This window comes from Brassica napus, chromosome C2, assembly GCF_020379485.1.
Source record: "Brassica napus cultivar Da-Ae chromosome C2, Da-Ae, whole genome shotgun sequence".
Lineage (NCBI taxonomy): Eukaryota > Viridiplantae > Streptophyta > Magnoliopsida > Brassicales > Brassicaceae > Brassica > Brassica napus.
Window position 1 is genome coordinate 14,074,143 of NC_063445.1, and position 71,641 is coordinate 14,145,783.

The 71,641-nt window shown below is 37.9% G+C and overlaps 6 protein-coding genes and 1 non-coding gene across 8 annotated transcripts; 3 read left to right on the plus strand and 4 right to left on the minus strand.

Annotated features, from left to right (window-relative positions):
• Positions 1–9,863: 9,863 nt before the first annotated feature.
• LOC106358991 lies at positions 9,864–11,608 on the minus strand. Its single transcript, XM_022696563.2, has 7 exons — positions 11,438–11,608; positions 11,021–11,145; positions 10,710–10,909; positions 10,466–10,629; positions 10,275–10,389; positions 10,019–10,183; positions 9,864–9,941 (listed from the first exon to the last, which is right to left on the minus strand). Exons 2-7 carry the CDS (start codon positions 11,055–11,057, stop codon positions 9,879–9,881), a joined length of 744 nt encoding a protein of 247 aa, XP_022552284.1. The 5' UTR covers positions 11,058–11,145; positions 11,438–11,608; the 3' UTR covers positions 9,864–9,878.
• Positions 11,609–13,689: 2,081 nt separating this feature from the next.
• Positions 13,690–16,565, minus strand: LOC106361168 (alpha-taxilin). Of its 2 annotated transcripts, none has more exons than XM_013800879.3 (11): positions 16,196–16,565; positions 16,034–16,107; positions 15,838–15,949; positions 15,684–15,751; positions 15,506–15,583; positions 15,025–15,089; positions 14,735–14,801; positions 14,475–14,657; positions 14,329–14,385; positions 14,135–14,230; positions 13,690–14,046 (listed from the first exon to the last, which is right to left on the minus strand). In XM_013800879.3, the coding sequence occupies exons 1-11, from the start codon at positions 16,416–16,418 to the stop codon at positions 13,912–13,914; spliced, it is 1,158 nt and encodes a 385-aa protein (XP_013656333.1). In that variant the 5' UTR covers positions 16,419–16,565; the 3' UTR covers positions 13,690–13,911. The 2 variants fall into 2 exon arrangements, with proteins under 2 accessions (XP_013656333.1, XP_013656334.1); XM_013800880.3 differs by having other exon boundaries at positions 15,838–15,946; positions 16,196–16,563.
• A 5,116-nt stretch (positions 16,566–21,681) lies between these two features.
• On the minus strand, positions 21,682–23,648 carry BNAC02G16020D. Its single transcript, XM_013799444.3, has 3 exons — positions 22,767–23,648; positions 22,361–22,425; positions 21,682–22,233 (listed from the first exon to the last, which is right to left on the minus strand). Exons 1-3 carry the CDS (start codon positions 23,356–23,358, stop codon positions 22,084–22,086), a joined length of 807 nt encoding a protein of 268 aa, XP_013654898.1. The 5' UTR covers positions 23,359–23,648; the 3' UTR covers positions 21,682–22,083.
• A 9,009-nt stretch (positions 23,649–32,657) lies between these two features.
• Positions 32,658–36,221, plus strand: LOC106359814 (11-beta-hydroxysteroid dehydrogenase-like 6). Its single transcript, XM_022696264.2, has 7 exons — positions 32,658–33,458; positions 33,546–33,702; positions 34,494–34,550; positions 34,825–34,910; positions 34,994–35,125; positions 35,222–35,386; positions 35,683–36,221. The coding sequence occupies exons 1-7, from the start codon at positions 33,276–33,278 to the stop codon at positions 35,764–35,766; spliced, it is 864 nt and encodes a 287-aa protein (XP_022551985.1). The 5' UTR covers positions 32,658–33,275; the 3' UTR covers positions 35,767–36,221.
• A 3,428-nt stretch (positions 36,222–39,649) lies between these two features.
• Positions 39,650–41,091, minus strand: LOC106358990 (the record flags this gene model as incomplete). Its single annotated transcript, XM_048748204.1, has 1 exon — positions 39,650–41,091. A coding segment is annotated over one exon (684 nt), but the record flags the coding sequence as incomplete, so codon positions are not given.
• Positions 41,092–52,952: 11,861 nt separating this feature from the next.
• LOC125582720 lies at positions 52,953–53,059 on the plus strand. The gene has a single exon (XR_007320176.1). It is a non-coding gene; the product is annotated as a small nucleolar RNA R71 (small nucleolar RNA).
• A 5,754-nt stretch (positions 53,060–58,813) lies between these two features.
• LOC106431760 (11-beta-hydroxysteroid dehydrogenase 1B) lies at positions 58,814–60,909 on the plus strand. Its single transcript, NM_001315592.1, is given in 6 exon segments — positions 58,814–59,042; positions 59,414–59,606; positions 59,812–59,897; positions 59,988–60,119; positions 60,233–60,397; positions 60,490–60,909. Coding segments are annotated over 6 exon segments (1,050 nt in total). The 5' UTR covers positions 58,814–58,859; the 3' UTR covers positions 60,781–60,909.
• Positions 60,910–71,641: the final 10,732 nt, after the last annotated feature.

Consider the following 71,641-nt stretch of genomic DNA (forward strand, 5'->3'; position numbering starts at 1 on the left):
AGATGCACTGGTCGCGGGCCTGGAGACAGCGTACCTGTTGGGTTCGATGTCCTGATCTGAACAATCCCGATCGGATACTGTGTACGGATTGGGTGTGGTCTGTGTGCGACAGCATATGCTATCAGTCTGTTCTGATGAACTGAAGGAAGGATCGGATACTGTGCTTGGAACGATCCTAGCCATGGAGAGATGCGGTACTGAAGTGATCGGTTTGATTGGATCGTTGGAGGCGATCGGGACCAACGACATACTGAAGGAGGATCGACTGGAAATAGGATCGAGTTTGCTGATGCGTGTGGCACAAGAGGGCGTGTTACTGATACTGGAATGACTGAGGAGCAGGATGGCAGTGGGGAGAACTGATTGGATCGAGGGCTGTGGAGCCGACTGTGTACTGACTGATCCGGATGTGATCAGGGACTGGTTCTGGGGCGCTAAGCATGGCTAGCATACTGTCTGTTCAGGATGGCTGGTTGGAGACCAAGCCGTCTCTCTTTGTTTACTTGGGTCATGTGGGGATGGTTGGCTGAGTGACTAAGGAACAAGGGGATTCGGTTAAGTATCTGATCGAGCTGGCTGGATAAGACGGATGGGAAGCATGGAGACATCAAGGACGGAACGTGGAGGAACCATGAGTCAAACAAGGACCAAGGCAGTAAGGTACATGTTTATTATACTGTCAGTCTTAGTGATTTGCGAGGATGCTGGTTAGGCTTAGTGAACACTGGGGACTGATCTGAACCTCATAGAGGAAAACTGTAATAAAAAAAATTGCAAGTTAGGGAAAAATCGGGTATGGATCACGTTTGATCGAGGGGAGTGAACTGGGGTCGTACTGGCGGTAAGGAAACCGGGTCGGGGCCTTACAAGTGGTATCAGAGCGATTACGGTTTTAGGACAGAGTTCGAAGGATTATTCAAGATTTATCTAGACCGAACAGACGTAGAAAATGCTAAGCGCGAGCATTGGACAACTGACGAGAGACTTGATCTTGGGAGTGATCAAGTCGGACTTACACTTTGTATGGGCAAATGTAAGTTAGAAGTTTAACTGGAAAGAAACTGGAGATAAGATCATTGATGAATGATTGGATTGGTTGAATGAAGTCTGAGTTAAAGATCATTTGGGGAATGATCGGATTGCTTAAGGTGTTCTCGATTACTCAAGAGAGTTATCCAATAAATTTTTCTAAGTGTTGGAAACAACAGAGAGGTTTACTTAAGTCAATGGATCCGGATTCTGAAGTGAAGAAACAGGAAGGATTGACTAAGAGATTTCTGAAGCTTAAGGAAGGTTAAGCAGACTGGAATCAAGAAGAACCAAGCTGTTCGAGAAAGCGAAAGATGATTAAAAAATGTCAAAGAAAGACAATGAACTGTCAAGGACAATGATGTCGGATATGGAGCCAAGGAGCTGACGAGTTTAATTCTGTATGGACAAGACGTCCGTAACTGGATCTGAAAGGGGGACTTCAGACGGAAGGCCTTCAAGGCAAGATAGCCAAGTGGATGAGCCGGATGTTGTAAACGAGAACTGAGTTGGACAGGTGGTCTGAGAATTGAGATAGTATCTCAATGAACGGGTTAAGGACGGGTTAAGACAATGGATGGTTTGCTAAGAGATAACCTGAAAGAGTCAGGAAATTGGAAAACTGAATTGGACTAGTCGTCCATGGAAGAGCCTAAGGACTAATGGCCAAGGCACTGATGCTGGAATGTGAACTACGGAGACTTACATTTGAATGGAACGTCTGTTGAGAATGCTTAGACGGATTCTAAGGTTTTCAAGGTAATGGACAAGCTGGTCCGGGAAAATGGAACTGGAAGTTTCATAAAAAGATTTTTGGAAAAATCTGAGTGAGACTTACACTTAGCAAATGGCAATTGTAAGCAAGTCTGGATATAAAGAACTGGACAAGAGAATTGTCAAGTATGACTAAGCTCGATTGTCTTAGTAGGTTTGAGCGGTCCGAGAGTTGAGATTATCGGAACAAAAGATTGGAAGTCAGGTGTACTTGCCAAAGACTTGTTAGGTGAGCAAGAAACTACTCGGAGGTATAAGATGCTATAGATGATGAGTTGTGATCGGAGTTTCAAAAGTGGTAAATGATCGGTTCCTGCCATGAGCATCTAGATCACACAATGTAATTAAGGGCTGTGATGCTTGCTAAGGCTTGCTGGATTTTGGATGACGGTTTGATGATTTGGGACGATCATTTGAGTTTAGATTATTGATTCCTTTCATGCGAGAGTCTAGATCAGTCTAGGTGCTTATGGCTGAGATGCTCATTAAGACTTAGCTTGATTGTAAGACGGCTGCTCGATGACTTGGAATGATAATGCTGGACCAGACTAAGTGTCTGATTAACTGGACAAGTGGGAATACTGAAACCATTAGTGTTAGTGTTGATGATATGTCCTTAGGAAACGAGTGGGGTTCCTGAGGCATAACAGTTCTGATATTGTATGTTCTGGCGTCTATGGAAACCGAGAGTTTCCAAGACGTGATTGTCTGTCATCGCGTGTTCTGTCCTGACGTTTGTGGGAACCAGAGAGTTGCCAAGACGTAACTGTTGTCGCGTCGGTGGAAACTAGACTAGTTCGCCATGGCGTGTCTGTACTGCTGTCTACGGAAACCCAATCTGATGTCTGTGGGAGATGTACCTTCCAAGACATAACTGTACTGTCACTGGAACTCAAGGAGTTCACTACTGTGGGTTTCCGATCGCGATGAAAGCATGGATGGGAACTAGTGAGAGTTTGCATAATGAATTGATATAACGTTAATGTATATAGCGTGTGCATGGAATAAATGTTAAGTTTATGGCTCTTTGTACGTATGTAGTTGTTAATATATATATAACCCCGATAGTAATTTATCTTAAAATATCTGGATTGTGTCCCAGCAGTCCTCAACAACAGTGATGCCTTTGGTCTCGGTTAAGTTGTTGATCACCGTCTTACCCTTCTTATCCTTTCCAAAACACATGAGGAGATGGTGCAGGCCAAGGTATTTGTTTTTTTTTTCCAAAGAATTCTAGCACACCAACTATGAAGTGAGCATCTAGGTTATCCTCCTTCAAGCAAGAGTTAATTAGAGAGTTGTAAAACTTAGCTCTCATTGGGTCCTTGACCAAGGGGGAGAGCTTCAGAACTTTGGCAATAGCTCTATCACTCAGATCGAACTTTTGGCTTTTGCAGGATAGCCGAGCGTTGCAGACGTCGAGGGATGAGGATGAACCGGTAAGGACTCAAGCCCGCTCTGGTTTACTTCCCCTGGCTCCATCGGTCGTCGAGCGGTACCGAAGAGTTAACTGTTTTCTTTTGCATGGTGTTTTTTTACTGGAACGTAATGTTTGGTTGATGAGTTGTTACCTTATTTATAAAGCGAGTTATTGGAGATTGTTTGTATTCACGGACTCCTAATACCATGTAACGGGTTCTACTCATGTGTAGAGAAATTGTTATAATTTAAGTGTGAGTAATTAAGAACCCAAACGTTTTAAAATAACAGTTTAAAGAGTCGTACGTGAGGGAAGCTGAATGGAGTACTCATGTTCTGGTTTTGTAGTGGAGAGTAGTAGTTTTGTAAATATTGTAAACTACCACTAAAATTGATTTGTTTTGTAGTTTTCTAATTTTTTTCTATTTTCACTAACTAAACTGAGCTTGATAATGGAGCCAAGCTGTATTCGATAGAAGAGAGTAGTAGCAGAGAGTAATTGTTATCTAAATTTTACATGATAGTAAAAAGTAGTTGAAAAAGCTGGTAAAATCTAGTTTGACAATTAAATGAAATAAATGAGATTTTAGTGTTATATAGTTAGGATTATTAGTAAACGCCAAAGGTGTTACGAAGATCTTAAACGGAAAGCATAAAAAAGGTTTATAGTGGCACAATTGGCCGCATATGTGACGTGCTCATCTTCTAAGGGAGGAGCAACAATCTTCTATTTTGTAGTTAGTTTTAAGATTTGGAATGAGTAATCATGGTGCAAAAATCTATTATTTTGAGGAAATTTCATGTTTTGTAAGGTACCAAACACAAAGGCGTAAAGAAAGCGTAGATCAGAAATGAACATCAACGTCTTCAACACAACTATTTTTTTGATAACCATGTATAGTTCCTTTTGGTTGCATAAACCCTGAGGTTTTACCGATTCTTCGTACGATGAATATAAGGTTATAGCCTAGATATATATATTCATAAACATAAGATTGTATCAAATAAGGACCCGTCAACATTTCATTAATAAGCAAAGAGAAATTAAATCCGAACAGAAAAAAGATAAAAGGAAAATTATGCAAAGTCTGAAATGGAAACAAAGATAGTAGTAGTTATTTTAAAGCGCATAGACTAAGCAGTTGACGGGTTCATAGGAATGGAGCATTCCATTTACTGGAGCGCTTGCGGTTGTTCCGAGTGACTGCAATCTCTGGGGGATCTGCGGTTCCACACTCCTCCCCGACATTCTCTCCCAAAACATACGGCCCCGAAGGTGGTGCTTTCTAAACACTTTTGTGTTTTAGAATGTGTTTAATAATAATCAGAGAAGATTAGAGTAGAATTTAGAGAGAATAGAGAGATTCTAGAGAGAGAGAGACTCAAAACTCCATTAATTAATATCTGATGAGGTTTACAAGTATTAATAGAGAGAGCAACAAGGGTTTTCGAAATGTATAAGCATGTGGAGTCAATGGACAGGCTGGAACTCCTTTTGAATCACTTGGCTGTGCTTTCTCACATGCTTGCACTAGTAAAAAGCATCCTCTCCTTTCCAGCATCATACAGGCTGTCAAAGTAACCCCTTATCCTTCCTTATCCTCTTCCCACGTCCTTCTTAAGATAAGAAAGGATTAACATCAGTTAGACTCCAATTTAACCCATCCTGGTAACTTCTCTTCCTTTCACTTAGTTACCACAGTAACTTTAAAGTTACTGTGGTAAATCCCAAACTTACTGACCACCCCAATACTCTTCCTCTATCAATGTATCCACTCCTCATCACCTCATCTCAACATTCCCCCTCAAGCTTGACCATGTGAAACAAGTCAAGCTTGGAAACCATGAAGACCTCCCTCATTAAAAACCTCACCAAAGAAAACCCATTGGGATAAAACTTTGATGAGGGAAAAAGAGTGGAGACTCCATGGTTAAGGGGCTCAGCTCCTGGGAGTAAGATCAATGAGTCCAAGCCTGGATAGTATGGACTCCATTGTCTTCAATCTCGCTGCCTTGGTAAACACATCTGCAAGCTGATCTTCACTCCTTGTATAACATGGCAGAATCACTCCTAAGATAATCATCTGCCTCACCTTATGATAATCCACTTCTATGTGCTTTGTTCTCTCATGAAACACTGAGTTGGAGGCAATGTGGATAGCTGCTTGATTATCACAATGCATAGTCATAGGAGTACTCTGCTCAATCTCTAGATGCTTCAAGATCCCCTTGATCCACACCAACTCGTTTGTCAGCTTCAACATGGCTCTATACTCAGCTTCAGCACTTGAACAAGAGATAACCTTTTGCTTCTTACTCTTCCAAGTAACCAAGTTCCCTCCAATGAATGTACAATATCCAGTAGTTGATCTCCTGTCCACTCTATCTCCTGCCCAATCAACATCACAATACCCAACCACTTCTGTACTGCCATTACAACCCATCCAAACTCCTTGACCAGGCGTGCCACTCAAATACCTCAGTATCCTATCAACCATCTTCCAATGATGTACCATTGGTGCCTGCATATGCTGACTCACTTGGTTCACTGCAAAACATATATCTGGCCGTGTGATGGTCAAGTAGATCAACTTGCCAACCATCTTCCTGTATAGCTTAGGATCCTCAAACAACTGCTTCTCTTCAACCTCCCCCTCACGCAAAACCTTATACCCCTCCTCAAGAGGTGTCTTTGCTACCTTTCCTCCAAGTACATCAGTCTCCTTTAGCATATCCATTGTATACTTCCTTTGAGACATAAACAAACCCTCCTTGGATCTGCATATCTCAATCCCCAAGAAATACTTCATCTCTCCCAAATCTTTGATGTCAAACACAGACTTGAGGAACTCTTTAGTGGCTTTAATCCCAGCCTTATCACTCCCTGTGATAATCAAATCATCCACATATACCAGTATCACAATGATCCCTGATGGAGTAACCAAAGTGAAGAGTGTATGATCCAGTTCAGACTTCCTGAATCCTCTGCCATTCAGGGTTGTACTCAGCTTCCTGTACCAAGCTCTAGGAGACTGCTTCAGCCCATAGATTGCCTTCTTCAATCTCAAAACATTTCCTGGTTTTACTAGATGCTCAAGACCAGGAGGAGGAAGCATGTATACCTCATCTTCTAGCTCACCTTGTAAGAAAGCATTCTTCACATCCATCTGCCACAAATCCCACTTCAAGTTTGTTGCAATGGACAACACAATCCGAACTGTATGTAGCTTAGCTACTGGTGCAAAGGTATCAATGTAATCCTCTCCATAGGTCTGTGTAAACCCTCTTGCAACCAATCTGGTCTTCTTCCTATCAATCTGTCCATTTGCTAGATACTTGATTGTGAAGATCCATCTACTAGATACAGCCCTCTTTCCCTTAGGCAGCTCACTCTCATACCATGTATCATTTTTGATCATAGCACCTGCTTCAGCTCCCACTGATTCTTTCCATTCCTTGTCTAACATAGCTTCTTCATAAGTCCTTGGTACATAACTCTCATCCAGACTAATCATAAAGGCATGATGCTCCTCTGGAAACTCAGCAAAGGAACACACAGCTTGAGAAGGATGCTCCACAGCCTGGGCATTGTAGTACACTCTCGTGTTTACCCAGTTGGAAGCATCCCTCTTTATCCGTGTGCTCCTCCTCAATGGTTGAACCTGTTCCTCAGTATGAACCTCTGCTTGAACCTCTGGTTCTGTCTCACTCACCTCCTCTTGATCATGAACCTCTCCTTGCTCATCCACACTGACCTGAGGAAAATTCTCTACTTCTTGTGTCACCACTTGATCATGATGACCTGAATCCCCTTGGTGCTGCTCTTGCACTCCTGATTCAGACTCATTTCCCCCCTCATGATCAAGGAGAGTTGTTCTTTCAGGTTCTCTAACCTTATCCTGGGACATGTTTACCCCAAGCCTTTCCAATATGTTCCTCAGATTCTCTGCCATGTTTCTTGGTTCTTGAGACAGATCTTCCAAGTCTTTCCAATTCTTTTCTTCATAATACCCCTTGGTCTCTATGAACTTAACATCTCTAGACACCAACACTCTCCTGGTTGCTGGATCATAGCACTTGTACCCCTTCTGAGTTACTGAGTACCCAATGAGCATTGCTTTAGTGCTCTTTGCCTCCAACTTGTTTCTCTGTTCTCCTGGAATCCAGACATAACATAGACATCCAAAGACACGCAGATGATCTATGTGTGGCTTGCTCTTGTTCAGCACCTCAAATGGAGACAGATTCTGCAATACCTTAGTTGGAATCCGATTGATAAGATAGCATGCAGTCTGAACAGCATCACCCCAAAACCTCTTTGGAACACTAGCATGGTACATCATGGATCTAGCCACCTCCATCAGATGCCTATTCTTCCTCTCAGCTACCCCATTCTGCTGTGGTGTGTAAGGACAACTGGTCTGATGCACTATCCCATGCTTAGCCAAATGATTCTTGAAAGCATGACTGGTGTATTCTCCTCCATTATCAGACCGTAGTACCTTCACAGTAGCGTTGTAATGGTTAGTTACATATGCTTGGAAGTTGACAAAAGCTTCAAACACTCTATCCTTAGATGGCAGCAATGTGATCCATGTATACTTAGACTTCTCATCTATGAATGTCACAAAGTACTTCTGGTTTTCTCTAGACATACACGGGGCTGTCCACACATCAGAATGAACAAGATCAAAACAATTTGCATATATGGTCTCTGATGTGGGAAAAACAGTTCTACAATGCTTCCCTAAGATGCAAGCTTCACATTCCAAGTGATTGAATGACATATTAGGTTTGATCAATTCAATTGCACGAGCATGAGGATGTCCTAATCTAGCATGCCAAGTAATACTGTCACACCTATCAGCAGTACTACTTAAGCATATAGAATCAATAGGATTAGAGTTCTTAGCTGTTTGGAGATGATACAACTGATTCTTGATGTCCCCTCTACCAATAACTCTCCCACTCTTTAAGTCTTGAAACTCAACCTCATTTGGCCTGAATACTACTTGACAATCAAGATCAATTGTGGCCTTCTTCACTGATATCAGATTTGAAGTGAATTGAGGCAAATAAAACGCAGGTGAGTTCTTCTCAAACAGCTTGAGGTTTCCCACTCCTTCTATTGGGATCCTAGCACCATTAGCTATCATGACACTCCCTGTTGCAGCCTTGACTTCACTGATCAGACTTCTATCACTGATCATATGATGTGTTGCTCCAGAATCAATGATGATGGGTTTGGATGTGGATGCTAAGGCAGGAGCACCTTGTCTCCGGGTTGTAGCCAAAGCACACACATACTTGACAAACTCATCCCATTCTTTCTTTGTGATAGGGTCATCTGCTCCTTTGATCTCCTGCTCCTTCATAACCATACTATCCTCCACTGAGTTACTCATATAGGCAGAGTAAGAACACTCTCCTCTTACCACTTGTTGAGCCACCTCCTTGATCATCTTCAAGCTTATCTTATCATTTAGATAACCAGGCTCCACGTTCTTCTTCAAAGCCTTTCCCATCTTAAGCCACACTCTAGAAAGCTTTCTAAGCCTTCCCTTCTTACAGCTTGTACCACCTTTCCACTGGTTTGATCTCTTGTTCTCTTCCCACAAATCACACGCTTGAAGAGTAAGAGCCCATATCTCCTTCACAAGAAAGCTAAAAAACACACCTTGTTTCCTCCTTTCTTTGATAACTCTCGGATCAGCTGTGCTTGGTCTCAGCATATCCAGCTCCATCCATCCTTCCCTCAGCCTTCCCACAAGCTGATACAACTCATCCTTTCCTTGTCTCAAGCCACGGATCACTCTCTTGTCTCCACTGACCTTCACAAGTTTGGACCTTTCTTCAGTAGCCATTTCCACTAAAGGCTTCCCCTTTACATGACCACACCATAACCCACAGCTTTCCAAAGCTCTCTTTGCCCATCTTGACCAATCGCCATCCCTCTCTTCTTCAAGCTCCATGGTTGTACTAGATCTGTGCTTCATTTCTATGGTGAGATAGTTTGAATCCATCAGAATATCTCACACCACTCAGATAATAAAGATCAGAACTCAAGAACACCAAGAACACTCAAGAACACTCAAGAATTTGCGAAATACAAATCACACACTCATCCCCTTTTTAAGCAACCTGGCTCTGATACCATAAACACTTTTGTGTTTTAGAGTGTGTTTAATAATAATCAGAGAAGATTAGAGTAGAATTTAGAGAGAATAGAGAGATTCTAGAGAGAGAGAGACTCAAAACTCCATTAATTAATATCTGATGAGGTTTACAAGTATTAATAGAGAGAGCAACAAGGGTTTTCGAAATGTATAAGCATGTGGAGTCAATGGACAGGCTGGAACTCCTTTTGAATCACTTGGCTGTGCTTTCTCACATGCTTGCACTAGTAAAAAGCATCCTCTCCTTTCCAGCATCATACAGGCTGTCAAAGTAACCCCTTATCCTTCCTTATCCTCTTCCCACGTCCTTCTTAAGATAAGAAAGGATTAACATCAGTTAGACTCCAATTTAACCCATCCTGGTAACTTCTCTTCCTTTCACTTAGTTACCACAGTAACTTTAAAGTTACTGTGGTAAATCCCAAACTTACTGACCACCCCAATACTCTTCCTCTATCAATGTATCCACTCCTCATCACCTCATCTCAACACTTTCAACCCGCTGTCACCTTCATTGCTTCGAAGAATGTTCTCATCTTCCTCCTGAGATAAACGAACTTTAGCTTCAAACAAAAGGTTCAAACAATAAACATAAGGACAAGTATTAATTATTGAACAATCTTGCCATGGGTCAGCGAGATGATATCTTCAGTTATAGTGGAAACAGTGAAAGTACGGTAGTTTGGTGTGAAGTTGAAAGGTGTCACACGGATCTGGAACACAAACTCCTTATCAGTTAGCTCTTCAAGACAGATTGGGATGTTCTTCTCTCCGCCGTTTGCAGCCTGCAGCACGTCAGCAACATTCGGTAACTATACTTCTTAGCAGGGGAATGTAATGGTAATTAATAATGTACGTGTGAAAAGAAGAAAGAACCTCATCGAGGGCGAGGACAGCAGCATCTTGCTTGGTAAGTTTTGTCATCTCCTTATCAAAGAAGACAAATGTGGCGCTATCGTTGCCATCATCAACAGCAAGCTCAACACGGAATCTATGATCGAGTAATGACATGGTCAGTGAATGCTTAGCGTAAGATGCTTTTAATAGAGCATAGCATACAAAGCTACCTGACAACACCGGTAACGGCATCAGTTACACATCTGTTGCAGCTCAGTGAAGTTCCAATCCTCTCCAATTTTCTGTTGCAGCCAGTGCATGCCACAAAGGACCACCCATTCTCATGGACGACACCAACAATCCGTGCTTTGCAGAAGAAATCAGCCTCCTGAGTCTGATCATGAAAACACGTCAGTCACTGTAATCTAAAATCGCAGCAAAAACAGATAAACGTGGACACAGTAAGATCACAACCTGCTCATTGGAGTTGGAGATGAAAGTGTTGAGATCTGCTATTGAGACAAGCTCCTTCTTCTTAATTCCTTGGAGAGTGTCGACAAGAGGAAACACTTTGGATGATTCACCTCCAACCCTGCTGACAAACTCTGCTATGTCAGGGAGGTTGGTGTCGAAAAAGAAGCGAGTCCCTGGTGTGGAGTTCAAGTACATGTTACCTGGTCAAAAAAATAAACCAAACTGTTAGATATATCAATATGTTAGGGGATTCTTAGTTCAAACGTGTATGAGACCAGCTTGGAATGAAGCAGGAAATAAATGGTCAGAACCTCCAAATAGTTTAGGATTAACCGTGGTCACCAACATCACAGACTTGGTCTTATCGCCTGCTTTCAAGAGACCCCTGAAGGTCGATGCAGCCTCATCCCACAGAGATAAGTAGACAGTCACATCTCTGTCGGAGAAACAATAAGTAATCATTAGTAAAGCAAAACACAATAATGAACTAAACAGATAAGCAGCGGACGCGACTTGTCAAGATGATTACATTAGTTATAAAACACAACACAACAATAACTAAACCGCCATGAAGCAGCGAACTCGACCTACCAAGATGATCCCACATAATAATAAAACACAACACAACAATAACTAAACAGCGACGAATCCAGCGGACTCCACTTATCAAAATGCTTCATAACTCGAGACATTACAAAAAATCTGTAAGAAAATAAACTAATACTTACGGTTCGATTAAGAGGCGGACCACCACTCTGGTTGTTGCTGCATCGTTCCGGAGATCGGACCCTTGGACAGAGCGTATCTCACCCACGACATCTGCCAGTTTATGAAAAGTTACTTATTTTAAAAGCAAAAATAGAATAAATATTGAATCAGATTATTTGTAATTATGGAAACAAACCAGGGAGCTCCAGGTTCGTGTTTGAAAGAACGTGAAGGTGGTCGTAGCGCCGCATCATGAATTTTTCAGAGTTGATCACAGGCGCGTCAGTGAGGACCTCGCAGATACGCGTGGAAGGGGTGAAACGGATCACGAACTGATGCTCCGTGATCTTGTACGTGTGAGCGCACCTTGCAACTTCAAAACGATCCACTTTTACTATAGAACCGGACTTCAGATCAGGACGGTAGTGACTCGCTCGATTAGCGGGAATGAACCCGTGAATAACCGAGTCCTGCAAGGAAATTTAAAAATCAAAATATTAGAACTTTTTAATCAAAAAAAAAACGTAAAGCTAGCAGATCTATAATACAAAAGTCAGTACCAGTTCATCGAGGAATCGAAATATTAGAACTTTTTAATCAAAAAAAAAATGGAAAGCTAGAAGATCTATAATACAAAAGTCAATACCAGTTCATTGAGGAGGAGAATCGTGATCCCCATGAACTCTCCATTCTTCTTGATGTTACGGGAATCCCAGAAGCGAATGAGACGACCAACAACGAACTGAGAAGTTCTTCCGAGGCGGAGAGAGTTGAAAGTGGAGTGGGCGACGACGGCGTTAGCGACTGGAGAAACTGCAGAAGTCATTTTCGGAGTGGGCGTTACAGAGCTAAGCAGGGAGAAAAAGTAGAGAGAAAAATTAAGAGCAACTGAGAGCTAACCTTGGAAGCCCCTATATAATGGAGACTGGAGAAGCGTTAGAAGAAGCCAAATCGTATCAGCGGCGGTGTAAGTGTGCGTCAATGAGATGAGTTACGGAACTCGTATCGTCAGATGAGGAAGCGTCTCTGTGTCGAAGAACAATCTGGAAGTAAAATGAAACCCTAGGAGTCGCGAAAGAAGTCAGAGACGGCCCAACCAATAACAACTGAAAGCCCTGATAAAAACAAAACAGACCAAACAAAAACACGCTCGACCAAAATCACACCCGAGAAAAATAAAACACGCGCGGCCCACTGTCCGAAAGCCCACTCGTCAGCGTAAAATAAAATAAAAAACGTGGGATCCACTGTCGACGTGTCGCCTCAGGGGGAGAGAAACTCTCCTATTATATAATAGATTTGACGCCTAAAGCCTTAATTTCACCTGATTTAGGTCAGGACTGGCATGTACAAAAAATAGATATAATTTTAATAATAACGTTTTTAGACGAGAAAGTAGTTTTATTTGATCTTTGAGATCTACTTTACAGGTTTCAGTACTGAATCAGCCTATTAAAATTTTTGAACAACTTTTTTTTTTTTTGATTAACCTGGGGTATTCCAGGTCCATGAAGAGGCTCAGACTAATCCCCAAGGGAAGGTGCAGTCAACGGATAGACCCTCTCTCCGGGTATTCAAATGGGCCCTAAAGCATAGACCCATATTGGTGTTAGGTGACCAGGATAATTGTGAATTAGTTTCGCGCAGCAGGTGGATCGAACCTCAAACGTGTCGGCGTCTCAGTCCCGTCTCCTTGCCACTCGACCACAATCACCCGGTCAATTTTTGAACAACTTGTTTTGTAACTTTTTGACAACTAGATCAAGCAACCCATTTTTACTTGCCTGTCGGAAATACGTGTGAGACAACAGTTGTTGAAAGGATTGAGATGAAATTTGAAACGAAAATGAACCTTTTTTTTTCAATTGTGGTAGAGTTCACTAAAGCAAAAAAACAAGTAGACAGAATGCAGTAAAATAAGTATGTTGCCGCAAATAGGAAAAGAGAGTAGAACCTCGTCAGCGAAAACATGATCCCAAAAAGTTCAAGCAAAGTTGACAATTGAAGAAAAAAGACCCCTAAAGGTCATGATACCTCCTAGATAAATCTGAGAACGGAGAGGAATCAAAAAGCTTTCAGAAAAACTTCTGGCAAAACTAATTGTGTGATAGTTATGTCATTTCCAACCCCACCCCAAGATAGATTTGAAGTATCAAATATTTCGCCTCCACCATTTTTTATTTCATAATAGGATAAAATGATTTTATTTCATAAATGTAATAATCATTTTATTTTTTTATTTATTACTCTATTTTTACTAAAATTTTTAGAATACTGTTTGAATAAACTCCCATATTAGAAAAATGGAATTTTACATTGGAGATACTTTTAATAAATTTCTAAAAAGCAGATAGCCTAATACTAGGTGATGTGCCTGAGAGAGTTTTCAAAAAAGGCCTAATTGAGTGAATTGTAGTTTTTGATCTGAATTGCTAATTAGTTTAAGACTCCCGCACAAAAAAATCTTAGTTTAAATCACAATCTCTCTGTGCTTTCAAGCTTGAGCAGCTGCAGAATCGCTACTGTTAGATTGTTTTTGCTTTCTTTCTGCTTGAAGGGATCTGCAAAGCGACTCAAGCTTATCTTTCTGGTTCTTTGTCTTCTCCAAAAGCTTCTTCAATCTCTCACGCTGTTCAAACGTTGAACCAAAAGAGTTATGTTTACTGGTTGATAAACCTTCAAAAATGGTGAGAAGAGACGGTTTCGCTTTTTTTTACCTCTTCAACTAGTTCTACGAGAGTAAAATCTGATCTTTCTGTTTTGCTCTTCAAGAATGCGTTTTCTTTCCTCAGTTCTTTGATTGCTTTTGACATCTACTCAACACACATCAATAGAGAGATAAGATCAGTTTGATTAAATAACACAAGACAGCAATGCACATCTTTTCAAAGAACAATGAAGACATGTTTACCTTGTCGATTTCTTGTTTGAATGTTTCAAACACCTCGTTGCTCTTCACCAATGCATCCTGCATTTATCAATCATGTATCATTTATTACAAATTTTGTGAAAGCAAAGACTATGAATATTGAATTGCTTTAGGGGAAGAGAGCAGACCTGGAACTGCTGGAACTTCTCTCCATCAGATGTTAGCTGCACCCGCAAGTTTTTCTCAGTTGCTAAAAGCTGAGAAACTTGATCTGCATATACTTTCATCTGAGATTGTTCATGAATTACTTTCTCCTCGTGTTGTTTGATTTTTATTTCAGAAATCTGTAGCTCGAGGGTTTTCTGCTTCATCTGTTCATTCAGAGATGAGATGTTAGTATTAAAGCCCAAGAATGTTGGCTAGATGATGCTTCATAAATAGCTTATACTCTTTGCTCATGTTGTTGTTCTGAAAGCATATATTGACCAGCCAGGTGCTTCAACTTCGTCCTCAACCTGGAGATTAAGAAACAAAGCCATTGAAATTGAAAAGGGGCCTCTAAAAATATGCTGCAGAGAGCTAGCACAAGCAACACCGTTTTTAAAATGATAGCTATGTAAGAATATAGTTTGAAGTATGTGAGTGAGGCATCTTCACAATGACTTTTTACTTAAAATGTACAACACAATGATATGTATCTACAATTGAAAACGTGGTGATTGTGTTCTTTCGGCTTACATTTCATTTTCTTTTAGTTGTGAGAGGCTTTCATCCCTTTGCTCGTCCAACTTAATGCTCACATCCTATAAACCAAAGAGAATTAGTAAAGGTAAAGAGTATAACTAAAATATTTATAAGGAAACTGAACAAAAGATTCTGATTTCTTCTAAGTCCCTGACGTTGCAAAACCGTACAAGCAAGATTCATTATCTGTTTCAGGGCATCCATCTACGTGAAAACTAATATGGACCCTTTTCCCCCTTATAAATGCAAGTTCCATTAACTTCCAATGATAAAATAGGTTTATCAGTCTAAATCTCCACGTGTATATAGTAACACAGAAGATTGATAAGGGAACAGAACAAGGATCAAGAATGATATGCATTAGGGTTTGCCTACTAAGGAAGAAAAAATGGAGAATTTACACAATGCTTTTATCCTATTTGGCAAAATCCCTCAAAACTTTATATTTAAAGCAGATCAAAATGTGTTCAATTACCTTTATTGCTTCCTGGAACTTTGTCGACAGATCTGATCTTAAAGTCTGTCCCTCAGTCGAAACCCGCTTGCTTTCTTCCTGTAATCCAAAGGAACAACAAGACAAGACACTCTATAAGGCAAACAAAGTACAGTAAAAAAAAAAGAAGAAGAAGAAGAAGAAGAAGAAAAGAATGTACCATCAACATTTTGTTTTGACGTTGTAACTCCCTACAAAGTGACTCAAGCTTGTCACGGACAGCAATAGCTACAACAAACAATGACTTGCTGGTTAGAAAATTGTATCTGTGGCTAAGCATAGAACAACAATCAAATTCTGATTTTCCTATTTACCAGAATCTCTTTCAGAAAGGACTTGCTGATACTTGAGCATGAATTCGAGAAAATCTTGTTCGGATTTGAACATGTTCTTTGAAGTCTTACGCTCTGTCTCAACTGCCTCCTGCTTAAATACAGTATCAGCACATAAATGAGTCTGTTACCAATTTGATATAAGAGTTTATATATAAAAAAAAAAAAAAATACTAACTTGTTTTCTGGGTTCGATACTCTGAGTAGATTCTGTTTCCTTGTTTGGATTTTGGGAGGACCCTTGTGATGACGCTAAACTCAAAAGCAAAGACGCAACGTTAGGTGGTTACAAAGAAGTCTCGTAAAGATTTTTGAATTTTAATTTTCACATCTCTCTCACATGTTTGAGATGGTTCCTTCAGCTCTAAGCTCGAGACCTTACTTAGGTCGTCTTCATTACCATCTGTTTCTTCACACAAAGGAACGGGAAAAGTCCTGGGCTTCTTTGTTTTCTCGATCGAGACATCACCTGTTTGATGGTTTGTTGTGATTCGGTTTGCTTCCTCGGGGTCGACGAATCCATCGGGTAAGGAATCAACTTCGGGGAGCAAATTGGAGACCATTGTTAGACTCTGGATCTCAAAACCAATTACGAATCAGCGAGAAAGGTAGAGAATATTATATACCCAAATCTTCTTACAAATGTGACGGACTTGTCACTTGTGCTCAGAAGCAAAACCTTTTACGGGTTTTATTCCATGTGATTTTTAAGCAAAACATCCATCTTATCTATCTTAAGTACCATTTTAACTTAACCCTTAATTCATCTAAATATTTACGATTCATGCCGCTGCTTTATAATAAAATTATCCTTAATTATCTATTTACTTAAATATTTTTTAACTGATAAAAAAAGAGTCAATCGGTTGAATATACTGAAAAGAGTGAAAATACCAAGGATGTGACAACTATGTGTCTGTGGAGTAAGGCATAACATTGGGGAATTTAGGGTATATGATTAATTAGAGAAAAAATTTAAGGTATGGAGTGCAATTTCTCTAAAAAAAGACTTTGAATATGTTATACGTGATCCGCTTTTAAACAACCATCATTCTTCGTAATTTTGTAAGACAGTGCTATCAATTTGAAGTATATAAAAGAAATATTTTCAATTATTATTATTAAATATTTTAAGGTTACAATCTCCCCTTATCTATCTATTGAATACGATATTAAATTTGTAAGCCAATCATGTATTGAACAGATTTAAAATTTGTCTCAAAACAGCATAATATATTAATAGTATTATATTGATGACAAAAAAATATTAATAGTATTATATTAATAATATATTTAAATCATACAAGGAAATTTTTTTAATATAAATTTAACCCAGCATAATATATTTATCAATGTTTTGAATCGGCATCATAGTTGGGTCAATGGTAGGACTGGTCCAATCGATTTAACCGAGTTTTAAATTTTAATATAATTTTAAATTAAGTAACTATATATATATATATATATATATATAACTATTAGAATATGATAAAATTTTATATAATTGTTAAAATCTAAAAATGAAAAAAAAATTCAAAATAATATAAAAATATGATGAAAACTAATTTATTTAGATACATATTAAAATAATATGATTTTTATGAAATCTTTTTAAATTTTGCAAATTTTTCATTTTTAACTTAAATTTGAGAAAACCGGATCACCGATTTTAGCGGGCTTGATCGGTTTCTGACCAGATTTGCTGGTTTAGCTCAGATCTGATTTTTAACACAAGCGGGAACCGGCTAGAAAAGCAAATCTCGGTCCGATCGGACAGTTTGGTCCGTTTTCAAAACACTGATATTTATACATAGATGTAATCATTTTTATAATAACATAAATCATCCCACACATATCTAATTGAAGACAAATATAACATGATCCAATAATGCAAAATATAGCCTCAACAATAAACTAAAGTAGTACAAATGCAACTATTAAAATTTTGTCTTAAATGCCTATATATTTATCCTAAAATATACCCGCACATGTGCGGTGGTCAAACTCTATTTTATTTTTAAAGTTCAATTTAACCATGGCACATTTATCCGGAAACGAAGAACCAAACCAAATTGAAAAAAGGTTAGGTTCGGATTTGGATCATATCAATTATACTAGTGGATTTTATATCTCAAAAACCGAAAAACTAGAACCAAACCGTAAACCGAATGAGTACCCTAATTTCTATAATATAGTTTGTATATTTATAAATATTAACTATATTTAGTTTTAAAATAACTAAATAATTTTTAAAATATTATTCATGTCGAAATACTCAAAAAATAGAATTATGTGAATACTTTTTATTCAAAATATTTAAATTATCTGAATTATGCGAGTTATTATCTAAAAGTTTGATACTTAATAAAAACTCAATTTTTTCACTTTTTAACCCAAAATTAACCAAAAAACTGGAACCAAACCGAACCGTAAACCAAATTAACTAAACCGTAACCGAACTGAACTTTCTAAATACTCGAACGGATCCTAACCTTTAGAACCGAAGAACCAAAGAATCGAAAGAACACAACCGGAACCAAATCGAGAACCGAATGCCCATGGCTAGTTCAACTAATCCCTAGACTAGTTTAAAAATAAAATAGATTACCAAATAAATATAATTTTTTTAAACACGGGATACATCATTATATAATCTTGATTGATGATACAAAATGATAATAAACTACCCGCAACATATGTGATATTGATAAATACCTTCCCATACAATTTCACGACGAAACTCTTCCCGTAACACTCAGATAAACATATGGTTATGCATGTACAATATCCATGATGGACATGCTCTCTTCGGAGCACACGAACACAACAAACGGTTTTTCATGCAGCCCTTTGAAACTTCCGTTAACCTTTTTCATCTTATAATCCGCAAGAAATTACATCTTCTGGATATTAAACCCCATACCTGGTATAGAAAATTTTAAACCTTGAACACTGAACTATTGTACTTCCACAAATGTCAGTTTTCTAGTAAAATGGTTTGGTGTTCTCGAGAGTTTTGGTGTTGAATTTTTTTTCTTTTCTATATATTAGGGGTTCAGAGCTTCGGGGAGAAAAGTTTGATTCCTTAATTATTTGAATTCTATTTACTTTTATCTTCTAGTGATTGGTTTGTTTATATTTTGTGTCAATCATTAATTTCGCGGAATAACTTATTATATAGAATGTAAGGAGATTGGGTTTTAGAAGTGTTCTTAAAACTAGACCGGATCGGTGGTCGAATCGGGTTCAACCGTGAATCAAAGATATAGTTAGGTTTGGTTGATGGTAAAACCCAAGGGAAATCAAACCGAAAAAAAACAAAACCAGAGAACCATTGTTGAACCAGTTTCAAACCAGGTTCGATTACTAAATGTAAATTTTGAATTTCAGTTAGACAATTACTTTTAATTTTATATCATAAACTATTTTTTCGTTTTATCTAAATAGGTAATATCTTTTAGATATATGGTTTTCAAAGAATTTTTCGGAGATTTTTATAAATTTCCACCGTTATACTTATTTAAGTTTTTAATTATACAAAGTCTCAACAAGTTACAGTTATGGGTCAGTCGAATTCAAATCTACAGTACAACTTACTGGTTCTTTTTCCACTTTTATTTTGTATTCTAATTGATATCAGAAGATAATTTGGATTATCGTTTTATGTACTTTTGTATTTTTGATTCTTTTTGGATTGTAGTAAACAATGGAAAGTGTCTCACTTAACTTTAAAATTATGAGATGTTTTGGTTGATATCTTTAATTGGATTTATATACTTATTCACGAAATAATATATTCATATGTATAATATTAGTTATAAAATTAATCTTAACTAAATTATTAAACCCGGTTGGGCCATAATAAACCATACCCAAAAACTTTTCCGGTTTGGTTGCCAATCCGATTTTAAAAACATTGGGTTTTAGAATCGTTGCACTTGACTAAATTTATAATATGATAGTTAGGATGGATTGAAAGAGAAGAGTGTTCCGTTTTGATTTAGGCGGTAAGTTATTTTCATTTGTTTGTTTTTGTTTTAGGTCATGTCTGCTCTTATGTTGTTTATCCGGTTTTGTATGTTGCCAAGCTCGACTATGGGACTGTTAGTTTTTTACTTCCAATTTGGTAAAAAAAATTATGGTGGCGCTTTTTTATTATTGTTATAAGTTATAACATACAGGTAAAACCCATTGTCATACAAATTATTATGCTTAACGAAGAAACTGTAGCCATATGTCATGTGTTCTTTTAAACGTTTAGTTACTATTTTTTTCTCCTATAGGTTGGAGTTGTATTGTGTTCACTGAATTTGTTATTGCTTAAGCTACTACATATTTATTTTTGTTATTGCTTAAGCTACTACATATTTATTTTACATTTATTTTGGTAAATGTTAAATATTATACCAAGTTTTCAATTTGAGACAGCGATTACAAAAGTTTTCAATTTGAGACAGCGATTACAAATGTTAAATATTAAACGAATTTATGTATTTCTCATAAGAAGACAATAACATTGAGCTGTTGACATTGAGCATGTAAGCTGTTTTTATAAGACAAGAGGAGTGAGCAGGTGGAGATGTTGTTGCCGCCTTTGTATCTGTCGGGATTTTTTCTTGTATCTTCTGGTTTGGTTGTGTTTGTTTCTCTTTTATTTGATGGGTAATATGTAAACAAAAATCATTTTTAGTTGTATTTATCTGCTTTTTTGTTTAGGTAATTTCACTGATTTTGGTTGTCGTCTTCGTCTTCTTCTTTGCGAAAGTAAGTTTGTAAATTGTTAAATAGTTGGCCGTGTAGTTTGTATTTGTTTAGCTGACTCGATGTATGTGTCGTTGAGTTTTAGTTGAGGTGATTGATTTGGTATATTTGTTTTGAAGTTTATTTCTAAGATTAGACAAAAAAAGAGAGGTGATCATTAATGATTTGTCTTTTTTGGAATTCTAATTTTTGGTATTTTGATTGTTTGGGATGTTGTGGTTTCTTTTAAGCTGTAAAATAAAGGTTTGTGTAAAATTAGTTTGATAAGTAAGAGAGATAAATAGACGACCACATATTTTGGGTAGGAAATATTTTTGATTATTGTTGTTAGCACAATATAGATAATAATATAAAGGGAATTGTGTGTTGATTGTTTCTTACGGATCAATGAGGAGACGGATAACGACGCGGGTTGTTTCTTTGGTAAGGTCAGAGCCCTGGACAGAACGGATTTGCCCAACCACATCTGCGAGTTTAAATATCAGTTATGATATCGAAACATAATATAAACTCAGATGCAATATGATAATATACCTGGGAGTTCTAGGTTTGTGTTCGCAATCACTTGGAAATTGTCAAACAATCTAATTATGACTGGAGATTGATCTTAGGAGCATCCGTGATGACTTCATCAATAATAGTTGGTGAGATGAAACGAATGAGGAATGAATGATCAGTTATCTTGTACATGCTTGAGCACCTATCAACCTCAAAACGATCGACTTACACAATGGAACCGGCTTTCAAAGATGACATGTAATGATTAGCACGTCCGGCGGGAATAAACTCATGAATCACAGAATCTGCAAATAATATTATTCAACAAAGAATCATGAAATCAATTAAAAATAATCTATATTATTTTCCTTCCCTAGGCCCGGCACACAGAGAAAGCCGAAGAAGCAAGGGTTTCCAACCTTCATAAATATATATTAGTTCAGCCATCAATGTACAAAGTATCCTTTAGTTTAGTGGTATAAATGTTGGTGTTTATATCTCAATAACCCGGGCTCGAGCCATAGACTTGACACTTTTTCACACTTTTTTAAAGTGAGACCCACAAAATGCTGACGTGGCGCGCTGAGGAGAGATCAAAAACTCAATCATTATAATATAGATTTCCACTGGCTGGTGTTGAACAATAATTTTCAACACTCTGATCCCACAACAAATATAGTTTAACAAATAGACAACATTTTTTAATTGCACAAGTTCAATTACTTACATTTGTCCACGTGAAAAAGAAGTAAAATTCGTCAAACACTAACTTATTCTCAGAGAAAGCAAAGATGAAGAAGAGATTGTACTAATTCTGAAACAAGAGTCCCTCAAAACAAATCAAAGGTCTAATTAACAGATTACATGATGGGGTGTCTTTTGAGTGTCTTTCGATTATGCTTCGTCCGTACGTACAACCCACCGTTCTTCCCTGAACAAATCAATTCAAAGATGTCAAACATATTTAGATCACTGGCTTGATTTGTCTTGCACCAGACGAGCATGAGTGTGGTTGCCCATGCATCCGGCAGTCACATTAGCCAAATACTTCCTTGGCAATGCTATTCCGAATCTCTTTCCTTTTCTTTCTCTTTTTTCCTTTTTGACGATGCTTTCATCCTATTGTGTATAGTAGTCATTCGAATGCAAACATCCATAGTTAAAAAGAATGATGAAGATAGATATATGATTGACTTTTTATATCCATTGTTAAGTTACTTAAATTGTTATAAAGAGAAATTCTTACCTCTTTTGATTCTATGATGACGCTTTCGGATTCCATCGACTTTCTCGTGTCTTCAGCATCTTTTTCTGTAAAAGAAAAGGATAATTTGTTTCAATAAATCGGTTTTGAACCATAGAGAAAACTAAACCTATATAAGACAAGAAAGTACGTAATATCCATACAGTTTTGCATCATAGAGCAAACTAAACATATCTGAGACAATCTAGGTAATATCCATACAGTTATGAAAAAATAGCATTCCAAATAGAAATATACTCCTAGCAATCATATATATTCGTGTAACGTGCGTGCATGCATCCATAGTTAATCCACATATATGAAATTGAAGAGTAAAAATTTCTTCTTCTTTATATTTTTATTTGGTACGAATACTTGAAATAGCATTAATTAAGAACGTAAGATTTACCTTCTTCATCATCACCAGAAGTAACATCGATGCAATAAACCCTAAAGCTTGGAGATCCAGGACATATCATCCTCTCATCAAAGTTGCTCATCCTCCCTTCATCATGATCAACACAATCATCTTCTTCCTTCTTATCATTGATGACCTTGTCATGCTCATTATGGTTAGAACCATTATCTCCCTCTTTGTTAACATTCATGGCTACATCATCAACGAAATCATGATGATGATTGTCTTCATCTTGTTTCTTCACTTCTTTAATACCATCTCTCGACGAAATCTTTTCATAAATAACCTCTTTCTTCTCTTCCACGTGATGATCAGGCACAGGAGCAACCTTAGCCGACAACTTCCAGCTGTCGTGTTTCTCCTCCATCTCTTCTCCGTCGTCAACCTCAGAGGAGCCGTGCCTTAGAAGCTCCTTCTTGGACAACGTCTGGTTTCCTTTTAAGACACTTGCATGGCTCCGTTTCTTCATCTCCTCTAATCTTCGCCGGAGAAGCGGACGTATTCCCGCGGGAAGTGGAACAACGCCGCCCTCTTCTGCTCTCGCCGCTGCCGCACCTCCTAGCCTTGAGCCACCGCAGCCCATAACAATAAAACTAACAAATATATGGTGTAATCGCCGCCACCAAAGAGATCTACGGTGGCGGGTTGGTGGCAGAGGACGAATCTAGACAAACAATAAGGGAAAAAGAAGAGGAGAGAAGAGAGCCAATTGATTGGGAGGACGTGCCGGAAGATAATATTTAGGAATTAGAGAAGCCGGCGAGATTATTAAAGGGTTGAGATTGTGTGCTGGGGTTGATCGGTAGTTGCAATTCATTTGCTAAATTTGGTAATTAGTTATTTATTTAGGCAAATGCATAGTTGGTTCTTATCTAAGTGCATATGCAGTCTTGTTGTCACTTTTGACTCACAGTTAGCAGCCTCTCCTGAATTTGCAGATAACTGTGATGACTAACTTACTATATTGGCTTCAACGTATATATCTTTATCTTTTGTTTTAGAAGAATCTTCTTTGCCTTTACTTATGAAACTGAGCAATCAGTAAATCAGGTTTGATAATATTTATGGTAATTTTGGCAAAAAAATATTTATGGTAATATGGTATACAATTTTCTCTCATTTTACCTTCCAAAATAATCAGAACTGAAATAGTAATGTATGCAACATACACCCTGTAACACCCGCCGCCTCAACATTAATCCAGGGTTACAAAACGGGGTTAAGGACACATGTCTAAACAACTGACATTTCCCGTGTTCTGTTACTGGTTCCAAAGATCCCGATGCGTTTCCTTCTATACAAATCCACCACTCCCAACTATTTCCGTGACTTCTACTTCGCACAGGAGAAATGAAAGGGAGGACATGAATAATGGGTTACTCAGCGAACCAGTTCTAGACCGGCCACCCCGCATGAACCTCTATATTTCTCAATGTGAAACGAGTATTGACTAACCACTAACAATCAACATTTCAATGCAATCAAAACAATGTAATGAACTCAGTCATCACCACACATATAATTATGACTCCAAACAACCTAGAACTCTAGGATCTACCGCACGCTCAAGGGGTCAAATACTGATCCCCCATCGTGGGATTCCTAAGTGATCACCCGCCCTGTATGCTCACCATCCCATCTGCAAGACTTCGCTTTGGTTTTTCTGGTGAGAGAAAAAAGTTTTGTACTATGAGCGCATTGGTTGTATTAGTACGCAGTAGATACATTGGTTGTTTTGTACACTACAAGAAAACAACGGTATTCTGACGGATATTCCGACGGAAAATGAAATCCTCGGAATATCCCGAGGAATTTCCGAGGAAACAAAAAAATTAGTTTCCTCGGAATTTCCTCGGAATATACCGACGGAATTCCGAGGAAATATTAATCCGTCGGAATATTCTTATGGAATACCGAGGAAAAATGTATTCCTTGAAAAAACCCGCTGAATTCCGAGGATATATTATAGCCGTAAGAGAGCCGTTGGGGGATTTTAAAAATTCCGAAGAAATTCCGACGAACTAGCCGTTGGCGTCGGAATTCCGTCGGAATTTCCTCGGACTGTCGGTAGGATTTCAACTATAAATGCAAGCACCCCTCTTCCTCTTCATTCACTCCATATCTTCATCCTCCCTCGTACTCTCTTTACACACGAATTTGATTCATAAAAAACATGCCTTCTTCAAATTATTTTCGTTCTTGGATCGATCGACCTCATTTGGATCCGAACACGAGATTGCTTACGGAAGAATACCAACGACGTATAACCGAATTCATGGGGTTAGTTCACCGACAACCGGAAGCAAAAACAAGTATGTTAAGATGTCCTTGCTCTAATTGTAAAAATAGAAAGGTTATTAAAGAGTGTGATGTTTGGACTCATCTATATTTGAGTGGGTTTACACGAAGTTACAAAATTTGGTATCATCATGGAGAAACTGATTATGAACATGGTAGTACTAGCGAACCTCAGCCAGCGGTTAGATTAGAAGAACCAATTAGAACGGATGTAGATTATGGTGTAGGTACTGAGCAGATGGTAAATGATCATTTTAGAGGGGAAGATTTTCCCAATGCACAAGCTAGGAGATTTTGTGATATGTTGGATGCTGGAAAGCAACCATTGTACGAAGGTTGCAGAGATGGTCATTCATCTTTATCATCTGCTACAAGATTGATGGGCATTAAAACAGATTATAATTTGGCTGAAGACTGTGTGGATGCGATTGCTGATTTTGTAAAAGGTATTCTACCCGAGGATAATGTAGCTCCTGGTTCATACTACGAGGTTCAGAAACTTGTAGCTGGTCTTGGTTTATCGTATCAGGTAATAGATGTATGCAGCGACAACTGCATGATTTATTGGAGGGCGGATGAACAGCGGGTTACATGCAAATTTTGTGGAAAGCCTCGTTATAAAGATACGAGTGGAAGAGTTCCAGTGCCATATAAAAGGATGTGGTATTTGCCTTTGACGGAAAAGTTGCAGAGGCTATATCTGTCTGAACGCACAGCGCAACCAATGAGATGACATGCAGAGCACTCAACAGATGGTGAGATCAGACATCCTTCAGATGCAAAAGCGTGGAAGTTTTTCCAATCAAAGTATCCCGACTTTGCGTATGAGAGAAGAAATGTCTACCTTGGATTATGTACTGATGGTTTCAGCCCGTTTGGCAAGAGTGGAAGACAGTATTCTCTATGGCCCGTCATTCTTACATCATACAACCTACCCCCAAACTTGTGCTTGCGACGAGAGTTTTTATTTCTCTCGATTCTCGTTCCCGGACCAGAGCATCCTAAGAGATCACTTGATGTGTTTCTTCAGCCACTAATATATGAGTTGCAACAACTATGGGCTCAAGGTGCTGAAACATATGATGTTTCGTGTAAAGAAAACTTTCAAATGCGAGCAGTACTAATGTGGACAATAAGTGATTTTCCAGCATATGGTATGTTATCTGGATGGACAACGCATGGAAGGCTATCATGTCCATATTGTCAAGATAACACTGATGCTTTCCAACTAAAACACGGAAGGAAAACATGTTGGTTTGACTGTCACAGGAGATTCCTACCACCTGATCATCCATATCGTAGGAGTAGGAATTTGTTTACGAAGAACAAGAGGGTGTTTGACAGTCCACCTCCGGAAATTTGTGGGAAAGATTTGAAGACACAACTAAGAGATTTTGGTGCAGAAAGGACGCCAGACGTCGGTGGACATGAGCATTTTCCTGTAGATGCTGTTGGAGACCTACATAACTGGCACAAAAAAGTATTTTCTGGGATCTGCCATACTGGGAGGATCATCTGCTAAGGCATAATTTAGATGTCATGCATATTGAGAAGAACTTTTTTGACAATCTCATGAACACGATCCTTAATGTTCAAGGTAAAACAAAGGATAATTTGAAGTCAAGACTAGATTTAGTCGATATATGTGCTTGTTCAGAACTTCATGTTGATGAGAATGGTAGGGCTCCTTTTCCCATATACCGACTTGATGCAGAGGGAAAATATGCGTTCTTTGATTGGATTTCAAACGATGTAGAATTTCCAGACGGTTACGCATCTAATTTGCGTAACTGTATCGACAGAAAGGAAGGAAAGTTTACTGGCTTGAAAAGCCACGATTGCCATGTAATGATGTAGCGCCTCCTTACGTTTGCCTTCAAGGAACTATTACCACGAAATGTTCATGAAGCAATTGCAGGGATAAGTGGTTTCTTCCGCGATTTATGCACGAGATCAGTGACTCTTGAAGGTATTGAAAATTTGAAGACTAACATAGCCGTGATTCAGTGCAACCTTGAGAAGATATTTCCTCCCTCATTTTTTGATGTTATGGAGCATCTTGTTATTCACCTGGCAAGAGAATTGGAACTTGGTGGTCCTGTGCAGTATAGATGGATGTATCTGTATGAGCGGTATATGTTCCATTTGAAGAAGATGGTGAAAAATTTAAGTAGGGTGGAAGGTTCTATAGTCGCACATATGATCAATGAAGAAACTTCAAACTTTGCCTAGTACTACTTTCCAGCAGAAGTTCAGACCAAAAACAGAAGACCTGCTCGGCATGATGATAGAGGCGAACGAGCAACATATCATGTTACGGTTCCAGACATTTTCACAGACGTTGGACGACTTAGCGGAAAACCAAAGGACCGTCGACTTACTGAGCAGGAGCGCAGTAATTTGCAAACATATTTGCTCACCAACTGCGAAGATGTTCTTCAATATGAGAGGTAAATAAATTAGCTTACAAATTTTTATTTTAATTAGTTGAAATTTAAATCTTAATTAATTACATTATTGTCATCATATGTACAGGATTTTCATGGTAGAAAAGCGGTTCGAATATAGATACGCCACAGAGGACGAGCTAGAAGAAATGAAGCAGAGAGAATTTTCTGGATGGATGTTTACTTATGTGAGTGCTTTAAACAAATTAAAATATCATTTATCACATATTTATACTAATTCACATTTATTGATATAACATATATATGTGCTATTAATATAGGTGTCTGCTGGTTTGGCCAGAGGTGAAACATTTGACGATTGGATACGCGAGATGGTCGTTGGACCAAAATTTGTTGTAAAGTCATATCCGAGATTTTGTACTCGAGGATATGCATTCACAACTCAGAAGAGGAGACGTTCGAGTACGACTTATGATGCTGGCTTTTGTTCTGCATCAGGAGATGATGTATACTACGGACACATACGTGAGATTTTGGAAATCAAGTATTTGGGCATGGTTGGATTGCGGTTTGAATAACACTTATATAACCCTTATTAAGTGTCTTAGACTGATTATGAAGTCAAAAATTTGTTCCTTACCCTATAATAAACACTTTTCCGATTGTAGAAACGAAATCCCCACAACGTAAGAGAAACACTTATACAGTTTAGTGAACGGTAAAAGGAATACTTTCAATTCGTTTTGAAATTTGTTATTTCATGGTTTATGATCATCTATACAAAGAATCCTCAATGTAATGCATTACAATTGTATAAGAAATGAAATACAGCAAAAACAATTGATGTTTTGAAACCCCAAACACTAGTTCCTCGGAATTTCCTCGGAATATTCCGACGGAATTCCGAGGAAGATAAGGATTTCCTCGGAATTCCCTCGGAATATTCTGAGGAAATTCCGAGGAAATAGGGTTTTTAAACCGAAAACAACGTTTTGCGGTTTGAATAACACTTATATAACCCTTATTAAGTGTCTTAGACTGATTATGAAGTCAAAAATTTGTTCCTTACCCTATAATAAACACTTTTCTGATTGTATGAACGAAATCCCCACAACGTAAGAGAAACACTTATACACTTTAATGAACGGTAAAGAGAATACTTTCAATTTGTTTTGAAATTTGTTATTTCATGGCTTATGATCATCTATACAAAGAATCCTCAATGTTATGCATTACAATTGTAGAATAAATGAAATACGGCAAAAAAATTGATGTTTTGAAACCCCAAACACTAGTTCCTCGGAATTTTCTCGGAATATTCCGAGGGAATTCCGAGGAAGACGGAATTCCGAGGAAGATAAGGGTTTCCTCGGAATTCCCTCGGAATATTCCGAGGAAATTCCAAGGAAATAGGGTTTTTAAACCGAAAACAACGTTTTGCGGTTTGAATAACACTTATATAACCCTTATTAAGTGTCTTAGACTGATTATGAAGTCAAAAATTTGTTTCTTACCCTATAATAAACACTTTTCCGATTGTATGAACGAAATCCACACAACGTGAGAGAAACACTTATACACTTTAATGAACGGTAAAGGGAATACTTTCAATTCGTTTTGAAATTTGTTATTTCATGGTTTATGATCATCTATACAAAGAATCCTCAATGTTATGCATTACAATTGTATAAGAAATGAAATACGGCAAAAAAATTGATGTTTTGAAACCCCAAACACTAGTTCCTCGGTATTTCCTCGGAATATTTCGACGGAATTCCGAGGGATATTTAAGTATCCGTCGGAATTTCCTCGGAATATGTTCTTTTAACCGGGCAAATATTTCGCGAAAATTGAAATTGGAATTCCCACGGAATTCCGACGGATACTATCCGTCGGACCCTAGGTTTTATAACCACGAGCCGCTTCTTCTTTCCCATTTCTCTCTTCTTCCTCTGCGCCTCCTCTCCCTCCTCTCCGGCGAAAACCCCCTTCTCTCCGACGATATCTCCGGCGATCTCCCCCTTCTCTTACACAAATCATGTAAGGACCCTATCCCACCCTCTTAGGTTCTATTTGTTAGGTTTTTGTGTAGATTTGATAGATTTTTGTTAGGGTGATTGGTTAGGATTGTGATTTGGTTGTATAATAGGTTTAGAATTGTGATTTGGTTGAATAATTTGTTTTGTTGAATTGATTTAGAATTTTTTTATAAATTTTTGATTTTTTTTGAATTTATAAAATCGATTTTTGTATATAAATTCGATTTTTGTGTATGAATTCGATTTTTGTATTTTACAAAACGATTTTTTTATATAAATTCGTTTTTTTGGATTTTACAAAACGTTTTTTGTATATAAATTTGATTTTTTGAATTTTACAAAACATTTTTAATATCTATAAAACTTTTTTTGTGATTAAAAATTATTATTTGGGATTTAAATTTTTTTTTTTATATTTATATCATATACATTTCTATATTTATTAAACATTTTTAATATTATTAAAAATATTTTTTGTAATTATTAAACTATTTTTTATTTATTAAAACTATTTTTTGTTTATTAGAACTATTTTTATATATTTATTAAACATTTTTAATGTCTATAAAACTTTTTTGTGATTAAAAACTATTATTGGGATTTAAATTTTTTTTTTATATTTATATTATATAAATTTCTATATTTATTAAACATTTTTAATATTATTAAAACAATATTTTGTAATCATTAAACTATTTTTTATTAATTAAAACTATTTTTTGTTTATTAGAACTATTTTTATATATTTATTAAACATTTTTAATATCTATAAAGCTTTTTTGTGATTAAAAACTATTATTTGGGATTTTTTTTTTTAAAAAAATAATTTCTATATTTCTATATTTATTAAATATTTTTTTTAATTTACAGGTCTCATGATGATCAGACCCGGCCTCGACAGCGTCGTGGTCGTGGTGGTACGGGGAGCCAGTCTCGGGATTCCAGCCATTTTCAGGATTCCACTTCGCCCCACAGCTCCTACCATACATCTCCCTCTGCTGCACCCGCTCCTTCTCCTCTCGCTCCCGCTGCTGCACCCGCTCCTGCTCCTCCGGGTTCTCCGGGCGTGATGAGTGTTGCGGAGTTGGTTCGACAGCCCGGTCGTGACCATCTTCCCTATCTCACTCCGTATCCATATGGACGGGGTCAAACATGGTAATTAAACATATTTTTTTTCATTAAAATTTGATTCATTATTAAGCGTTTGTTCTTTTTATTAGGTTCAACCGATCCGGGAACGGGATCAGCGCATGGATCAACCGTATGATATACTCGGCCCTCGACAAGGGACATCCGACTTTCACTGACTTCCCTATCGACAAGCAGCATCTGTGGTTTCGTCAGTTTGCGGTAAGTATTCTAATTTTTTACTTATATTTTTAATCTTTAATATAATTTTTTTTACTAATTGTGTTTTTTTTTTTGAGCAAAAATTCAACTGGAATTCCGATGAGACGCTCTTTATCTATCACCACTTCGTCCATAAAGTTATGGACAACTATGGGAAGCAGATCCACGAGTGGAAGAAGAAGTGATAAATCAATAAGGTTCGATTTAATTTATTAAACAATTTTTTAATTTATTAAACTATTTTTTTTTATTAAAAGGTCTCAAAGTCGATAAACAACACGGTCTGGAGGGAGTTGTGTGCGCATTGGGATAAGGAAGAGACGAAAGAAACTTCTTCCACCAACTCCACCAACCGCAGGAGCGACCGTAAAGGGAAGGGTGTCTTCAAGCATAACTTGGGTGCTCAATCTATTGCCTCTCTGGGAGATCGCATGGTAAATTCAGCCGCTTTTTCTTCAATTATTTAAGTTTTGAAATTTTATTTTTTGTCCATTTCTTCTAATTTCTAATGTTTCTTTAATTTATGTTTTTTTCAAGGCGGAAGAAAATGATGGCGAGCCGGTTGATGATCTCGCCCTAATGAAGAGGGCGTATACCAACAAGAAGACCGGCCAGATTGATGACGGTCTTGTGAGGGAAGTGGTCAGCCTGGTCCAAACTCAGGTGCAAGACGAAGTGTCTCAGCTTCAAACCGAGGATGACGCTTTGACGGCTTCGACCAACTTGTCCCGGTTTTGAATCAACGAAATCGTTGAATCCGTAAGTTCTTTTTTTTAAAGTTCAATTCATTTATTTCTTGATTTAAATTTGTAAATTTGGCTATTTTCTATTTCAGTCGGTTCCCAAGAATTGGGACGTTTGGTCGGTTTGGGTCGTCGCACCCGGCCGGTCGGTTCCTCATTCTTCTGCACCACCGCCCTTTGTTGATCCAGAAGTACTTACGGCTCAATTGAAGGACAAGGATGATCGCATATCTTTGTTGGAGACCCAGATGGCGGCTCAACAGTCGGGCTATGAGGCACAGAGGAGGCTGAACCAGCAAATGATGGAGATGATGCAGAGGATGTACCCGAACGAGGTGTTCCCGGACGTGCCAGACCCGTAGTTTTTTTTTTTTTCCAAAAACTCGGAATGTTTTATTTTTATTTGTGAAACTTTGAATATTTTCGAATTTAAATTTAAATTTAAATTTAAATTTAAATTTAAATTTCAATTTTAATTTTAATGATTTCAATTTTAATTTTAATTTTATATTCTCGAATTTAAATTTCAAAATTTTTATTTTTTTTAAAAAAAATTATTTTTTTAAAAAAAAATTATTATTTTTAAATTCCGAGGAACGGGGTCCCTCGGAATATACCAAGAGACATGTTCCTCAGAATATATCGAGGGCCCCCGTTCCTCGGAATATACCGAGGGACATGTTCCTCGGAATATACCGAGGGAAATGTTCCTCGAAATGTTCCTCGGAATTTTCCGATGAAAATTCCGAGGAACATTTCGTCGGAACTTCCGAGGATTGGACCATCGGAAAATCCATCAAAATATCCTAAGGAAGCTCTCCCTCGGTATATTCCGAGGAGCTTTCCGACGAACAGGTGGTCCTCGGAATTTCCTCGGAAATTTGTTTCATTGGAATTCCGTCGGAAAATTTCGAGGGATTTCCGAGGAAAAATGAATTTCCGAGGAGTTATTTCCGAGGACACGTTATTCCGACGACATACCGACGATTTTTTCCCTCAGTATGTCGCTGTTTTCTTGTAGTGGTATGATGTGAAAATTTCGTAGGAAGTTTCATTGTTTTCAACTAAATAAGTAATAAAAGAAACTGTTTACATTTTTTTACAACGTTTACATAATCTTTTGATAAAAAAAACTCTAATGATCCAGAATTATTGTGTAGTCATCCATTTTTTTCTTTGTTAGTATGATGATCTTGCTCGTTTGATGATAAAAGTTTTACAAAATATTTACTAGTTATAAAACCCATGACTATATTATTTCATCTGTATGTATTCTCTTTGCCTTTTTCTGTTACTATATACATAACATATTTTCATTTATATATTTTGTAGAAACATATATATTTTGTATATTTATTCTTATATCATCCCCTGGACTTTTATCATTCTCTTCATTGGAATGAGTTTTACCCTCTTGTACTCGAAGCCCGTAGGTAGAGTTGGCAAAAAAAGAAGATGATTTTGGATTTTGTTTTGCAATAACATTTTGTTGTAACAAAATGTTATGCTTCTCAAATAGACTGCAGAAACACATGTTGGCACCTCAGCTTGTTGGTTTGCCACATTGCCACTAGAGCTTGCCTTAAAATAGACTAACCAAAAAAAAACATAGAAGGCGGAGAGAACAAAGGAAAACCAATAGTGAAGCAGAGTGCTCCATGCATGGATTCAATCAACAGGATCATCAACTTCGTGTTTCCTCCTTTAGCCTTGTACGGACTTTTTGTCTTCTACCCAATTTACCAGAGACTGAAGTCCGCCGTCTCCATCTGGCGGAATGTTTTACGGGAAAATGTCGCCGGAAAAGTGGTTCTAATCACCGGCGCAGCTTCTGGCATAGGCGAGGCAAGTTTAGGAACCAATATTTAATGTTCGATGATTAATCAAGATTAAATAGATGTGGATGTGGATGTGATAGTGTGTATTGTATAGGCTTTAGCATATGAGTACGGGAAGAAAGGTGCGTACTTAGCACTTGTTGATATAAGAGACGAACCTCTCTTCCACGTGGCGGCTCTCGTTGAGCACTATGGGTCCCCTGAAGTCATCCCCATGGTCGCCGATGTTTCTAAGATCATCTCCATCGCTGGTTTATAAGGGGTTTATAAGCAAGCCTCTTATCCGTTTTTGATTTAATAAGTAATATAATTAAGTGGGATGGTTAGAGGTGCTTCTTAATTAACAATTTTAAGGGGTGAGCTCTAAAGTACGTGGCAAGTGGAAATAGTCGTGCATTTCCCCTAGTTTCGTTTAGTGAAAAAAAAGAGTAATTCGACGCGAGAGAATTAAAAAAAAACCACCGACGGCGATTACTTGGCGACTCGGGATCGTCTTTGTTCTTAGGTAAATCTATACGAAAATCGATTCTCCGAGTTGTTTAGCCGTCGATTTATGGATTGCTACTTGTTCGATGTTGTTTTTCTGTCAATTTTGTGTTGGGTTTTGATTAACAAATCGAATTGGGCATCGATTTGAAATTAGGGTTTTCGTCAGGGTTCAAAGACGATTTGGGATTTGGAGCTTTCGTCTTCGTTTGTGTTTGTTTTCGATTAGAGTAGGTTTTCAAATCGATACAGGGTTCGTTTTCAAATTAGGTTTTCAAATTAGATTTTGGATTTGGTGCTTTCGTCTTCAGTCTTCGTTGAGAATATATTTGCAAAATTTGGTAACCAACAATCACAATTATTGTATGTTTTATATTTTTTTTCAATAAACATAATTTTTTTTCGTAAATTAAATAATATTAGTTTATTCCTAAGAACCTCACTTTGGAGTTCACCTATGGACACCCAAAAAATTGAAAATCTTTAACTTTACAAAATTAATTAAAAAAAATATCTTTTTTGCTAAGAACCTCTCTTAAGAGGTTTACGAATGGAGTTGCTCTCCACGACTGCGAACGTTTTATCCAAGCCGCGGTTCTTCATTTTGGCCGATGTATGTCAATAGTCCTGATTATATTCTAGATGGTTTGTTTGCGTTTTACTATAAATAATCCAGAGCTAGTACTTTATAAATCATTTGAGTACAATATAAACGCCAAACCAATTAAAATAAATATACTATTTGTTTTTGAAATTTTGTTTAAACTTTACATAAAAACATTTAACAAGTTGTAATTCGGAAATTTTAAAATCTATTATTCATATATACTACAAATATAAAAATCTGTTGTACTGATTGTGGATTTTTATTTCTTTTTTTTTGGCAGTGGATCATCTAGTTACAAATGCAGGAGTTGCTCCACTCTATTTGTTTGAAGACATCGACGATCTTTCCATGGCTATGCCAGCTATGGTAAATTTACTCAGACCAAAGATCTCTGTAAAGAAAATATGTTTTCTACTAATCTGTGTAATTGTATTTTTTTTTTCCCACAGGACATAAACTTTTGGGGATCTGTGTATTGCACCTTCTTTGCTTCTTCGTACTTAAAGAAGTCTAGAGGAAAGATTGTGGTGATTGCTTCTGGATGTGGATGCATTGCTTCACCCAGATTGAGCTTTTATTGTGTAACACTTTTCTATCCATTTGCCTTTTCGTACTTGTTTAACCTTTTGATCTTAAAAACTCATCTGATATCCTTGATTTTCTCTTGATGGATTCAGGCGAGTAAAGCTGCTGTGATCGCGTTTTACGAAACTCTAAGAATTGAGTTCGGATCAAAGGTCGGGGTTACCATAGTAGCACCTGGGGTTGTTGACTCAGAAATGACCCAAGGCAAGTTCATGACAAAGAACGGACAATTCATAGTGGACAAAGAGCTCAGAGATGTAAGCATTTCTGGCTTAATTTATGATCTACTTTCATAGTTGTAAATAATATAAAAGTCAAACTCAGTATGGAAAATAGTAGGATGAACCAAAAATGTATGAGAACTTATCATTCGAGGTATACCCGCATTTTTATATTTTTGTTTTTTAAAAAATATTTGCCCAAGAGTTTTGTTCATCTACTCTTTCAAATGTCTATAGATATTTCCTATACATGCATGAAGAATAACTAGAAAATATAAATTAAACGATGGAGTTTAGTTTCAACGTTGACATTGTTATATCATATGAAGCAGGTACACATAAGCTTATTGCCAGTGGAATCAGCAGAGAGGTGCGCTAAAGCGGTACTAAGGAGCGTGTGCAGAGGAGATAGGTAAAACATCGTAATTCTGACGGAAAATGAGATCTTCGGAATATTCCGACGAATTTCCGAGGAAATTCCGAGGAAACTCAAATTTGTGTTTCCTCGGAATTTCTTCGAAATATACCGATGAAATACTGAGGAAGGCATATTCCTCGGAAAAAACCGACGAATATCCGAGGATATATTATAGCCGTTGGAGAGCCGTTGGGGATTTTAAAAATTTCGAGGAAATTCTGAGGAAAGAGCCGTTGCCGTCGGTATTCCGTCGGAATTTCCTCGGTACTGTCGGCAGCATTTCATCTATCAATACCCGCACTCCCCAACCTCTTCATTCACTCCATTTCTTCATCCTCTCACATACTATATTTACACACGAATTTGATTGAAAAAAATATGTCTTCTTCAAATTATTATCGTTCTTGGATCGATCGACCTCATTTGGATCCGAACACGAGATTGCTTACGGAAGAATACCAACGAGGTATAACCAAATTCATGGGGTTAGTTCAACGACAACCGGAAGCAGAAACGAGTATGTTAAGATGTCCTTGCTCTAATTGTAAAAATAGAAAGATTATTAAAGAGTGGGATGTTTGGACTCATCTATATTTGAATGGGTTTACACGAAGTTACAAAATTTGGTATCATCATAGAGAAACTGATTATGAATATGGTAGTACTAGCGAACCTCAGCCTGCGGTTAGGTTAGAAGAACCAATTAGAATGGATGTAGATTATGGTGTAGGTACTGAGCAGATGGTAAATGATCATTTTAGAGGGAAAGATTTACCCAATGCAGAAGCTATGAGATTTTATGATATGTTGGATGCTGGAAAGCAACCCTTGTACAAAGGTTGCACAAATGGTCATTCAGCTTTATCATCTGCAACAAGACTGATGGGCATTAAAACATATTATAATTTGGCTGAAGACTGTGTGGATGCGATTGCTGATTTTGTAAAAGGTATTCTACCTGAGGATAATGTAGCCCCTGGTTCATACTACGAGGTTCAGAAACTGGTAGCTGGTCTTGGTTTATCGTATCAGGTAATAGATGTATGCAGCGATAACTGCATGATTTATTGGAGGGCGGATGAAGAGCGGGTTACATGCAAATTTTGTGGAAATGCTCGTTATAAAAATACGAGTGGAAGAGTTCCAGTGCCATTTAAAAGGATGTGGTATTTGCCTTTGACGGAAAGGTTGTAGAGGTTGTATCAGTCTGAACGCACAGCGCAACCAATGAGATAGCATGCGGAGCATTCAACAAATGGTGAGATTAGATCTATAAATTTTGGATATGTATTTTGTGTGTTTTATATGTTAGATTCGAAAAAGTTATAGATTCAAGCTAATATGATTGTTTTATTGATTATTTAAGCATAAAATATTATTTTTGAAGTTTTTCTTTGTTTTGAAATCATTTGAACGTTTTTGGATATGCAAGTTTCTTGGCATACTTCACGAGCAGACTTCTCAAGAAGATTTTTAGAAGACTTCTTCTAATGCATTTTATGCTAGAAAACTTAGTCTTACAAAAGCAAAAATATTTAACCTAATTGGATATTTTTGTCTTCTTATATAAATGAAATTTATACATTCTCTCTTCTTTTCAAATGGCTGGAACAAAAATGTAATGTTTCTCACTCTAAAACTCTCCAACCTCTCTATAATCTCATAAAACTTGAAAACACCAAACTTATATCAATTCTTCATTTTTTGTATCAAATCTTTCACACTAATTTATCTTGTTTTTCAGGTTTTTCATTACATGATTCTCATTTTCTACTTCTTTAAAGGTAGATCTGTAAATTTTAGATATGTGTTTTTGTGTGTTTTATATGTTAGATTCGAAAAAGTTATGGATTCAACCAAATGTGAGTGTTTTTTTTATTATTTAAGCATAATTTGTTTTTTTGAAGTTTTTCACTGTTTTGAAGTCATTTGAACGTTTTTGTATATACATGTTTTTTAGATATGGAAGACTTCTCGATAGACTTCGCGAGCAGACTTATCAGAAAACTTCTAGCATAAAATGCATTAGAAGACTTCCCAAGAAGTCTTCCGAACCAAAAATATTTAACCTAATTGGATTTTAATTCTCTTTTATGGTTAGAATACTCTTGTTTTGGCAGTTTATATAATATTGTAAATAATAGATTTACTTTATCTCTAATTATTAAAAAAAATATTTTTTAATGCTTGTTTCATTTATTCAAGTTCTTCTTATCATAAGTCTTCATTGTAAATCTAACAAAGATTATGGTTGTGAAAATTAAAAGGGAGGCTTATAGAATATAACAGTTGACACAAGTTAAACATAACAATAAGTTCATGACCCAATAATATAAGTTCCAAAACATAACAAACATAACAATAAGTTTATAACATAGTGATATAAGCAAGCTCGGCCGCTTCATTTCAAACCTTATCACATTGTCCAATACATACGTTATGTGTATTTATGTCTCATTGATTGCAAACATTGATCATCATGATGTAAATAGAAATCAAAAGTGTGTTGTCAGAGAAAATGCTTCTGCGGATTTTGGTAGTTTTGGAAAGGTTCTGTACGAAATTATAAAACCATCACAAGAGACTATGAAGTCATCACATAATACTATGAAGCAATTACAGCTGTTGAAGAGTGAAACCATTAATTATGGTGATGTATTCAATGGCAAGAAGGAACTAATAGTGAAATTACACAAGTTTTTCAGTGATTGACAAAACCTTGCCTCAAAATTCAAAAAAACCCCAATGTTAGTTTTGGCGAAAAGGCTGCTATGGTATATCGATAGATGCATTTTACATAACTATGTAGAAGAATCCGATCCAATATACTCTTTGGTTGAATGATTGAATGCTCTGAGCTCAGTCTGCTGTTCTCTCTAACTCACTAACTCTCTTCTCTCGTGTGTTTACAGATCACGACTCCACTCATTCACAAGAATAAAGAAACTACAAGAAATCTCAAAAAAGAACAACACACATAAGCTTTTAGAGTTTATCTGATTTTTGGTACATTTTCTTCAGGATCAGTGTCTAGAAATTGCTATATCTAGTGCTTACGCGAGCTCAAGATTTGCCAACAATGGCGTACAAATTTGTACAAAGAAAGAGATGGTAGAAAAGTTGTTATAATTCTGTTATAATCATCTGCATCTCTTCCCATATTTATATCAGCCAACCTCTTGATGTTGGGCTTCTCATTAATCAGTTGAGATCCATTTACTTGTCTTGCTTTCATTTGGTCTCAAGTCACTAGGTCCATCAGCCGATATGAGGCCTCTACAGCAGCAGAGCCCAAAGGATTGAACATCTCAGTCAGTACCTTGCCATTCTCACACTATATAAATATATATACAGTAGAGCCTCTATAAATTAATACTCGACAATTTAATAATCTTTATAAATTAATAAATTTTGCCGGTTCCAAGTTGGACCGGTTCAAAGTTTGATACAAATAGATAAAATAATAAGATAATATTTTTTTAGAAAATTCTATGTAAATATATGGTCCAATTAAAATTATAAATTAATAATTTATATGTATACATATTTTATATAAGTAAGAACATATTATTATATTGTTTGTTTTAAATTCACAATTGAATCATCTTTATATTTTCTTAGCACTTAATATATATTTGATGAGATTTAGTAATATTATATATAAATATATATTATATACACCAAATAATATAATAAAAATAATATAAATTTTAAATTTCAAATTTCAAAAAATAACAATTAATGTCTATACACTAAAATCAAATATTATTCTATCTTAGAATAAATATATTTTAAAATAAGAAATCTAAATAAAGAAATTTTAATAAATTAATATCTCTATAAATTAATAAAATTTCAATGTCCCAACATTATTAATTTATAGAGGTTGTACTGTACTTAGTAAATAAAAGAATTCTTACAAAAAGTTTTACTATATATTGAAACGTAGTTGTGCTGTATCCGAGCTTAATCAACTGACTCGGTGATTTAAAGTTATTCTTCTATGTTTTTGGTATAAAAAAAAACATATTATTCACCACTCACGTTAACTTATTTACATTAATGTTACTAACTCCTTTTTGGACCTCTCAGAAGCTATTTTAATTTTTGTTTTTTTGATTAACTTGATGGTATCCCAGGCCCGTGGAAAGGGTAAGACTAATCCTTAAAGCGAAGTGCAATCCACGGATAGACCCTCCAGACATTCAAATGAACCCTAAAGCATTGACCTATATTCGTGTTAAGTAACCAGGATAATTGTGACTTAGTTTTACGCAGTCGGGTCGTGTTAGCGTTTCAAACCCGCCTCCTTACCACCCCACCACAATCACCGGTCGCTATTTTAATTACTTATACGGTAGCAGAACCGAGAGTAGAAAGAATGCAAGCCCCGGAGTCAAACTTGTGTGCACGGAGCATAGCAAAATTTTATCTCTAAAACGTGTTATATGCACATAAAATTTAAACTGAATTTTATACTTGATGATTAAATGAAAATACACGTTGATGAGGTTGCTAGTTGGAGAGAATGCTTATTTTGTTTTTCAAGATATGATGAATATTAGTTTCGTGATAACAAACAATACTTAGTTTCGCGATAACAAACAATACTTTATACGCACATTTGTCCATGTAATTATTATGACATACGGCTATGGTCTATGTGGCTATTTAAAATCCCAGTTTCAAGCCTCCTCCGTCTGTTCACACGAGCGATCAGATCATCAGCTCTCTGGTGTAGTGAATCCATCTGCATCGGACTAAGCTTACGCCTTTTACCATCTTCGTGTCTCGGTCTATCCATATTCTCTTTTGTTAACTGTTGACATCCGATTCCCATCTTCATGTTTGCACAAGACCACAAGTCACAAGAATTGTTTCTTACAGTTATGCACTCTTTGCGTAACTCGCTAGTTGAAAGAACAGATCTTGATCTAGAAAACATTGATTCTCCAATGAGGGTGATCACGATGATATTTGTGAGAAGGAATAAGACCTTGGGGGTTGACATGTAAGTAATCACTCTAGAGATAGTTGATATGAAAAATCTGAGAGAAACTTGAAGCCAAAACGGGCTAACAAAAACTATAACACAAACAACAACTACAATAAACGGCAAGAATAGGCGGTCGAGCAACTTAAGAGATGACTTCTTGTTATATTGGGACTCTTGCATGGCCACTACCGGTTCAAGGTATGCCTTAAGTAAACAAGGTTTAGTTAAAATAAGATGGAATATTGAAGAAGCAACTAGAGGAAACTTAGAGCTAAAGGGTGAGAGTCTGGCTGAACTTGAAATGACTCGATTACTTTCGGAAGATATTTATAGTGCGTGCTTGCATGCTATGCAGTTTGAGATTTTATATAAGTTTAAGGGTTCTTACTCGTTAAGATTAAACTAATCACATGCTTCAGACATATATTTTACTTAATTAATTTAGCTTTTTACGTAACCATGTGGGTATGAGAGAACTTTCGAATTATTAACTGCTTTATCCACTATTTTAAGTCTGTTATATTTCACCAACTTTGTTTTTCTTATGCATAATTAATTGGATATATAGGTTAGAAAGAACCAAACCTAAAAGTTTAACAGCACGTTGAGAAGCAATTCTCAAAATGTTCTACTTTTTCGGCGGGACAGAACTTAGGTTTCAGGCGTGAACCTTTAAATTCACCCCACCATTTAAAACCAATTAAAGTGACACATAGATTATTAATTAAAAAGCATTAAATTAAATAAAAAATAGTTACAAAAAATAAAAACGCTAATTTTAACGATGCTAACGCTTCCAGTTAAACCCTAAACCCTAAATCTTAAATTCTAAACCCAAATCAAAACCCTTAAACCCAAACCCTAAGCCTTAAACCCTAATCCTAGACCCTAAACCCAAATTATATACCCTAAACCCAAAAACTAGACTATAAACCTAAACTCTACACCCTAAACCCAAGTCCTAGATCCTAAACCCAAACCGTAAACCTTAAACCCAAATTATATACCCTAAACCTAAAACCTTAACCATAAGTCCAAACGGTAATCCTAAACCCAAATCGTAAATCCTAAACCCAAAACCTGCATCCTAAACCCAAATCCTAGACCTAAAACCCAAACGGTAAATCCTAAACCCAAATCCCAAACTTAGATGCTATAGGGTTTGGGTTAAGGTTTACGGTTTGGGTTTAGAGTCTAAGACTTGGGTTTAGGGTATATGGTTTAGGTTTATAGTCTATTTTTGGGTTTAAGGTATATAATTTGGGTTTAGGGTCTAAGATTAGGGCTTAGGATATAAGGTTTGAGTTTAGGGATTTGGATTTGAGTTTAAAATTTAGGGTATAAGGTTTAGAATTTAAGATTTAGAGTTTAGAGTTTCGCTGGAAGCGTTAGCGTCATTAAAATTAACGATTTTTTTTTGTAACTATTTTTTATTTAATTTAATATTTTTGTAATTAATAATTTATTTGTTACTTTGATTGGTCGTGGGGTGAATTTAAACGTTAAATAACTACACGTCGAAGTAAACGTGCCATGTCTTTTGCTCCCAACTATCACGCGATAACATATATTAATACGCGTGGAATCGAAAGTTTATAGAGTATAAAACAAAAGAAATTACCGGTCTTTTCTATGAAACTTCTTTCATGATAGGAACTCGAGTAAATTTACTAACTCGTTAACGATTTTCCCGTGGCATCTACAGCATGTCTTATTTTTTTCAACAATAACCATACTAATTTCGATGGAAACAAGGGTTCATAAATTTTCTGAAGGGTAGAGAATACAGCCTTCTCCCGACGCTTAAAAATCTCTGAAAAGTCTACTGTAAAACTGAATAATGAAAGCACTACTCTAAAAGTAAGCATCCAGATCCAATATACACTATAAGAAATATCTGCATAAGTATGACAATGAAAACGCTACCATAGAGCTTTCGTACTATTTCCATAAATGCTATGTTAGCCGCATGTATAATAGACTCCTTTATTGTAGCATTTTATATATGCTATGATAAATAGACATATTGTAACGTTAATCGTCAGGTATACGTTAGTCTTTTAAAGCCTATGATTGGTGATGTAAAATATTTTATAATGACATAGATGCACTTCTATAATTTTTATAATTTTTTTTTAATTAATAAATCAGAAAATTTAATAAAAATATAAATTACAATATTTTTAGCAAATAAAATTGATATATTATTACCATTAGTTTATAAATTAAATATGGTTTACAAATAATAATCTTTACATTAATTCATTAGATGAGTAATGACACAAAGAGATTAATTACAAGTTTTGGATGAATTAAAATCTAGTAATCTAGGGAGCTTATTAAAGGAGATGCTAAAGAGAGCCACAAAAAGGCAAAATAAGACTCTCCAAAGCAAATGAAGGTTTAATATGTTCAACTTGGAACATGATTAAAGCTTGGCATTGTACTATTTAAGAACAACACTATTGTCTCAGGAGTTCGCGACTTGAAACTTGATGTTAGAATCTGCACCAAGAGAAAAGATATGTGAACACAGAAGATGAGGCAGTAAGCTGAGGTCGATTTCCTTCTGAAACATTGAACACATAAGATGAGGACCTCCCATCAACAGCTCGCATGGCAGAGACAGATTGGACCAACCGCAGAAACCCAAATCTAACTCGACCCATCAAACAGCCTGAGTCCCAGGACGCCATGGTGGATGCTTCGAAGATAGAAACTGTAACACCCCCGAACCGTCCTAGACATATGGTCGATCAACCTGGCAACAATCAAACAAGAACATGACCGATCGACCGTCCAACACCCAGGGTTAGAGATGAATGAGCCAACCGACCAGCCAACAATCAAACAAGAACATGGCTAACCGTTCAACCCAACACCATAGTCCGGAAGCGCTACGTGACGAGTTAGGAACGATCCGGTCAGAGTCACAAAATTTACTCCACGACCTAGACCAGTTCATCCGCTAACTCGTCCCGCTGCGTCAAGGCACAAGGCTTTGCAACCCGTATCTAGAGTTAGCGTTTTCCGTTAGATTGAGGCCTAACGCTTTCCAACCCGTACCACGACCTAACGTTGTGTTAGACCGGACTAGTCAAATATCATAGTACTCATGAAGCGCATATAAAACAATTACTTTTATTGATTTAGAAAATATTTCATACATTGAATAATTCAAGACTGGGCCTAGCCTAATGCCAAATCGAGTCAACATAACACAATTCAAAATACCCTTTACAAAAGGCATGCAAATCTACACCGGCGGTCTTAACGTCCAGCACCAAGGTATCCGATCATCTTTACCTAAAGCGACCTGCAAAAAGGACAGCAGAGTTGGATGAGTAATCTAGTATTACTCAGTGAGCTAGCGGCCTCTACCCACAACCTAGACTCTAATCCGGACAACCCAAAATAAAAATCAATCTAGCCCTATCATGCAATCAAAGCTAAGGCTAAGCAAACCGTTACTAAGTTAGACTTGGCCTCCTGCCATGATCTAGCTTCAAGTAACGGGAACCTGCATTAAAGCAAGTCAACAACCAACCCTAAATTAACCATATATACGCCTGAGTTCAGTACTCATGTAGTGTTAGACACTTACACTATACAAGTATCATTAACTGGTCGAGCAACAATCAGACAAGAACATGATCAGCCAACCAATGATACCACATAGATTTAATATCCACCACCCTTCACAAGCAATCACTCATATAGGCCAACGTTAGGCATACACTAGCGAAATACACACCAAGCCTAGTCCGGTACCTAAGCCAGAATTAGGACTTAATGTCAGAAACTTGCAAGACAAACAATCAACACCCAAACACAATCACAATAATAATATACTAACTACCAATGACTCGATCTAACTCGTAACACGGTATATCGGTGCTACGCTAACTCAAGGGTTCCATAACCCTCTACGACACTCTAACACAACACGACACACTACCCCGAGAAATGGTGACTTAGTGTTCATCCTCTCTATCGACAATATCCTATCTTCCTACCACAAAGTCCAGAAGAAGGACATTTCAACCGACCGCGGCCCACTGTCCATCGGGTCACCGCGCGACAGCCCACAGTCCTTCGGGTCACTGCCACATTACACCGTCGTGTAATACTCAGCCATAGGCCATGACCCCGTCTATCTGAGTCTTCCCGATCCAGAGAATAAGGGGTTTCCTTGAACCCGCTGAATATGAGGGCGAGGAAGCACTAGTCCAACCCAAAACATGCCTAGCATGGGCGGGTTTCGCACCTGCTGTCGGCATAACACTCGACACACAATGATGTCTCGAGTTTTAACCCGATTATCTAACTGCAAGTGCACAGTAAAGTACGCAGTAGTAATACGGGATCGAATCCACAGGGACCGATGATCACACGTAGAGTTGCAGACAAGTTAATAGCTACAGCGAAACAAGATATATTTTTGTTGGTTTTTATTTAATTTTCTCTAGTGTCACAAAGCATAAACAAGTTGTAAAAAGATGATTTAAACGATTTGAAAACTATTTTAAAACAAACGTTGGGCATTGGGAATTCTCAGGGATTTCTTTTTAATCAAGATACAATTAATGGAAGACACAGGGATATATTAAGAACCGTCTAGAACTCAAACACGATATTAGAATTAACCTACTTCCGTAGCGCTAATTCTCTATGTTATAGAAATCTCCACACTAACTTCCGCTGAGTTTCAATTTCTAAACAAGCATTAAGAACAGGTTCAATATGTTCACAAAGCGCAATAACATCAACTTCCGAGGGTTAAGGACACTTTGCTCATCTAAAGTATTTTCGGAAGTTCAAACAATCACTTTCGGTGCATCAAACAATCTAAATCATGAACTAAGTGATCAATTCAGTTCAAGCAGTAAGAAATCCATTAGATGAAGAACCAAAACGTAATCCCTTAGTCTACACACGTTTTATGGATCAAAACATCAAGAAATCCCTTATGAGAACCCCTAAACCCAACTAGATGACTACTCACACATAACTAAGCAAGAACAAAACGATTTTGATGAAGAAAACATGATAAGATTGTATTAAAACAGAGTAAAGGTTCAGAAGATCTTCTCCAAATGGTTTTGAGATGAACTCCTTTACAAATCTTCACAAATCACACCAAAACAAGTACAAAACACTCAAATCTCTCTCTAGAACTTGTAAATCTCCTCCTTGGTCGCCCCCTGGTCTTTTCTGAGTCTCCAAAGTCAAGTTCTTTTGTGAATTATTGAGGGGAGTGGGTAAAAAGGAGTGAAAAGCTCGTTTGTGCGTGTGGAGCCCGTAGCGCCTGAGATCGGTCGATCCACATGGACCGGATCGGTCGATCTAGTGCATGAAAGCGTGGGATCGGTCGATCCACGTTGTCCGGATCGGTCGATCTGTGGCTCTGTGCGATCAATACTTCTCGTTCGGTCCATCTTGCTTCTGAATAAATCCCGAATGCGTTCTTTTCTTTCAAGCTATCTAGTAACCTGCATATTACACTTAAGAACACCAAAACGCATCAAATAGACCAAAACATTAATTAAAACCGACCATTTAATTGCTCCAAAACGAGTTTAAAACCGTTAAAAACACGGAATATCAACTCCCCCAGACTTGAATCTTTGCTTGTCCTCAAGTAAAGAGGATTAAAATTTGGGAGCTCACTAACCCTCAGTAGACCTTACCTTGTGATTTCGCTAACCACTTAAATCAGAGACTGTCAAGGCATTCATTCCAAATCCCCACCAAGACCGCGCAAACCTTTCCATATTTCAGACCTGCAAGTCTCAGTTTCAAGTAATCAACTCTTTACATTCATTAAAAAGTGCGTGACCTTTCCACCAAAGATATCTCCATCAGGTTAACGGGCTCGGTGTTTGGGAGGCTGTTTTAGTGTTTAATTAGGTGAGGCTCAAGTGTTTGTGGGTATCAGCGATATAAAAAAAAAATGCAAAACATTATGCAAAATCGCTGGAGAGACCGAGTATATTGATAACCATGTTTTCGAACTGCTCAAGTCTCAAATGATCAAAACCCAACAAATCTCAAACTCTAACCCCAAATTAAACAAAGCATCATCTCTAGTACACAAAAAAAAATAAAATGTCTAAATCAAATCAACTGAATGAGATATAAACATGAACTCTTTTTTTTTTTTTTTTTTTTATTTTATTTTTTTTTTTTTTTTTTTTTTTTTTTTTTTTTTTTAGAACGAAAACTTATACAAACCGAAATCGAATATATACACTGCGATGCAATCACACACTTACAACACCCAATTTTTCTATTTACACCTCTAGACACACAGGTCCGTGTCTAACCACCTAAATGTTCCGATCCTACCTAAGCAGTCGGATGAACCATGTCTACCCTAATCTCTCCATTGTTTTTGCACATGTATGCACATATGATCAGTGTGTAAGAATGCATGGAGATGAAATAAAAGGGTAAGGTGTAGGTGAGGTACCAAACTATTGATGAGTCTGGCCATTCAGGATTAGTAAAGAATGGTAAAATGTGGTAAAGAAAATCCTGAATGTGTATATGGTGTACCGTTTCCTGATGTTGATTCCTGGTCAAAAGAAATTAAATTCATTAATGGTCAAAAATAGTTGAATCGATTACAATTCACCGAGACTTGATAAAAGATTTAAAGAGAGGTTGCTTGGTCAAGTGGTTCCTCGGTTTGTCTGCGCTAACAGTCCTGAAAAATGGTCAATATGAAATGTAATGCACAACACACAAGGAAATAGTCTAATAATCATCACAGGGTCTGAGAAAAATACGTAGAGAGTTTTTAAAACACAAAGAAAATAAAAGAAATAAAAGCAATATGGTACATAAGTAGCATCCTCCCCCAGACTTACTTCACACCGTCTCGGTGTGAAAATAATTCCAAGAGAGATTACCGATCAGGCGTTGCGGTCAGTACGCCTCTTGGAGCGCCTCTCCAAGGCTCCATCATCATCAGAGTCCTCCGCTGCCTCAGGTCCAGCAGCGGTGCCGTGGGCGCCTTAGATCGACCGATCCATAGGCGTTGGATCGACCGATTTCTGCCTGATCGTGATACATGCCTGAAAATCATCTAAAAAAAACACATCCAAAAATCAATTCACACCAAAAAAAAAAAAAAAAAAAAAAAAAAACATAATCACAAAAGAGAAAGAAAATCAAACCATGTGGGTTGCCTCCCAGTCAGCGCTTGTTTAAAGTCGCGAGCCTGACTATTTTGTTGTCCTTAGGCGAGATTGGGTTCCGTTAAAGGAATGTTGGTTCCTTTTTCGGGTTTTGCATCTGTGAAGTAAGGTTTTAGCCTCTGCCCATTGACGGTGAATTTCCTCCCATTGTCTTCCAAGACAACAGCTCCATAAGGTCTAACCTCTGTGATGGCGAAAGGTCCGGACCAACGAGACTTAAGCTTTCCAGGAAATAGCTTGAGTCTAGAGTTGAACAGAAGGACTTTGTCTCCAGCAGCGAAGTCTCTCGGGATTATCTTTCTGTCATGCCACGCCTTAGTTCTTTCCTTGTAGATTTTGGTGTTCTCATAGGCGTTCAACCGAATCTCGTCCAGCTCGTTCAACTGAACCATCCTCCTTTCTGCAGCGGTTTTAATGTCGAAGTTCATCAACTTCGTTGCCCAAAAACCACTGTACTCCAATTCCACAGGTAGGTGACAAGACTTTCCATAGACCAGATTAAAAGGAGTGGTGCCCAAGGGAGTCTTGTAGGCGGTTCTATACGCCCATAAGGCGTCATCAAGCTTCACAGCCCAGTCTTTCCTTGTTTTGCCTACAGCCTTCTCCAAAATTCCCTTGATTTCTCGGTTCGATATTTCAACCTGCCCACTTGTCTGAGGATGATAAGGTGTAGCTACCTTATGCTTTACTCCATGTTTCTTCAGCAGTTTATCGAACGTCTTGTTGATGAAGTGAGAGCCTCCATCACTAATAACCACTCTCGGGATTCCGAATCTTGGAAAAATGACTGTCTTGAACATTTTCTTGACAACACTAGAGTCATTTGTCTTGCTGGCTACTGCTTCCACCCACTTGGAGACATAATCAACCGCAACCAAGATGTACTCATTTCCATAAGAAGATGGGAAAGGGCCCATAAAATCAATTCCCCATACATCAAAAACTTCAACTTCAAGGATGAAATTTTGGGGCATCTCATTTCTCTTACTGATGTTACCCTTCCGCTGACATGCATCACACTTTGAGACAAACTCATGGGCGTCTCTGAAAAGTGTAGGCCACCAGTAACCAGCCTGCAGGACCTTAGAAACCGTCTTGAATGTTGCAAAATGGCCTGCGTATTCTGAGCTGTGGCAGTGGAAAAGAATCCCTTGCATCTCATTCTCCAGAACGCATCTCCTGAATAAACCATCTGAGCATCTCTTGTAGAGGAAGGGATCATCCCAGTAATAGTGGTTCACATCTCTCATGAACTTCTTCCTCTCATACCCCTTCAGGTTCGGTGGTTCAATTCCAGCACATAGGTAGTTTGCAAAGTCTGCAAACCATGGGAGATCATCCTGAATTTGTCTCATGACACAGCAATCAGCCTGATCCAAATACTCATCCTCCAGCAAGGTGATCACATAGACATTCTCCTCGGGTAATGTATCATCCAGTGGTGTTTCAGCTTCCACTCTCATTCGGGAAAGATGATCTGCCACTCCATTTTCTGCTCCTCTCTTGTCTCTGATCTCAATATCAAACTCCTGTAGGAGTAAGATCCACCTTAAGAGTCTCGGTTTAGCATCTTTTTTCGTCATCAGGTACTTCAAGGCTGCATGATCTGTGTGCACAATTACTTTCGAGCCCACCAAATAGGACCTGAACTTCTCGAAAGCATAAACTACTGCCAGCAACTCCTTCTCAGTGGTAGCATACTTGATTTGAGCATCATCAAGCGTTCGGCTGGCATAATAGATCACATGGAGTTTCTTGTCTTTTCTCTGCCCCAAAACAGCTCCAATCGCGTAATCACTTGCGTCACACATTATTTCAAATGGCAAGTCCCAATCTGGTGGCTGCACAATGGGAGCACTGACTAGAGACTTCTTGAGAATCTGAAACGCAGCGAGGCAGTCAGCATCAAAAACAAACTTCGCTTCTTTGCACAGCAGACGGGTGAGTGGCCTCGCTATCATAGAGAAGTCTTTGATAAACCTCCTGTAGAAACCGGCATGTCCCAGAAAACTCCGAATATCCCTCACTGTCCTGGGAGGCTGTAGGCTGGTCATAACTTCAATCTTTGCTTTGTCAACCTCGATACCCTGCTCTGATATCCTGTGACCCAAAACAATGCCATCTTTCACCATGAAATGACACTTCTCCCAATTTAACACCAAGTTCTTCTCCTCACATCTTTCCAGCACCTTGCACAGATTAGCAAGGCAGTCGCTAAATGAAGAACCGTAGACTGAGAAATCGTCCATAAAAACCTCCATAATGTCCTCAATAAGATCAGTAAAGATCGACATCATGCATCTCTGGAAAGTTGCAGGAGCATTGCACAATCCGAAGGGCATTCTCCTGTAGGCAAAAGTACCGTATGGGCAGGTGAATGTTGTCTTCTCTTGGTCGTCTGGATGAATGGGTATCTGAAAGAACCCGAGAGTAACCATCGAGAAAACAGTAGTAGGGGTGGTTGGCTAGTCTTTCCAGCATCTGGTCAATGAAAGGAAGTGGGAAGTGGTCCTTCCTTGTGGCTGAGTTTAGCTTCCTGTAGTCAATGCACATCCTATGCCCTGTGACTGTTCTGGTAGGAATCAGCTCAGCTTCTCATTTGTGATGACAGTGATGCCACCCTTCTTAGGAACCACATGAACCGGGCTCACCCAAGTGCTGTCTGAAATTGGGTAGATCACCCCTGCACTCAACAGCTTTAGAATCTCCTTTTTCACAACTTCCATCAGTTTGGGATTCAGTCTTCGCTGGTGCTCTATGGACGTCTTTGACTCATCCTCCAAGTGAATCTTGTGCATGCAAAGATCTGGAGAAATACCTGTAATATCATCCAAAGAGTACCCCAATGCTTTTCTATACTTTCGCAATTTTGAAAGAAGCAAAGCGGTCTCCACATTATTCAGGTTAGCACAAATAATAACAGGATATGTGGAATTCGGTCCCAAGAATGCATACCTCAGCCCAGCTGGGAGGGCTTTAAGTTCCACCTTTGGAGCATTCTCCTCACTCCAATCTGGTTGGGAGGATGACGGTTTGACGGTTTTATCGGTGCCTGAGTCTTCAAGGCTGACATAGGCGACATGCTTCTCAATCGGTGAGGCTGAATCCAAAATCTCAGAAAATCCAACCACTTCTTGGTTCATGAACCCGAACTCACTCTCCCTTTGGGTCAATGCGACTTGTAGAGGATCATCAGTGTGCAACTCTTCATCCATTTCCTCCACCAGTTCAGTCAATGTATCAACCCAGAAAGTCTGTCCATCAATAGTCGGATTTTTCAGCACCTTCTCCACATTGTATCTCATCGCCATGTCTCCTAGACGTAAGTCTATATGCCCATTCTGTACATCAATCATGGCTCCAGCAGTAGCTAAAAATGGTCTGCCCAAAATGAGAGGATCTTTAGGTTCCTCTTCCAGCTCCAGAACTACAAAATCGGTAAGCACATATCCCTTTCCAACACCAACAGGGATGTTTTCTAGTACACCGACTGGTCTTCGCACTGATCGGTCAGCAAGGACCAAGGAGATCCTTGTAGGTTTGTAGTTCGTCATGCCTAGCCTCTCAGAGACAGAGAAAGGCATTAGGCTCACTCCTGAACCCAGATCGCAGAGACTCTTCTCAAAAGTAAGTGATCCAATGCGGCATGGTAGAACAAATGCTCCGGGATCTTCACGCTTTTTAGGCATGACATTTTGTAGAACTGCGCTACACTCCTCATTGAGCATCAACACACCCCGCTCTAGGCTCATCTTATCGGTAAGAATCTCCTTCATGTACCTTTTAAGAGAAGGTACCATCTTCACCGCTTCAACGAATGGCAATCTCACATGTAACTCCCCAACAAGGTTCTTTAGCTTCTCGTACTCACGTTCTTTGATCTTCTGCCTTGGTCTGGATGGGTATGGAGCCTTAGGAACATAAGCAGGAGGCGCCACATACACCTCTTCAGGTTCAGAGGAATTTGGCTTCGTCGACACGGGATCGGTCGATCCAGATGGACCGGATCGGTCGATCTCCTTCCCCTTGGATCGGTCGATCTGTTCTTGAGATCGGTCGATCTCTTTCTCTTTCGATTCCTCAATCGTTTTTCCACTCCTAAGTGTTATAGCATTCACAAACTCCTTGGGATTCGTCTCTGACTTCCCTGGTAGAAATCCAGGTGCTGTTCTGCTGCTGGAGGCGGTTTGAGCAACTTGCTTTTCCAAAACTTTCAAATGGGTGTTCAAAGCTTCGAACTTCCCATTAAGCTCTCCATACATGTTATCCACCTTGGTGTTTATCTCTGCAGTGCTATTCTTCTGACCTTCTAGCACCATTTGCAGCATCTTCTTAATTTCGTTATCCTGAGAAGGCTGTGACGAAGAGGCATTTCCTTGATTCTGATAGTTGTTGTACTGCTGCCTTTGCTGAAATCCTGAGTTGCCCGAGTTGTTCCCCTGATATTGATTTCTGTTCTGAAATCCTTGGTTGAACACACTCTGGTTCTGATTCTGGTTCTGCCTGTTTCCTGCCTGAGGGTAGGACTGATGTTGTGGATTCTCCACATTGTTGCTTCGGTAAGACATATTATTTTGCTGATTTTGATTCCATCCAAGGTTCTGATTGTAGCCTCTGTTGTAGTTTCCTTGACCACCAATGTAGTTCACATCAGCTTGCATATCATCTGAATCATCACCAACAGTTTCTTGTGAGGAACGATAGCCTTGCTCCTCCACAAATTTCACAGATTTCTGATCTCTCTTGAGAAGCATCTCAATCTTGGCATTCAGCTCATCTATCTTCTTGGATTCATTACCAACACCCTTCTGGCTGGTGTCAAACCTTGACTTGCGGTTTGCTTTGCTGGATGACAGGTTGTTCAGCAAGGTGTAAGCTTCTTCAACAGTCTTGGTCATGAAATCACCATTACTTGCTGTGTCCATGGCATCTTGACTCTCTTCATGAACTCCATTATAGAAAATGTTCAGCAAACTCACATCAGTGTAGCCATGGTGAGGGCAGTCCTGTGTGTACTCCTTGAAACGCTCCCAAGCCTCATGAAAGCTTTCTGAATCAAGCTGCTGAAAGCTTCCAATTCTGCTTCTCAGATATGTGGACCTTGACTTGGTGAAGAAATGCTGTAGAAAAGCAGCTCTTGTCTCTTCCCATGTAGTAAGAGATCCTGGAGGGATGGACTTTAACCATCTGATAGCTTTATCAGCTAAGGAAAACGGGAACAACCTGCATTTCAAAGCGCCTTGAGGAACTCCATTATGTCTGCTGGTGTCACAGACTCGCTCAAAATGCTCCAAGTGATACATCGGGTCCTCAGACGGGTTTCCATGAAACGGATTTTTCTCCACCAAATTAATGAGACCAGTCTTGATCTCAAAGTCTCTTCTCTCAATGGGAGGTGGGCGAATCCCAGAACGATCGGCATAGAATGCATCTGGTGTATCATAATGTGCAAGCGTCATCCTAGGCATGCCATAGTCTCCAGCCTGTTGTCTTGCAGCTACACCAGCCTGCTGATTATCACCAGCATTGTTGCCTTCTCGTTCATTTACAGGAATTGGATTTTGCGGGTTGTCCTGAAATTGGTCTTCTTGGTGTTCAGCCATTTCAACCTCTTCAGCGGACTCAAGTCTTTTCTTTTTCACTTGTCTCTCTAGGCGGCCGAGCTCTAACTCCAAAGGTATTAAATTCGATGATCCTTTGCTTCTAGTATGAAATCCGCTCATTCACCTGAAAACACAAACAAAAAGAGAAAGACAGAAACATTAGACAAAATAAAAAAAATGCTATAGTCTTAAACTGATCATTAACTCTAGGGTGACCAAATGGTCCCCGGCAACGGCGCCAAAAACTTGATGTCTCGAGTTTTAACCCGATTATCTAACTGCAAGTGCACAGTAAAGTACGCAGTAGTAATACGGGATCGAATCCACAGGGACCGATGATCACACGTAGAGTTGCAGACAAGTTAATAGCTACAGCGAAACAAGATATATTTTTGTTGGTTTTTATTTAATTTTCTCTAGTGTCACAAAGCATAAACAAGTTGTAAAAAGATGATTTAAACGATTTGAAAACTATTTTAAAACAAACGTTGGGCATTGGGAATTCTCAGGGATTTCTTTTTAATCAAGATACAATTAATGGAAGACACAGGGATATATTAAGAACCGTCTAGAACTCAAACACGATATTAGAATTAACCTACTTCCGTAGCGCTAATTCTCTATGTTATAGAAATCTCCACACTAACTTCCGCTGAGTTTCAATTTCTAAACAAGCATTAAGAACAGGTTCAATATGTTCACAAAGCGCAATAACATCAACTTCCGAGGGTTAAGGACACTTTGCTCATCTAAAGTATTTTCGGAAGTTCAAACAATCACTTTCGGTGCATCAAACAATCTAATATCATGAACTAAGTGATCAATTCAGTTCAAGCAGTAAGAAATCCATTAGATGAAGAACCAAAACGTAATCCCTTAGTCTACACACGTTTTATGGATCAAAACATCAAGAAATCCCTTATGAGAACCCCTAAACCCAACTAGATGACTACTCACACATAACTAAGCAAGAACAAAACGATTTTGATGAAGAAAACATGATAAGATTGTATTAAAACAGAGTAAAGGTTCAGAAGATCTTCTCCAAATGGTTTTGAGATGAACTCCTTTACAAATCTTCACAAATCACACCAAAACAAGTACAAAACACTCAAATCTCTCTCTAGAACTTGTAAATCTCCTCCTTGGTCGCCCCCTGGTCTTTTCTGAGTCTCCAAAGTCGAGTTCTTTTGTGAATTATTGAGGGGAGTGGGTAAAAAGGAGTGAAAAGCTCGTTTGTGCGTGTGGAGCCCGTAGCGCCTGAGATCGGTCGATCCACATGGACCGGATCGGTCGATCTAGGGCATGAAGGCGTGGGATCGGTCGATCCACGTTGTCCGGATCGGTCGATCTGTGGCTCTGTGCGATCAATACTTCTCGTTCGGTCCATCTTGCTTCTGAATAAATCCCGAATGCGTTCTTTTCTTTCAAGCTATCTAGTAACCTGCATATTACACTTAAGAACACCAAAACGCATCAAATAGACCAAAACATTAATTAAAACCGACCATTTATTTGCTCCAAAACGAGTTTAAAACCGTTAAAAACACGGAATATCACACAATCCCTAGGAAAGAGCTAAGGAACAAGACTCCTACCGAAAACTAAACAATACTTAGGAGTCTACGACACTATCCACTAATACTTGTAGTCTAGCCTATATGGCATAGGACCCGTAGTACCAACAATACAAACTAGGAGATCGGCCTATATGGCCAAAGATCCCCTAAACAACAACAACATCACAAAACAACTCAACCAGTTAGTCACTCCCTTATCAAGAGATGACTAACCTCAATCAACAAGATTAATTAAACGAGCAAGCATTTAATTAAATCTACTCAATCAATCTACTCAATCAAACCGTTACCCAGATAGTTCGGCCTCCTGCTACGACACTATCTTTAAAGATAACAGGAACCTGCACTCAACCATATCAACACGCAAGAATATAAATCATGATGCATCCTAGTCCTAGTCAGGTTATTAGCTCAGTTTTAATTCCATTCATCTCAGCTTAGCTCTTACTAAACTGAGTTCGGCTCCATAAATAAAATAACCCTAAGGACTCTACCATGCAGCAGTGTGACCATTCTACTCTATATGCGACTCGATCTAACCTAAGCTCCAAGTGGAACTCAAACAAAACCAACTCACAAAACTACCCTAAATTTCAAGTGGAATTCAAACAAGCCAACTCACAGTGTTCTAGGCAAGAAGCAGCTGGTTGATCAGAGAGCCAAAACCCAAGATGAACGTCTCGACTGGACTGGACTGAACTGATCTCGACTTGGACAGACCCTCGGCTTGATCATATAGACACTAACAGGTCTGGACGGACTGATCTGGACTCAAACAGACCCTCTTTTAGCTCCTGGACAGTTCTTCGGACTTCTCGGCGGAGTATCGAGCAAAACTTCGACTGATCTAAACCCGTGGAACTGAACTAACTCTGGACAGCACCTCCACTTGATCATCAAAGGAACTGACTGGCCTGGACGAATTCATTTTGACAGAGCTTCCGCGTCACAATCATAGAGAATCGTCGATTGGACAGAACTTGGCCTTCTCGATGGAGTATCGGTCTTCAGAACTCGACTATACTCTAGAATCGATCACTTCCTTTCTCTCTCTCTCTCTCTCTCTCTCTCTCTCTCTCTAGCCATGTTGATTTGCTTCCCATTTGATCTGATCTTCACTTGACTGACTTTCAGTTGGACAAAACCTTCCCTAAGCGTTGACTCGAAATCCGTAGAGAACTGACCTCGAAATCTCTCTAAAACTCTCGAAAAAGATCGGAAACTCTTGCTTTCTTTTTCTACTTTTCTCTCACGTTTTAACTTAGTTTGGACAGGTCTGGATGTGAAGAAATGATTTGGGATCGTTGGGTATTTATAGGAGACAGCAACCAATCAGCTTCAGGTTGGTGGAAGCCCGTGTGTCGCTCCGCATGGCTCCGGACGCATGCGCAGCGGCACCTCGTGCTCCACATGGCTGGCTGCCAGTGTCAGCCTCATGCAGGACGACAAACCTCCTACCACATGTCAGGATGCATGCCTGGAGTGCATGCAAGACGCCACACCAGTACACACATGTCGATCAACATGCTTCGGTTGCATGCGCGGAGACACCTCATGCTTGGTCGATCCACCTCGTGTTCCACATGTCAGTTCGCATGCTCCTGCTTCATGCACGGCCACACCTCGAGCTTCTGTAGACACTAAGATTGCTGAAAAGTTGACACCACGTTCTGAACCCATGCAACGAGCCACCTCGAGCTTCTCGGGTCATTCGTCTGATTTCGGTCCTTCTGGCAAATTTTTGATCCGCGATTAACCCCGAATATTCTTCTTCTCCCGTTCTGATGAGCTGAATATTTTTAATAAACTCCAATCTGAATTCTGACCTTGGCGGTAAATATTTCCCAATCCTTCGTCTTCATCGAAAACTTTCATAATACCGAAATTAGGGGTTTCGTCCAATTTCGGGTTTTCCCGTCGTGCTTCGGCCCCGTCGTGCTTGCTTCCCGTCCTGCTTAATTTCCATCCTGCTTCCAATGTCTTTGAAATAATATTCCGCTGATACGAAGTTTCGCAGAACACTTTGTGCTGAAGAAACATCGTCTTCTAAAACCTCGAGTTTCTAGAACGTCGTGCTTCCAAAAATGTGATGCTTCCAAAAAATCCTTCTGATCAATCTAACACATTGTCTAATCATGGTCGAGAAGCTTATTCGACTCATGGTTCAACCACAATCACTTCTTCGCCCACCTCGTATTTTAAAACTTCTCGATCGATCCTTATCGCCTGCAATTCGACCACCACAAAGATACTCGACCATTCTCTGTTTTTTTAAGGGTTTCTACAGAAACTGTGGAGAAGTCTCTGGCGAAACTCTCAGACATCGATTTTGACTGAAAATCAAATCGAGGAAGTTCGAACAAAGCAACTGGTGAAGGAGACATGGTAGGCAGCAAGCAGACTGACCAACGCGATGAAGCTCCGGCGTACCCTTTGAGGAGAATATGACCCAGATCACCTAAGGTCAAACTTTAGATCTACTTTCAAAATGGCGCCTCCTATTCCGATCCAGCCAGCTAAGACCTCTCCATCACTCCGAGGAAGATGGGTACACATCTTGAATCTGGTTTGGTTCACTGGATCCAGCCGCAATCTGGCAAAAAACTAGAAATGATGAAACAAGAAGAAAGAGCTATATATTTTAACACAATAAAATATGTTTAATTGTTTATAATCATATTTTTATCATTTTTAAGTAATCCAAAGACTTCTCTCTAAACTACATATATCGTCGCTTCTATATACATGTGTTCTATAAAATTTTAAATGGTAAATTCGGCTAAAGATGTGATTCAGGGTGTAATATATTTTCAAAAACTATTATTTTCGTTTTTTTTATAACTGTGGTGTGATTCCAAAGGCTTTCTATGCCCAAAAACTAATCACCACAAAATCAATAGAAATCTAAATTTATTGCCACTTAAAACGTTTATGGTTAACCAAGGAGTATCAAACCCATAGCGGAAACTCCAGATAGAGTCTTCTGATCCATCATCATCTTTAATTTTGAAAAGGTATATAGAAAGTGTGTCAAATCAATCATACTTTTTTTTTTAACACTACAATCATAATCTTTTATGATTCATTTGACATAGTTTATGTACCTTTTCAAAATGAAGAAATGATAGAGCAAAGAGAACGAAAATAACAGTTTTAGATCAATCACTAGATAACGTATTATCGTAATAATTTATATGATTCTTTTGTTTATTATATGATTATTGTACCTTACGCATAAATTTAGCTTTGTATTTCTTCTCATCATATGAATTTCATAGATAACAGAATTCATAATGTTCATAAATCACTACGAGTTTACGCAAAATTTTATATGTTTTCAATTCATATTTAATCCGCCCACAGAACATCTAGTAGCTTATTTTGTATTACGCAAAAAGACAATATAACTAGGTGGAAATATGGAATGAAGATTGATCTTATCCACTTGAGATATAAGGAAAAAGAAAACATGCGAGTACACAAAGTGATCGACGTGCGTTTTATATCTTCAGACAACGTGTCGCATCATTACCATGCAATGATGCCACTCTGTACTCCTGATCCTCGTGTCTTCACGCTTTGTCTCATCACCGTTTAGCTCGAAATCCAATTTTAAATTCTCTTAGTTGTATTTATATATAACGCAGAAGCAAATGCCCGAGGAGAGGAGAGTACGTATCCCGTTAATGTGTATTGTGTTTTGATCCAAGATGGAATTGATAAACGATTTCTTCAATCTAACTGCACCTTTCTTTACTTTCTTTGGTCTTTGCTTCTTCTTGCCACCTTTTTATTTCTTCAAGTTCGTGCAGTCTATCTTCTCGACAATTTTCTCTGAAAATCTATATGGGAAAGTGGTTCTCATCACTGGTGCTTCCTCCGGGATCGGCGAGGTTTGGTTATAATGCATTTACTCTAAAATTTTAGATCTAAGAAAGGAATACTATTTTTTTTCGGCAATTTTATCGAATAATAATACTTTTTAAGTTTTTGTCACAAAAATGACCTCGAAGAAAAAAAAAACACCAAAATAGTTTCTTTCAATTTTGAATTTTTTTAAAATTTGAACCCTATTCCCAAAACCTAACTCCTAAGTCTAAATTTCCTAGGATAAAAATATATTTTTACTTTTTAATAACATTTTTTTCAGACAAATTTTTTAAAAAGGTTATCCAAAATTTCTCCTTTTTTTTTTCAAAAGAAAGGAATACTATTTGTCTATTCATTTGTGTACATAACTATATATTATTATTATTATCACCAGCAATTGGCATATGAGTACGCAAGTAAAGGTGCATGTTTGGCTCTGACTGCCCGAAGGAAGAACCGTCTAGAGGAAGTGGCAGAGATTGCTCGTGAAGTTGGATCCCCTAATGTTGTCACAGTTCACGCTGATGTTTCCAAACCTGATGATTGTAGACGAATCGTCGATGAGACCATCTCCCATTTTGGCAGATGTAAGTCAGCAAAACCACACCATGCTGACTAGTTCCTTCGTGGCCAAACCATCTCTTTTAGTTACCATTCACAAGTTTTAGGTCCACCAGTTTGCTAGAAAATCAGAAAAAAACAGAAATATTTTTTCCAGACTTATTTATCTCAAGAATATATCAGTAAATCTGTTTTTGTTTCATTTGTTATTGATTTTATTTGAACCTGCAGTGGATCATCTTGTAAACAATGCTGGAATAATGCAGATTTCAATGTTCGAAAACATTGAAGAAATAACTAGGACAAGAGCAGTTATGGTAATGTTACACTTATCGTGATTAATAGGATCCAATCTTTCTAACTATTATTTTTAATTAGAATACAGACTAATCTTATTTTTGTACCAGGATACTAACTTTTGGGGATCGGTTTATACAACTCGTGCTGCGCTTCCGTACCTTCGACAAAGCAATGGTAAGATTGTGGCCATGTCGTCCTCTGCGGCATGGCTAACCGCCCCAAGGATGAGCTTTTATAATGTAAGTTACTATATAAACACATCTCTCATGATTAGTAAAGCTGCTTTGCTGGACGTACTCGTCGTTATACCTACGTTAATTGTGAGGAATTGTTACGTGATTATGTTAACTAGGCTAGCAAAGCCGCATTGTTGAACTTCTTCGAGACGTTGAGGATTGAGCTTGGCAGCGATGTACACATTACAATCGTCACACCTGGTTATATTGAATCTGAACTCACACAAGGCAAGTACTTCTCTGGTGAAGGCGAGCTAGTAGTCAACCAAGACATTAGAGATGTAAGTCAAGGCTAACTCCTTAATCTACATGTACATTGATGAATAATTTTGACTTCTGTCGTTGTTGATAGAATGCTCATTTGCAAAATTAGGTTCAAATTGGAGCATTTCCAGTAACGTCGGTATCAGGTTGTGCCAAGGGGATAGTGAAAGGTGTGTGTAGGAAACAGAGATACGTGACCGAACCATCGTGGTTTAAGGTGACGTACCTTTGGAAAGTGTTTTGTCCGGAACTGATCGAGTGGGGTTGCAGGTTGCTGTTCTTGTCCGGACATGGTACGTCGGAGGAAAATGCACTCAACAAGAAGATCTTGGACATACCTGGTGTACGTAGTGCTCTATACCCTGAATCTATCAGAACGCCAGAAATCAAGTCGGAGTAGAGTGAGGTTGATACTTAATAAGTGTCTCATATAGTGGAGCCATGTTTTGTAAATGGACTTTGTATTATGCATATGTTAGTATGATGTAACTGTTTGTTTATGTCTATAAGAATAAGTGAACTGTCACTACAAGAAAATTACTTTTAGCCACAACTTGTCCACAAACTTTTCGTGGACAGTATAAATAGCTACAAAATCTCTTCAAAATTAGCTGCAACCTGCAAAATCTAAAATTTGTGGCCATCTGTTGTTTTTTGTCGCTCTATAGCAGCAAAAATAACCTTCGTGGCTATTCGAAGAAACACAATATTAACTACAAAAATAAATTGTGGATATATATTTTCACAAAAATCTTCCGCAAGATTCATGGCTTTTGTATCCACAACTTTACTTGCGGATAACCATTTTTATATACCTACAAAATGTATTTTGTCTCTATCTCGAAGATAGAGAGCCACAATAAGCTTCAGAATACATTGTGAACCTATATTATCTGTAAATTTACAGAATTTCTCGTTGACATTTTTGCTGCAAACTTATATCAATCGTAGCTATCCATTAGAAATAAAATTTTAAATAATTGCATGTGATCACAAATGTGGTTGTGGTTATAATATTTAAAAGATTATAATGTTAAGAAAATCTCTTTACGATAATTAAAGAGATTATAATGTTAAGAAAATCTCTTTACGATAATTAAATAATTGCATGTTCAAATCTGGTTCCATAATTAATTACATTAACTATCTATACGCTTGTATTAAAATTTACGATAATATGTTATATATTTTTTACTTTTTTTTTAGGTTACAGGGAGAACATATCTTTAATTTACCAAAGAAAAAGATAAGATTCTTTTTAAAAAAAAATTGAAGATACAAAGTACAACAACTTCACATAGCACTAGGCATTTCAATTCTCGGTTTGCTTCATGGTTTGGCTCTTCGGTTCTAAAGTTTTAGAATCTACTAATATCAGATATTTTGGGTTTTCAGATAATTTTAAATATTTTGGATAAAAATTATTTTAGTAATTTAATTTTTTGGGTATTTGACTTATAAATAATTTTAAGTTGTTTTTTATTTTAAAAATAAATATAATTAATATTTATAAATATATAAAATATATTATAGAAATTTGGATATTTATTTGGCTCTCGGTTTGGTTCGAATTCGGTTTTGTTTTTTTCTGGTTTAATAGATATATAGGATCCACTAATATAACTGATTGGGTTCAAACACGAACTTCGTTTTTTATTTAGTTTAATTTGGTTCTTTGGTTCCAGATAAATGTGTCAAGGACTAGTTGCATCAATTATAAAAGGCTCAGAAAATAATCGTTTTAAATATTTAAGAAGTAGCAGTAGTCTAGCATCATAACTACAAAAATACTAACTAGATTTTGGGACCAAAAAATAAATGATTCATCACAACCCTATAAAAGAGTAAACACAACAAAAGAGTAATGAATAATCATATATTATTTCCAAAATAAAGAAGATTCATATATTAACAAGTCACATGTTGTACATTAAATATAAGTCATATCATCAATCTCTCAAACGTTGTAGTAAGATGCATATTTATTCAAAGCAGCTATTGTTATAAAATTAATGGAAAAGTCTATCTTTATTCATAACATAGAGGTTCCTTATATAGAAGATTACACCGTCATAAATAAATGGAAAGATTACAAATCATAATCTCTTGGTTATAAGCCATCCACAATTTGGTTCTTAACACTCCCCTTGAATGCCATAACCATTTACAGCTTGTAATGTGCTTTAATATTGCCTCATTAAAACCTTACCAGGAAAACCCAATTGGGACAAAACCATGGTAGAGGAAAAAGAGTACAACACACATTACTCCCCCTGATTTGGACATTACTGAAGGTCCCTTGGGTGATGAAGATCTTGAGCAGAATATGCTTCGTCCTCGAACATGATAGTTGGTTCTTCTTTACCATCGGCCATGCCACAATCTGATCGAACATATTGAGTCATCGACCTCAAATACACACACACGAAATCTTGGATGATGTTGCTGTGATATGCGTGTACCACCATGTGTAAAACATAACCTGTCTGAAAACAAATCAACAAAACCAAATAACCCCTCTTTGGGCTGATTAGTATAAAATAAACCAAAATCAAAAGCTTCTTCATCGTCCTTCTTATGGACCAATCAGATCAGTGTCTAAAACAAGACTTCTGCATCGTCCATCTCAGGACTAAATGGACTTCTTCATCGTCCACCTTTAGACTGAATGGATCAGTATCCAAAACAAGTGATCTCACGCCCATGTACTAGATAATGGGTGAGACTGGTCCATATTAAATCTCTTGAGTACCATTTTCTATATATAATATTTGATGCACAAGGATTTCATTGTTAATGTACTCAAACTGTAATCCCAAACAAAACTTTGTTTTCCAAGATCTTTCATCTCAAACTCTTTCTTGAGATATTCAAATGTTTGAGAAATTTTATCCAGAGGTTCCTAGGATATTCAGATCATATACTTTGATGATTATCAATATTGTTCTCGAGAACTTGCTGTACTTTCAGCTCAATACCCTCTAGTACTTTCATTATCCAGTGGACCATATAAATATGCAGTCACTACATCAACTTGCTGCAAGTCTAATTTTCTCTCCTATATAGCCAGACTTATGAGAAATCTAAAAGTAGTTGCATCCACCACATGGGAGTATGTCTCCTCATAATCTATTACTGGTCTTTGTGAGAATCCTTGTGAAACATCAGCTTTATATCTCACGATTTATATTCCTCACAAGACCCATTTATATCCACTGGTTTTAACATCATATGGCGTCTTAATTATATGGCCAAATACGCTTTTCTTCTTTAAACTATTTAACCCCACGTTTCCATTCAATCCAATCTGTTCTACGAGTGCGCACTCTTATATTGACGTGGGTTCATGATCCTCGCTTATATTCATAAATTCAAGTGCTACCTTGTATGCAAATAAATCATCTTATGTCGACATTCCTTATTGGTTCCATTATGTTCCAGACATGATATAATCGATTGAGATTCATTATTATCAGGACCTTTAATACTTTGCAGCTTGGCGTCCCAAGCTACATTGTTTGGTACCTGTACCTTAAAGCTGACCGACCTTATCTCCATGTCTGGGATGGTTTCCTTAGTAACCTCGGATTTGGATTTTGATTATCATTCTCTGCACCTTTCTTTTGTTTCCGAGGATTCTTATCTTTTGGAACCTATTGGTCTACCACGTTTCATACGTTGTCTAGACTCTGTAGCAACTTGACTGTGTCTCTTCTTGGACATCAAATTCGTTGGTGCTTTACAAGCTGGTTTATATATGACTTAGTCATTCTTTTTCGGGTCAGCAAATGTGTCTGGCATTTGATTAGCTAGCTTTGTAAATGTATAATCTTTGGACGTCTATTTCACATTCTTTAGTCCGAAGATCTTGCCAAGTGATATCATGCATATTTACATTTTTTTCATTATCTATTCTTGTACATTTTGATCATTTAGACTATCATTTAGGTTTGTTTAGGTTGCATTGCATTGCATTTGTGTGTTTTTAGGTTTGGAGAAGCATTAATGAGGTTTTGGAGCCAAATGAGTTATAAAACATTCAAATGAGTGGAGAATGGTGCAGTAGCAAGCAACTACCACAGGCAAATGGAGGTTGCTACGGGGCCGCAGGCTGCTGTAGCAGGCAAATGGAGGCTGCTACGTGATGTTAGGAGTTTTCAAGGCTCCTAAGACAAATGATGTAGTATAAAAGATTGTCGAACCAATTCTAAGGGATTTCAAAGCACCGAGAATGCTAGTACGTACTTAATCTAAGTGCAACCGATAATTTAGATGGTTTTAAACTACTACTAATAATAGAATGCAAGAACAGAACAATAAAACAATAAAAGAAGTGACTTTCTTTGGTTATGATAAAAGAGAACTCATGGGTATAGGAATTAGACCTTGGGTGATCAAGTTTCGAACTAAGGATGGCAAATGATCAATCAAATTATCAACCTTAAGCTTAGACACAATCTTAAACAAACTCTATGTCTAGATGAATGTTCATTTACTAACATATTTCAAACATCAAATGTCTTTGGTTGAATTGTATGAAAGCAATCATTACTAACAAGTCTATTGGCTATCTTAACACCTTTAACAACAAATGTCTTTGGTAAAGTATGTTAAAAGCTTAGGAGAGTTGTCTCAGGCATTTCATCAAACACCTTGTGGGTGAGAAATGCCTAAAGATCAACTTTTGAGAGGCCAACTCAGAAGATGCATTATGAATACTCTATTAGCAAGGAATAAGAAGGATCTACACTATAACATCCTAGATCTAGCCTAATCACCCTTAATCTCTCTAACCCATGAATTCAAAAGTGGATTACTCACTACTCTTCAAGATTCCTCTTAAACCCATATTGGATTTCAGATTCATCATGTAGAGAAATACAGATAATAGATTAGAAATTAACAGGATAACATATGATCAAATGAATCAAAGAGATGAACTTTTTCTAAAAGGTTTTTGGTGGTTTTCTCAAAGATAAAAGATAATCTGCCTCTAATGGCTTACAAAAGATACTTAAACGTAGGTTTAGAAAGTAAAAATGTGCATAATGAAATGACCGAAAGGCCCTTGAGTAAACATGAAGTCAAGCAAACAAAAGGCGCGCAGCGACCTCCAGTAGTCGCTCCGAGAGGTCGCTCCAGGCTTCGGGAGCGACCTGGAGGGGTCGCTGCGAGACGTCGCTCAGGGTCGCTCTCGTGTCTCCGAGCGATGAAAACGCGAGCGACTTCTCCTCGTCGCTCTGGTAAGGTCGCTCTCGTGCCTCCGAGCGATGAAAACGCGAGCGATTTCTCCACGTCGCTCTGGTAAGGTCGCTCTCGTGCCTCCGAGGCGATGAAAACGCGAGCGACATCGGGGTGTCGCTCTGAAGGGGTGTCACAGCGACTTCACGGCGTCGCTCTGGAGAGGTCGCTCCCATGCACTGCTCATCCAATGATCACCTTTATCACCTCTTTTGAGCTCTAAATGCACCCAAATGTCTCCAAGAACTCCATGTGGTACTCCAATACCTGATAAAGACTCATGTATGCAAAATGCAACCAAAACATGGCTAAATCGTAGTCTATATGATCAAAATGCACATGGGTGAATGGATAAAACAATGGAAATATGCAAGATATCAACTCCCCCAAACTTGTTCTTTTACTTGTCCACAAGTGAACTTTCTAGAACTCATAGGGAAAGAGTGTTGAAGGTGGGAGCTCATAGCCAAAAGAAACACAACTAGCACTCAATTCAACATCTAATCCAACATGAGCACACTCTCTTATTACACTCTAGCTTCTCTAGGCCTATCACAACTCTTTTTGCCCTTACACTCATCATCAAGCATCCACACATTCAAATCAACCAACCCTCACATTCATTAAGCATAAAACATCAGGTGAATTCTTGCAAATGGTCAATTGGTCCAAATTATTTGGTTGGGTAAGGGAAGGCTTTTTATTCAAGTGAGTAAAGAGGTTCAAGATATATGATCTTTAAGGTGGTTTACTCTCGAAACAAGTAGCCTTGACATTGCACATAATATATCTAAGAAAGGGACCAACTCATGCATACAATGCTCAATCTCCATTGTTCTACCTTTTTCCCAAACATACAAGTTACACAATCACTTCCCAATGTCAAACCCAACTCACATCTCTCACCAAAAGAACCCAAGAACACTTTGCACATAAAACTCTTTTTCTTTGAAATCTATAAAGGATTTTTCTCAACTTCAAAACAATCTTAGCTCCTAACAACTTTGCTAGCCCTTTTTTCTTTCTTTTTCTTCTTTTTTTTTAATGCAAAAAGGTATGTGTGCAAGTCTCAATGCAAATTCATCAAAGCAAACATGATCAAATACTTGGTACCTCCCCCAAACTTAAGTTACACAGTCTCTGTGTTGTCAAGTAGAGGGAGATACCCACAAGAAAAAGCTAATATGCAAAAATGGGATGGTATATACAAGGGGAAATAGTGAAGTACCTTCAAGGAAAGTGAGTAGGGGCAGAGGCCCCAGCATCGTCGTCGTCCGGTGGGAACGTGGTGTAGTAACTCCCATGTGCTGAGCTGTAGTCTCCATACCATTGTTGGCGCTGAACCTCGTCAATCTCAGCCTCACTATCTGAAGAGGCTAAGGATGGAGACTTGTTGCCTGAGGTGGAGGGTTGAATGGGTGGGTTCCTCCATGTTCGCTGGAGCTGTCTATCAGTGAGAGGGAAACCAAGATCAGTAGGCTGAGGTGGGGGCTAGGGTACTGATGTGTTTGCGAAAGCGAAGTCCGCTGAGCTACATCCAGCTATGCCTCCTCTGGTCAAGACATCGGCCACTTTCTTCATGAACTTGGCTGAAGTCTTTGCTTGCTTCTTCACCGTCTTGCTCAGCGCCTTGCACTTGTCCTTCAGCTTTTCTATTGTCCTGTCTTGTGCCTTGTTCCATCTCTGAAGTCGACCAATATGCTTATGAGCGTCACGAAGCGCACTAGGAGGAAGAACCCCATCATGTGGCTTGAAGTAGTAGCGCGGAGGTCCATAGACAGGTACAGATGCTTCCCTAGGAGGTTCGTAATGTCTCGTCGGAACACTCCTTTTCCTTGGTGGAGCAATGGGACCGAGAGACCCGTGTTCTCCAAGAAAGTTTTCCTGGGACATATTGAAGCTGATAGCTCCAGGTCTCTTTAAGCTCGTCAGGTTCTGGTTTGGAAGAACCACTTCAACCGGCTTGCCCTGCAAGTAGTAGTGGTAGACGCAGTCCTTCCCATACATCCCACTGAAATAGGTGGCAATCCTCAAGTAAGTGCCATCAATGAACTTAGGCCCTGCTGCATCCTTTCCCAAGGGAACATTCAGAAATTGGAGCAGTGGTGTGATCATCCCGCCTATCCCAACCTTTGGTTGCGAATCAGTTGTGTACCATGCCCAGTCTCTGTAGTGCTCGAGACGATTCACGAAGAAGCTGACCATCCCGAAGGAAGCATATATGTCGTTGCTTGGAAGGGGCAACGTTCCAGGTGTGGCGTAGGGGCGGTTAGCCGGGTAGAGCAGTCGCATGTCTTCCTCGGTGACATTACCAGCTTGCTTCCGTGTCTTCCGAGGTGTTTAAGTGGTTAGTAGACTTGTGATTTATGCATGCTTGAATGTGTTAGCCAACGGGAGTTGATGTTTGATGCATGACTAGCATAGGGATTATTATCATGGGAGTGGATTAATCTATTTTGAATGAGATCTAGACCTATAGACTTGTTGATTGTTTTGTTTGAACATCCTAGATTGAACCTTGATCACCTTATATCAATTATCTTTGCCCATGGATCCATCCTTAGCATTTGATTGAATTCTAGCACTTATTTCTTGATTGGATTTGAGATCACCTTGTTTATATTCCTAGGACATTAGGTTGTTACAAAATCATACATATTCTTGTTTGCTTAGATTAGGAAATTTTGTGTATTCTTGGTGTTATAGATCTCTAGTTCCTTGTGGATTCGATCCTAAAATGCTACAATAACATACCATTCGATTGTGGTATTGTTGGCACATTAGGTTAATTGGTGTGTGCTTAAACGCGTAATCACCAAGACATTGATGGTTGATTCCATTCTATTTCTTTTACCATTCTTTTACCAGCTTTATTAGTTTTTTCTCCTCCTAGTCTTAAAATAATCCGTGTACATGGCCTCAAATATAATCACCCATAGTTGGCTCAAACTCTTTTATTATTGTGGGAGAATCATATCCAACATATATCCCCATTCTCCTTTTGAGGTCCATCTTAGTTCTCTGTGGTGGAGCAATTAGTACATAGACAGCACATCCAAATGTCTTATGATGGGGTATGTATGGCTCTTGACCCGTTAATAATTGTGATAGGGGATATCTATGCTCACTAAATGGCCTGATGCGTATTAACTTAGGTTCATGTAAATTTCGTGTGGCCCAAGCTGTGAATGAGAGTTTTGACCTCATAAGTTATGGTCTATCAATCAGCTATTTGCGTTTTAAAAGATTTCGGCGAAACCGTTCTTGGTATGGACATTTATCACAGAATTGTCCACACTTACCCACATGGACATACCATAATCATTTAAACGCTTGGGACATGTATTCACCAGTATTATCTAGACATATAGTCTTTATTTATGAAAAAGGGGCTCGTAGCCGTTTTACTGGTGATGGCCTAATGAGTTTCTCTTGTGTACATGCTACACACGTGAGATTCTTTGGGATAACTCTTCTTATCTTTTAATGTGTGTCTTTTGAATATCAATTTTCGCATCATGTTTGGACCGGGATGACCAATCTGGTTGTGCCATAAAGTGTATATTTTCGCAGGCTTTTAGCCTCTATCATACTGATCTATGCATAGTCTAGGTCAGTAGAGAGTGCATGTATAGTCTTTAGGACTTATTATGGCCTTGGGCGATTTTATACATATATCTGAAGGAAGTCTTTGTTTCCTTCGCCCATTGTTTCAATATAGAAACCATTCATTCTTATATCTTTAAAACTCAATAGGCTGCTCTTGCTCTTAGAGCTGGGTGAATATAAGGTATCACTGATTTCTAGATGCATACCCTTAGGCAATAATATATTAGCCTAGCCATAGTCTTCTTTCAGACAGGCGATACCTGCTTTAGTACTTATATTGGCGTTTTTCAGTGTACTCATATAGAAAAATCATTCATTCATTTAATCTAAGCAGACAATGTAATAGAAATAAATTCAAGGAGATAAAAATCAGAGAAATCATACAAGCAAAGCAATCACACAAGTTTGATGTCGAAATCAGATTATCAACTTGATTCTTTTAGGCAACCATAAGTCTCATATTCCATAAGATCATCTTGATCATGTTCGAAATGATTTTCACCATCTTTATAGACCAAGTGGGTTTCAGGATTCTTCCTTTTCAGACTCTCTTTGATAGAGGTCACAAAAATGTTTGGGAATCCTTCATATCTTAGCCCAATGGTTCCCCATTCCACATCTATGACACACTGATTTGGTCGAGCTTTGTGTTTTAAAGGATATACCACGGCCACTGCCTTGACCATGGCTCAAATTGGGTTGATACCCATGGTCTCTGCCATAGTGATTCCCACGGCCAAATATGTTATAGTGGCCATGGCCACGTCCTTTCCACCCTCCACGGTCATGGCCGTGTGGTCTATCATTCTGGACGTGGTTATCTTTTTTTTCTTCTGCGGCCTTATTGGTATCAGGTAATGGGGTTAATCCAGGAGGTCTCAACTCACTGTTTCTCATCAGTAATCCATTATTTTGCCCAGCTAACAATAGACTCATCCACGGACTTATAGTCTTGGATTCTGAGATTCCTCCAATCAAATAGGGCCTTTGGTAATAACACCGTTCTTTGGTGATCATATCTCGATTTTTAACTCTGTCCAAAGGTCTAGAGGATTCTCTAGTCAGATACTGATCTTTGAGACTCTTAATAAGATGATGGCTAATAATTAATATTGCCCTGTATCAACCTTTCTCATTGGCATTATTGCCTTCTATGATACATTCACCAAGTCTTTTTGACTTTAGGATAATCTTTGTATCTAATGCCCACCGTAAATAATTATCTCCAGAGAGATTTAGGGCAGCAAAATCCAGGTTGATTTTCGACATCTCAAATCATATATCACTCAATATTTAGGTATAATTTTCATGCAGCCTTACTCTTAAAAACAATCAATTCGGATTTCAATCGTGTGAGGACAATGAGACTATCAATCTTAAAGGCATTTAATCAATCAGTCAATTTTTACCAAGTCTCAGCAATACTATTTCTATGTGCTCATAATATTATGGTTTATCAAGACTAGCAAAAACGGATTCAATTAATCATGGAATTAGAGTTTTAACAATCAATGGATTTTAACAAGACTAGTAAAAAGATTTATTAATCACTCAATCAGTTTCAAGGCTGATTTTAGCAATACTATAATAAAGATTTCAAGCATGAATTTCAATGAATCAGTTTCAAGACTGATTTTAGCAATACTAAATATAGATTTCAAGCATGAATTTCAATGAATCAATTTCAAGGCTGATTGCTATTTAGCATAAACCATGTGTCAATAATTTATCTAGTATCTGAATTTATCAAACCTCAAAAATATATAATCAGATCAATCAATTTAATTGAACTTAGCATACAATCTTAAACCTCAAGACATTAGATTTTATCATGAATCTATCAACCTAGCATACGGATTCTCAATTCTCAAAGACATCCAAATCAGATCAATATAACCTATCATACGGATTATTTAGGGTTTCTATTTAAAACATATCATATTACAAAACTATCAATCCTAGCAGATGATATTAAACCTCAAGAATCATGCAATCAGATCATTCGGATTTTAAACAAGTAAACCTCAATCAATCTATCAACCTATCGGATTATATAAGCAAAGCAAGCTAGAAACCTATCGGATTCAATCAATGTTTTAACAGGCTGGTCGGTTTAAACAATTTTAAATCAGATGAACAATTAACCAAGCAAGATGAGAAAATAAATCTATCAATTTAACGGTCAAACAATTCTAGCAACATAGCATCATATTCAATCAGATTTAAAACCTCAATGATCAAAACCGAAAACAGTTTCGATTTCAAAATATTCGATTAGGGTTTTAATATGTGATTTGATAATTATAGTATAATTAATTCTGATACTTATATTATTTAGGGTTTATAGATATATGGTTACGGTTTATCGGATTTTAACTAGTAAAAACCGATTTGGGGTTTTAATCATGTAG

What these genes read in the sequence shown, in the direction of transcription:
- LOC106358991 (XM_022696563.2), bottom strand. Translation starts at nt 11,057, where the DNA reads ATGTTGGTGACCACGGTTAATCCTAAACTATTTGGAG. An exon ending in GCCGTTACCGGTGTTGTCAG is followed by an intron (nt 10,390 to 10,465) that starts GTAGCTTTGTAT and finishes ACTCGATCATAG; the next exon opens with ATTCCGTGTTGAGCTTGCTG. An exon ending in TCTCGCTGACCCATGGCAAG is followed by an intron (nt 9,942 to 10,018) that starts ATTGTTCAATAA and finishes CGTTTATCTCAG; the next exon opens with GAGGAAGATGAGAACATTCT.
- LOC106361168 (XM_013800879.3), bottom strand. Translation starts at nt 16,418, where the DNA reads ATGGTCTCCAATTTGCTCCCCGAAGTTGATTCCTTACCCGATGGATTC. An exon ending in CAACTAAAAGAAAATGAAAT is followed by an intron (nt 14,802 to 15,024) that starts GTAAGCCGAAAG and finishes CTTAATCTCCAG; the next exon opens with GTTGAGGACGAAGTTGAAGC. An exon ending in AGAAGTTCCAGCAGTTCCAG is followed by an intron (nt 14,386 to 14,474) that starts GTCTGCTCTCTT and finishes TGATAAATGCAG; the next exon opens with GATGCATTGGTGAAGAGCAA.
- BNAC02G16020D (XM_013799444.3), bottom strand. Translation starts at nt 23,358, where the DNA reads ATGGGCTGCGGTGGCTCAAGGCTAGGAGGTGCGGCAGCGGCGAGAGCA. An exon ending in TTCTGGTGATGATGAAGAAG is followed by an intron (nt 22,426 to 22,766) that starts GTAAATCTTACG and finishes TTTCTTTTACAG; the next exon opens with AAAAAGATGCTGAAGACACG. An exon ending in TCATCATAGAATCAAAAGAG is followed by an intron (nt 22,234 to 22,360) that starts GTAAGAATTTCT and finishes TATACACAATAG; the next exon opens with GATGAAAGCATCGTCAAAAA.
- LOC106359814 (XM_022696264.2), top strand. Translation starts at nt 33,276, where the DNA reads ATGGATTCAATCAACAGGATCATCAACTTCGTGTTTCCTCCTTTAGCC. An exon ending in CCATGGCTATGCCAGCTATG is followed by an intron (nt 34,911 to 34,993) that starts GTAAATTTACTC and finishes TTTTTCCCACAG; the next exon opens with GACATAAACTTTTGGGGATC. An exon ending in TGGACAAAGAGCTCAGAGAT is followed by an intron (nt 35,387 to 35,682) that starts GTAAGCATTTCT and finishes CATATGAAGCAG; the next exon opens with GTACACATAAGCTTATTGCC.